The sequence below is a fragment of the Paralichthys olivaceus genome, chromosome 13 (assembly GCF_024713975.1).
Source record: "Paralichthys olivaceus isolate ysfri-2021 chromosome 13, ASM2471397v2, whole genome shotgun sequence".
NCBI lineage: Eukaryota > Metazoa > Chordata > Actinopteri > Pleuronectiformes > Paralichthyidae > Paralichthys > Paralichthys olivaceus.
The window spans coordinates 22,590,461-22,662,549 of NC_091105.1; the positions used below are offsets into that span (position 1 = coordinate 22,590,461).

The following is a 72,089-nucleotide window of genomic DNA, read 5'->3' on the forward strand; positions in this document are numbered from 1 at the left end:
AAGACAATTGGGTCACCGCACTACTTACTGGCCACCTGTTTGTTTTTTGAAGTCCAGTCACTTTCGTTGGGAAGCCTCACACAACATAGCACCTTAATATACACCCTCCCCATCCCTCAGCCCCACCACACTCTTCAGCCAATATTAGAACAGGGAAGAAATGGATAACCTATCTTTTTGATATGGCTTTTGATTTGGGGTAGCTTTATCTTTATTTCGATTTATGTTTAATCTCATTTTAGTTTTGGACCTTTGTTTTTAATCTCCTCTATAGAAGCACGCTGAGCTATATCTGTGCATGTGAGTTTCAAAATCAAAGTGAAGTTATCATTATAATCTTAAGTTTAAACCGAGGAGAGAGGACGAGGATGGAGACCGCAGAAGGGGGAAGGTGTGAAGTCAATGGGGAGAAGATAAAGCAGGCAAGAAGAATAAAAGTACTGGAAGGAGAGGAAAGAGAAGAGGATGAGGAGAAGATGAGGATGAGGCGGTTGGGCTAGGAGCCCGGGGAGGAGAAGCGAGGGCCATGGATCAGGAACCAGGCTCCCGGGGGGGATGGAGCAGGTGCAGGCTGCGAGCAAGGCCTCTGGGCCTGAAGGGGCTGCCAGAGCTTAAAACAATCTGCACTGCTCCTTTTTTAATTTGGCTCTGTGAACAGCCCACCCTCCTTACTGACTGTCTCTCTCTCGCTCTCTCTCCCTCTTTCTCTATGCTTAACAGATCAGCGATCCACAAAGAGGGGTAAACACACACAGAGCAAAATTAAAATCGGAACTCCCCTGGCACGGCAAAACAAATTAGAGCAAACAAATTACAGAGAGTCAACACACAAACAGTGGAGCATCTGTGGCTGTCTGGACTGCTGGAGCCGGTGGCTACCTCCCACACCACCACCTATAGCGCATGTTCACAATAAACTCTGTGTCGATACCACAAACTCAGACATATTCTCTTCAAATCAGTGGTGTTATGGTCGTCTGTTGCGTCTCCTCTCTCGACTACACACAGTTTAAAAAGAAATGTGATGATTGGCGTAGCATCAGAGTGCGTCATATTTAAGTACACATAGAGTAGTGCTGCCTTGAATGCCAATGAAGTGTTTTCTATTCTTTTCTGGCTTTTTAATTTAACACACCTGCCCTCTTTGTTGCTCCTCATTGATGGTAATTCATTTGTTGATACGCGTCCCCTCGGAAGCCATGATTCTGGTACCACTACTACACTGCTGGATCAGCTTTGGCCATATTTGGTTCCCGTGCATATCTGCACAAATGGAAAATGATGTTAAGACATTCACAAAGTTCCTACATCAACGACTAATATCTGGTTTTTAGCTCCCATGCCAGAGAAGGCAGCTCATAATCTATCCAAAAAAGCATTCTCAAAAAAAGGTTTCTGCAATAGACATACATTTACAGATGTTTCTATCTATTTCCAGACTTGTCTTGAAGTAGTTCTGTGAAAGTCTGTTGTTGAAGAGTTGAATGCATTTAGTAAGAAGCTCATCTCTCAAAGCTTTTGTATATTTACTTTCATTAACATGTACTACTGTAAAAATATTTATTTTTCCATGTGTCTCATCAGTAGTATTTTTTTCCAGTGTGTTTATGAACTGAGTTGCTCTTGGCTGCCCCTCTCCCTCGGCCCCTCTGGCCCTCTGGCAGTGGCTGTGGCCTGTCCATCTGCCTCCCACTGTCTGGGTCTGGTGGGACAGGGGCCATGGAAGACCCTTTCTAAACCCCTCACAAACCCCCACCCCCCACAATACACTCTCACCAGCCTCCAGGCCAGCTGCTCAGGCCCCAGAATCTGCACAGCACTGCCAGGTGGGCCCCAGGACACGCAGTTGGACCCCTTCAAATACACACACACACGTCCACAGAGGAGCACACAAATACACACACACACACTCACAATACCAACACGTATGCTCAGTAAGCCTCTTTACAAATGGAAGCTGTGAAACACACATGGTTACACGGGTGGTCCACATGAAAAAGAATCCTCTCTCTCACACACACACACATCATGAGTGTATGCCAACCCTTTAACACACAGCCTCTGCAGGCTCAGGTGTTTCCCACAGCTTCCTATAATGGTCTAAGTTCACAGGGGTGATACACCAACAGGTGGCGCTGTTTTCTTTACTAATTACAGCTTTATTTATTCATTGGCATGTGGAAGCTTCCAAATGACTTTGGCTGGCCTGCTCATTCACAGGATAAAAGCCAGTGTGTGTGTGTGTATGTGTGTGTGTGTGTGTGTGTGTACTGCAGGATGCTTCCTTTCTCTCCTGTGGGACACAAACCTTTTACCTGTCTTGGAGTACTCTTATAATTGTCCAGATTTTGTGTGTAGTTCATTTGGTAGAATTTAACAAATGATATCGTCAGTGCCAAAATTCCCAACAGGTCGCTTATGTGGCCCATGGGCTAATGATGAAATAATGCAGCTGCACAGGTAGAGTCAAGTCTACACTATATACACACACAACTTCTTTTCTTGATGTACATTGTACCACTTGGTCACATCTTCACAAAAATACTAAATACATAGATCAGTGTCTATAAATCATTATGGTTGCAAAATTTCTCAGAGAGATTCTGGAATAGTTTTAGCCCTCTCCTATTTTTGATTTTCATATAAATAAATATATATAATATATAATATATAAAATAATTCAGACCCCATGCAACTGATTGCTGCATTGCTTTGACCTTTTCCCACTTATGACAGCAAAGAACAACTTCAGGAGTCCTCACAAGATCTCCAAAGTTTCACCATCCAACACCTTTGCTGATGTCTGGGCTGCACTTGCTGCCAGCTCAAGCCAGAACAGACTTATGAGAGTTTACTTCGACGGGCTTACTTTGAGATCTTCAATCTTCTCTCTCCTTTCACTCCACATTTATATTCCCTCAATGCCCATTATTTAACTCCTCCTAGCAAAAATATTTCATGTGGTTTACTCCTTAAGTATAGCAAATGTGTCAGTAGTGCTGGAGTTCTCCTGTGGGCTCTTTGCCGCTGGGCAGGTAGTGCACAATCAGTTTAAATACAAAAATAATGGCTTCAATGTTGTTATAAAACTCCCTGGAGCGGAGATTCTGGTGATAATTACTTCATCACTATCAGTGACCTCTTTCACATTCAGGTAGTCATGTGATCCCTTGGTAATATGAAATATTAATTTCTTATCCTCAATCTTGTCGTCACATTAACGTGGTTTGGGATTCTGTGTGAGGAGAGGAAGCTGAAGTGGCTGACTATATGAACATAGTCAGCTCAGTTCTCCGGCACTGTCTGATCCCATTCCATCCATAAACTGTTCAACATTAGAAACTTCTCATCGAGTTTCCTTCACTTTTCAAGATCCTTGGAGGTGGTGTGAGTTGGTGTGACTCACTTACACTGGCATGTTGTAGCGCAGAGACAGAGACGCCACCATGGACCAGACCCTATCATAGCTTACCTTCTGTCTGCCCATTATCTTTCTCCCCTGTGCTCCTCTTCCCTCCCTTCTCTCCCCTTTCCCTCCCCTCGCCTTCCTCTGGATGTTATCTCCAGCCGCTTATGCCCTAATACCCCAATTGTTGTGCTCTAAAAACAATAATTAGCAATCCCAAACGAGACTGAGGGGCGAATTTAACAGCTTTCTTCAGATGTGGTTCCCCCCCCTTCTCTTTTCTCTTTATCTCCCCCCTCCTTTTTTCATAAGAGCAAAGAGAGGTGGAGGGGGGAGGGAGGGGGGGTGGTTGGGTGTTGGCAAAGCCTCTTTAAACTCTCTCGTATTATGGAGGATTATTTTGTGCCGAGATCCTGGCATGTGTGTCTGTTTTTCCCCCTCCTTTTCTCTTCCAGGTTGTGGCAGACACGCTAGGTAAACAGTTTGTGTCACACTTGATTGCGTTTGAGAAATTAAAAAACAGGAATGACAATAGGCCAGGGCTGGGGATAAGGACTGCGGGGACACTGACACCATAAGACCATGGCTCTTTGGGGACCCCTGCTACGCCATTTTGACAGCGCGGCCCCTCTCAGCAACAACAATATGGGACCTCTTCCTTCAGAGAACACTCCTCGCTCCCAGTCTCCGAGTCTATCTGCACTGGGCCATCTGCTCTGCTCCTCTCTTCGTCCTTCTCTCACCCATGATTCCTTGTTTGAATCTGGCTCAATTATTCGAGTGTTTACATGCACAAACACTCTGCCAGATTGGAGGTGTGTATGTGTGTGTGAGAGAGTTTATTCAAGACATATTCCCCTTGTGATTCACATACAGTCTGTGTAAATATACATAGAGAGTGCAACATCTGCGCCTGTCACTGAAATCAGTGCAAAATGATAATACAAAGAGCCATTTACAGTGTACACTGACTAAAGCTCAGCTGAGGAAAATGTTGCTGAAAGCCTCTCAGCAGAATGTGACTCTGTCTGTGTTGAGATCTGTAGAGTGTGTGAAAGTGTGTGGAGAGGATCTGTGGCGAGAACACACATCTGTTTGTTGAGCAATACCACTGCACTCATGATCCAACCCTATAGGGGGCAGTGTGACACTACAAACGATAAGTGATGGTGAACATCGTGATTTCACCGACAGCACAAGAGCAGATGTAAAAGTGTGCAGCACTTAAAACTGTGTTGCTTCTTGCTAACGAGGAACAATCACAGGGAGTCTTGTTAAAATTACAGGAGGTTCCATGTGTTTTTCTGAGTTTCAGTGTGCAGACACTGCACATCGCAGCCTGCTTCTGTTTTGTCCTTTTCTCAATGAGCAAGTTCTCTTTTGGAAAAATATTACATCAAATTGTTTTGCAAAATGTGTGTGCAGTTAATAGAAGTTGAAGAATTTAACGTCTAATCAAAAAGTTTATGTGAAGTATAATCTTAACTGTAAAACAGCTAAAGATCAAATTGAAGAAAATCCAAAATTCAATTTGAAATCACAAATAAATCAGAAACATTAAACCCATACCAGACGTTAACCTGAATTTAAATTGTTCACCTAGAATTTTACACCAAAAACTGAATTCTGCTATTTTTCAACTATGACAACTGCTTGATGGGGATGAAATTGCACCCACAGTTGGAGGTTAGTTTTCTTACTTCACAAACATTTTGTCTGAATAAATGATTCAGAGGCCCATGTTTAAGGAAATGTATAGAGAATTATAATCGTTTATCTTAAAGCAGAAGGCAAAAAATACTAGGCAACTGACATTTTGTGAGCCTCCTGTTTCTATCACCCAAAAGGTGTTTGAGGTAAGATGCTGCACAAACAAGCAGCCAACGTGATGTGAAAGCTGTAGAAGGTGTCAGGGTGGAGGAGAGGTGGATGCAGTTTAACCCCAGTGACACATATTGGTAAAACCTTTCCTTATTCTTATTCTATAGCAAATCATTGGAGGTGACTTTTATCGATAACAGTCGATAAAACCCTGCTCAGATTCAACATTTTATTAATAAAGCTGTTACATGCAGTAATACAATTAAAATAATTTGTGTCATCTTCACATTATTCAGGTTTATATGCCTTTTTCACAACAAACATTTTGACATGTCACAGTAGGAAAAGTACACGTGTGAATATCACCACCATTCAGCTGCTTTAGTTTCCGGGTTCCAGTGTTGTGTGTGTTACCTCACTGCCACACTGTCATGACTTAGATATTTGATCTGAGCACAGTCTTCATTAATGTTGTCAGTAACACCTTTTCCTAAATTTCTTTCTGTGACAGGTCAAAATGTCTGCTGTGAAAAAGGCCACATGAACATGCCTGTTGCAGGAGGCTGAAACAGTCTGCAGGTAATGTCAGCCTCAGAGCCACGGCAGTTTCGTTCCATGTAGTCTTTACTTTGTGTTGCAGGATTTACTTGTGGCTGGCCAGGGCCACAGAGTCTAGCTTAAAGCCAAACACGGCCACAACTCATTCATCACCCTGGGCTTTCTTGCCTCTGTTTATGTTCTCCCTGTGTTACAATCAATCATGTTTAATTCAATAGGCCTCACTTTGCAAAATCAAATCTGGAGTTTTGGATAACAGTTTGTGTTTAATCGTGCAGCACATTTGCTTATGATTATTTGCATTTGACAATTTAGCAGGAGTAAACCTGAGACAGGTTCCACCCAAACTGTCACACATCGCACCTCTGTCGAGGGACCAACCTGTACTGGCCTGCTCGCAGTCCCTAATATATAATCTGTTGTTATATTGTCACCGTAGGGGAGCACAGCCAACCCCGCAGAGACGCCACCGAAATTCATTAATCTAATTAAATATGTCGTATTGCCCAAATGAGGCGCTGCTATGGCTTTGCTGCAGGATAAGTGCAAAGTAAGGCTGGCTCCCACAAGAGCAGCATACAGCCGACGTGTGCTAACGCTACTGCGCTTCATTACACTCTTAATTACCTATTGTTTCTAACTAGTTGGTGGCGTTTTAATGAGAATCTACAGGCAGTTAAATGTAATCTAAATTTTCTAATCTACTGGTCCATTACCAAGGAGTCAAAATGTTATTGGTTTTGTGAGTAATCAGACTTTTAAATGGTGCTGATATCACTCCCGGAGGGCAAGGAGTGGGTTTCGACTGTATAATTGAATTCAGTTTTTCCCCCCCTCTCCCCTCCTTCTACTTCTTCCTCTCCTTTTTTCGGGGAGCTGAGAGGAAGGCTTTTCTGTTGCAGCTGGTTGCTCCGGTCGAGGAGCATGTCTTCGGTTCTGGTTGGATCACAAGGTTTTTCCGCTCGTGGGTCACCATGGCGACCCCTTCAAAAAATGTGTGTGTATGCATGTTTTTGTGGAGTGGGAGTGTGTGTTTGTGTGTGTGTGTGTGTGTTTGTGCGTGCGTGCAGTTTTGTGTGTGTTTCAGTGTGCTTGTGCCCCAGCCAGCCTTAGTGCTCTGCTGTGCTGTCACCTGCAGCCAGATAAGCCAAAGGATTTATCGCCCAGTGAATTGCCTTTGAGTGGTGGATAAAATGGCTCCAATACATTCTCATATAAAAACGCTGCGAGGTTAATGAGAGCCAAATTCACAGAGGGCTAAATCTATTAGGTTTTCATGGATGGAATCAATCAACATGCACCACACCGGTTGATTTGTCATATTGAAGCATTGCCCGTTTGAATTCCAAAACACAGTCCTCACGGAATGATTCACTTTGATTTTGATTGCCTCTTCATCAAGAAGATGACAGCTATGAACTAATTTTCTTTTCTATCATGTTACACACTTATTAGCTATGGCTGTCCTTGGCAGATGACTGATTCTCTCCTTTTATAGAGCTACACTTGGATTTTCCACAGGTCGGTTCTAACTATCATTGTGTTCTTTTTGAGTCAATGTATTTAGTTTTCTCAATTTTTTCATTTGCAAAACAGATTAGCCTTTGACTGATTGATTCCCTTTAGCACTTTCAAGCTTGTGCTTATCTTGCCGAAGGGTTAGAGATGCTGCATTTAATATAGTCCAAGGTTTTAAATGGTCGAGTTAAAGGAACAGTTAAACATTTATGGGACATAAGCTTATTCCCTGTGTTGCCGAGAGTCAGGTGTGAAGAGAAGAAGTGAGAAATATAGCATCAGATAGTTTTATAGAGATGGAAACACTTTGCTCCATCCAAAGATAAATGTCCATGTGTTTGTGATGTTTTTTGCATGAGCAGTAAACTCTATCCTGGATTGTCTGTTAGTTGTCTAACAACTTCTTGGTGATAACATGGCATTTTCAATGTCATTTGTGCAGGTTGAACAAATTAGATACAATATATCAGTGAGTTTTCAAGTTGTTGCATGATATCATAACTACCAATCACTAAATGTTGCCTTCAGCAAGAAAGCAACTAAGTTTTAATGATTAATAATGTTGTGTTGTTGTTATATATGTTATCTTTAGTGTGTGCTTTTGATTACCATTAAAAGCACTATAAATAATAAAATGTAATATAGTTATTATTACAACGTTTTCTTTCTTTAACAAAATATAGAAAGACAAATTGAGAGTTTGGGTTTTTTATTGGCTGGTGAATCTAGGTGTTCATTATTGTTTAGCATGCTGATACTGGAGTTGATCAAGGACTTCCAGCAGCTCATGACTCCTCTGGATTTTCAGATCTTTCTTCAATAGCTCTCTTCAGACGACACTGTGTACAGTGTGAGGAAGCTGGCAACGCTTTATTCTCTATGTGCGATCGCTGTGATGCATCACAGGAGAAAAACTCTAATCATCGCAGTGGAAATAAAATAGGAAAGATGCATTTGTCTTGGGTGCCTCGCACCTTTCTCTCAGCGTGGTGATGGATGACAACCTTGGTGTTGAGTGTGTGTGTTTGTCTATTGTAGCAGTGCAAAGTGACCAGGGACAGGCGCCAACAGAAAAAGGCCCTGTCCCCCAACTAATGAGCAGCATTATTCAAATGGAGTCTTTGTTGTCAGTGCACCGCGCTGCTGTCTGCACACTGCTGTCACAGGCAGCATCGCCTGGTGCACCACTAGCTCATTTTGATGCTTTACCAGTTTATCGCTTATTGAAATGCATGTGGGAAAATAAGGCACCTTGAAACTGTTGGTAGTTCAGATTACACTTAGTGTTCTGAATATACACCTCCCTGCTCAAGATTATGTAATAGTGATCATTTTCTTAATACACTCTGATCTTCTAAAAACAATAAAAGGAATGGCTCTGTTGCACTGCAGCCTCAGAGGATTCAGATGAAAGACGTCATGGAGGAGGATTGTACCCTCTGTGCTTCCGATACATGGTGTCAGCACAGGATCAAACAGCAGGTGGGCACTGAGCAAAAGGCACAAAATAGACAGCAAACACAAAATGTCAACAAATAGAGGAATATCACCCAGTTTGTCTATCACACTGTGGAGTCACGTGAAAAAAAGTGAGGAGTGGAGCTTTCAAGGCCTGTGTCGGCTGACAGGAGGAGCAGCAGTGAATAAAGGGGGGCGGGGGGGGAATCGGCCTATCTACAAAGGACGGGGGTGAAAAAAAAAAGAGGCAGGGTGTTGGAGGAAGCTCCTCCGACCGAGCCCATCTCCAGCTGTCACAAATCATTTCTGCTCGGGAAGTGAGGGGAGGCGAAATGTCAAAATATTTGAATAAATTCCGCAGAAGCCTGTAGAGAGTGGGGCGGTGTAGTGAGAGGGGTATTGTTAGCGCCAATGGGGTGGAGAGGGGATGAGAGGGTTGGGGAATAAAAAGGGGATGGGGGGCAGCGGTGGTGGAGGGGAGGAGGGTTTGCATGTGAAATAGCCTTCACTGGCCTCCGGAGGAAAACGAGATAAATGGAAATCAAAGGTTTGGCCACTGCAGTGATATTTTGGCTCATTTTAAACAATTTCCTCCCCTGGCTAAGATTACTGATGATAACATACAACAATGCAGATGTGCGTTGCACTCTCCATTCCTCTGTGTGCTGCATCCAGTATACTCTCTGACTTCCAGACAGCAAGAGTCTACTCGCCTCCACATTGCATTCTGTACATATCCATACTCCAGTGAGATGAATACCTTAATAAGATATGCTGCATCTCTTTATTTTTCATATCCTCTGCATGTAGTTCTTCTGTGGACTAAAGTAACTAATGTGAACACACCAGTGTTTTTAAAGATTATGCCGTTCAGTGCATCATTAGAGATGATCACAGGTGATAATATGGCAGTTTTACATATACCCCAATGGTTTTTTGGTGCCCTGGCAACCAATATTATAACAACAGCTAAAAATCTAGGTGTCACATTTGATTCCCATCTGAATTTCAAAACACACATTAATGAAATCATTAAATCCTGCTACTTCCATCAACGAAATATTTCCAAAATTAAATCAGTTCTATCTCTCCCTGACTTAGAAAAGCTAATATATTCCTTTTTCGTTTCCTTTCTGGATTATTGCAACACCCTTTATGAATGCCTTAGCCAAACCTTTTTAACTTGTTTCCAGCTTGTTTAAGATGCAAAAAACAAAACAAATTGGTCTCATATTAAGTCAATCCTTGCATCCCTTCACTTTTTGCCAGTTAAATTAAAAATTGATTTTAAAGTTATTTTAATAACTCTCAAACCTCAACATGGGCTGGCCCAACGTTTCGCAGGTCTTGACTCCTTACAATCCCAGTCGCATCCTGAGATCGGCCAGCCTGTCCTTGTTAGCAGTCCCTAGGTCAAGGCTGGCTACTCAAGGTCACCATGCTTTCTCTGTCAGGGCTCAGAGGCTCTGGAACTCCCTGCCCAACGAGATCAGGCTTGCCAACTCACTGCCTAGCTTTAAATCACTGATCAAAACATATTTTTATAGGAAAGCTTTTCTAACATGCGACTTGTAATTCTGGTACTGTAATGATTTAGTTCCTTTATACCTTTCATCTTACCTCTATTGCAACCACAATTTATGTAGTTTCTCAAATATGACAGCTTCAGAATGTGCTGCCTATGAGAGTAGGTATTTAATTTAGTTTAAAAAAGGCATAGAGGTAATGACATCTGATCTACTGAGCGGGCAACATGGCATCAACCAGTCAGATTTACCTTTAGCCTCAGCGTACCCTCAGGTTCACCTTCTAACGTTTACTGCGATTACATGGCTGAAACACGGCTGAGGGACAAACTAAAGATTATGATTTTCATTTTAACAACCAGTCTGACAGAGTTCAAATCTGAAGTTCCTAATCTCTTCCCTGAATGATGGGGGATGTAGGATCCTGCAGCTTGCCCCAAACCAGAAATAAAAGTCAGCATATCAGAGTTGTTATGCCTCAATTGTGACAATTTGCCATACTGTTAACTGAAGGTACTGCTCACTGAAAAGAATATTCCCCTGGGTGATTTTTGGTCATCCACTTGACTGTGTCCAAGCAAAACTTAATTACAACCTCTCGATGTGTCAAGAGGAAACTCCAGACTAGGAGACTTCCAAGCCTTTTGTATAGCATGTGTTGCTATTTGTACAGTACAAACTAAGAAGGAATAGCTATTAGTACACAAATCTCAACATATAGTTCTAGTTCCAGTATTCCTCCAGAATGAGAATGTGGTTAGCTAGCCCAACAGAGGGAAAATAAAAGTTTTAAGAGATGTTCAGGGACCCTCTTGATTGTATAACTTTTATTTTGAGCTCAGTCACTCCATGCATTTGGAAAGATTGTGTCATCTACTAGTGCTTTAAGACTAAAAAAGTTCACTTCACATTGAGATGCAATGTTGGTATGGATAGTCTTGAAATCTTGATGCCTGGCGACAATGTTGTTGGACTGGGTTGTTGTTCCTACTATCTTAGTGTTAAAAGAACTACAAAAAGAAGTTTATAGGGATGGTCAGTGCTAACAAATACATTGCATTTTCTTCAACAAGCTCAGTATGTAGTATTCAGGGGAATCTATTGGCTGACGGCATAGAGTCCGCCATGTTGTACCACCATGTTCTACAGTAATATTCATTGTGATACGACATACATGCCAGTTGGAAGAATTTAGTAAATTTACTGTAAAAATGTTGCATCAACTAAACCAACATTTTGTTCGTCAGCTTCATGTAGCCTGCCGATAGTTTGCCCTGCAGTCTGTATCCCAAAAGATGTGGAACACTCAGAAGTGGTAAACTCAAAATACCCCTCACATGCAGAGCTCTGCACAAAAGGTAAATTGAGGGACAATAACACTCATTAATAAAGGCACCCTGCTTTTTAACCACACATCAGTATCACCATGAATTAATGTTTATTTTTGTTTCATTTTCCCCTGCCCCCCTATAAATATTTATCATACAAGGTGAAGTGAATTAAGGAGGGTTTTGTTGATAAAGGTCTGATGATGATTGTTTGTTCAAAGTCTGAATGCATGTTCTCTATCAGCCCGTGTGCATCTACTCTCTTTGTTCAGATGATCCCAGTGTGCATTAGAAGTCACAGGGTCAGTGTCTCCTCTGTTTGCCTCTGAACTCATATAACTTTGTTTTTAATTAGGCCTCTAATCAGCCACTAAACACACAATAAAATGAGATGCTCTGTATCTGTTTACCTCTCTTTCTACTCTCTCTCCCTACACACACACACACACATAGAGCATATTTGCATGTGTAGTTGGTTAAAAAAAACACTTATCAGGGAGAAAGATCAAGGTCATGACTCCTCTTCACACCCGATTCCCTGAAACCAATTAAACTCTTGGTTGGTGAAGTTCAGTCGGAGGACACAGATTGGAAAACAATAGCAGATGACATTTTGTCCCGCTACTCCTCCTGCAGCTTAAATCTCACATGCATAAAAAATATATTAAAAAGTCTGCCTTTATCGGAAAAATATTGTGATATGACTTTACCAAGACATTTGCCAAACTGTTCGCTCGTGAAAAATCGCAAAAATACTGCGAAAAATGTTGAATGGGATTTAAGGTCTCTCGCCCTTAGAGCAAGAAAGGATAACATTGCCAGAGTGAGAGAAGGTCTGACATTTTTCTAAAACGTTGTGTTTAAACTGTTCTCAAACCCATAAATGAAGGTTGTCATACATTATTTTTAACTCAAAACGTAGGAACATTCTTGCTCTTAGCAGAAATGTCACTGTGAAATCTATTATACCTAATATTTTGGCTCTATAAACTCTAAAACAGAAGACATACCAAGAATCTCCCTTCACTCCAATGTTATATCAAAGAGGACATTTGTGGAAGGAGCCTTAAAGTCACTAACTACTAACTAGCCCAAATTTGTTAACAGTCCATGGGAACAGAGGGGGGATGGGTATATTTATATAACTCTAATCCTTGTATTTCAGACCCAACTATGGAGAATCCCTGTGTAGAACAGATTGTTTCTTCCCTTGCACAAAGCTTGAGCCCTGGCTACCCTGAATTCATCAGTAAGTTGAGCTTCAGTGAGTGTAGGAAAGAGATAGACTCACTACTTAACGACAGGTGTGATGCACAGACAACATCCAAGGGTCCATTGTTGAGATGATTTAAAATTTCAACAGGCAAACCAACCTTTCAAAGCAACGCAGCCCTAGAACAAGAGGTAAAAGCCCTAAGAACTCAGAATGCTATTCTCCTCCAGGATGTTCAAATGGCTAATAAGAAAGCCCTGCACTATTTAGAAGATCTGCACTCAGCAGAGTCAGACCTCTATTCACACAAGGATGAATTGTTAAAACTTAGATTAGAAGGCCCTGCCTCATGTCAGTTGTTCAGTCAATGTGATTCTGGTTATTTCGATTCACACTCCTCCAATGGCATAAGTTTAACTCCCTCTTCAGTCCGAAGATGGGACAGAATCCCATCCGACCCTAAGTCTTTGGGAATTAAATCACCTCCCGAGCCTCCACTGACAGACAGAGGTAACCACTCACCGACTTCCCACCTCTCTGACACTGACATTGATAACACATGTAGTTTATCCTCCACAAGATATTCTGCCTCATATTCTTCTCAGCCGCTGATGCATGACACATTTATCCCATCTCCGATGAGGGAAGTACAACGTTCCAGGATAGATTAGCCCCTCCCCCTAATCCAGAGAGACCTGTAGCAGGTGATGCACGTGCCCGGACCTCACAATGTCTTTGCTTTGATTTGTTTGAGTTTCCAGCTAAAGATATTGGACAATTTGACCCAGGAAATGGTGATTACAATGTTGACAATTACTTTAGGGAAGTAGATCTCAACCTAATTGACATGCCAAATGCATCGGAAAGAGAGAAGGTTAAACTTGTGTTGAAAACCAGCTCTACTGTTACGTTTTGGGGTTTGGACCAGAGTGTGGAACCGGACACGGAGGTATAGGTAAACCTCTTAGACTCTGCATTACAGCCCAGAACCACGACACAGGCAATCCAGAGCTCGCTTCTCACGGCCGTAACCACCACAGTTGTATGACAGTAGGTGTTTCCCCTCTCTTTCCTACTGAGCTCTCCCAGAGGAGTAGGTACCACTCCTGCTCTCCCAGCCAGGGAGACTTCCCCAGCTCTCCAACTTCAGGCACGCCTGCCTGGAGCAGACTGCTAGAACCTTCATAAGGCAGCGAGGCAAATAAACAAGACCACTTCACTGGACTTCAAACAGCACATCCAAAAAGTACCTTTCCCCCTTTTCCATGGACAGGTAACACAATTGGGCTTAATTGATACGCTAGGCTGAGCAAATTTTAATTCTATTTCATGTGATGTTATAAGTTTGACTTATGTTGTGTTGTGATATTTGGTAATATGTTATTTGAAAGCTAATGCTAGTTCTGCCATGCTGTTCACTTTCTTTGCATGTATCTAACTACTTTCTTTAACCTGGCACCAACACCTCACACACTCATCTCCCACTCCTGTTTTATCTTAGCACGCTGCTAATCCAGGGAATGTCCAAAGAATGGAGCCTTCAGTGCCAATCATAACTGTATCCCCATTTGCAACAAATGGGTAAATCATGACAAAGTGTTCCTGACTGAAGTGTGAATTTTGCATATCCTTCAACTAGCTATTGATGTGGTTATTTTGTTTATAGTTTTTAATTGAATTACTAGTCACTTCCCTACCCTGAGATGAGGTGTGGTGTGTGTGCCCTAAGGTCATCAGTGATGTTGCCATGGTGTGGATTTGCTGGAGCACCGCTTCGGGGGCACAGCGGTGTCCTTATTGTGAAGAAAAATATGTGTGTGTGCTTGGTGCATTGCCACAGAAGAGATGGTTCTAACGAAGGACAGTTTTTATTAAAAGGAAACCTATTATTATGAGTACAGGGTTTTCCTATATGAACATATAAATGAAAAGAAAGATTAAAAATTAAACACTAAAACATGGGTTGGGCTTACATAATTAATGTACGGGTGTTATTAATCGAAGGGTGTTACCTGACCATTTGCTTTAAATCATTTGATTTGACACCTTAAAAGGTGAGTAGCTTCTATCCTCCTATGGTATAAGTACCCTATTTACTAATGTTCGAGATCGGAAGGTTTCCTTGTCCAGAGTTGCACAGGCTCATCCAGCTGGGCCAATGGTACTCTAAAGGGTGTAACCGCAGCAGCAAGAGCAGCAGCAAGATCGCTGTTAAGTGGTCAGCTTCCATGGCCAGTTCACCTTGTGTGGGGCAGCAACCAACGAGCAAATCAGCGATAGCGTGTTGTGTTCTAAGTCCTCGCCTCTAGTGCCGGAGCTGAGACTTTAGCATCTCTAGCTCGAGAGCCGAGGTAATGAACATCGAATTACGCATATGTTGGAGTCTGTGGCTGAGACTCTCGAGCCAGTTGAAGCAGCTGTTTCTATACTGTGCTGCGCTAAAACTGGAAACCCCTCTTCAGAGAGGCTCTGTGGTTTTAGGGGAATTCCAGTTAAAGAACCGGTTAGAACCAGCTCTCAGTTATGGAGCATACGACCTTTGTACATGCGTCTTTTTGAACTCTAGATGCCCCCTCCCTTCCCTGTGCTGCACTAACAGAGAGATGTCAGGGTTTTTTTTTATGGGCCTTAAGTATAACTGTGAGGGACCTGTTCAGTAGCAACTTTTACTTTTGGACACCCTTCTTTCAATATGAAAAATAAGTTAATAATAACAATTAGTAAAGAATAAAAAGGAATAAAAGACAACAAAGTGATTATGATAAAGTGATAAAAGAGATTGTAGGAATATTCAAAACACAACACAATAATATTGATAAAATGATAAACTGTGATAAACAGTTGGGTTCAAAATGAGTGAGCTAATAAATCATCTATATAAACAATAAACATATCCTTCTTCTTTGCCCTTTTTTTCTCTATCATCATAACACACACACTTGTTATGAGCCTAACTCCACTTGTCTTCACATAAGGATGGGAACCTTCATTAATTCCAGGATTTACACACAAACACATGATTATGCACTCTGTTATCTTAAAGTAAAACATTTCATACTTAATCATAAATGAATAAGAAAGCTCAATCTTTAGAAATTGATTGCAAATAAATGCATTTCATCCTTCTTTGTTCAGACAATGTCATGTCAGTGCTGTTTTGGAGATTTCCCTCCTTTAGTTTTTGGTCTTTATACTGTAGCTTTGTTTTTCTTTTCATATGAGCAAAGACATAATCATCTACCATATGATAATTAAAGAAGGTCTGGAGACCAGGGAGGTCCTGAGACCACCCTAATATATGTGGTAACAGGCAAATGACAAAACAAATGAAACAGTTGCATATAATCCCATCTTTTCAACAATACCTATAAAAAAGACACACTAACAACACTGTAATATAAAAACATTATCAGTGTGCATGTGTCGGTGTGCTGATGGTAGGATTTATCACAAAACACTACTGTATCCAAGTACAGCTTCACAATGCAGCATGGCTGTAGACTCTGCAATCAATATTACAGTGCAGTGTATTATCTACATTAAAAATGTAAAAATTTAACAACAAACTGCTACATGCATCTTTATTTCCATCTTTTACTTCTTCAGTGTTGCATTTGTTTATTATCACTCAACACAGTCACCTCCACTGACTGATTAACACACATAAGTAAATCCTTTCCTGATCCTGTTGTCAATCATATGCGGGACCCTTTCAGATGCTGCCACTTCACATTTAACTGCCCATTCTGGTTTTGCATTACTGACATGCCCAAATGCATAAAACATGTTTGACAGTCAGATATATTTAAATGTATGTGAATAATAAATGTCCTGCCACCTGGATGTCATGTTTGTAATGGCAGTGACCATAGACCTGTCTTAATTAAATTATGCTGTACTATGAAAATCCATTTATAAATCACAAGGTTCTATAAGTCTTCAGTGTTGGCTCAGACCCAAAGTGCATAAAGTAGGACAATACCATTCGATGCCCTGCTGTAAGTGGAAGTGCATTAAAATAGGAGGTTAGCTATACAGTGAAAGGCTGGCTATCACTGTATCAATCGAATCAGATATGGGCAGGCATGAATAGATATTCTCACAGCTTCATGACATGCAGGCTGACCATGCTGCAACTGGGAGAAAGTCAAACACATACTGTTCCACACAAGCAATTACCAACTTCTCTGTCTATGCATAAAAGAAGAAAAGAAGAGCAGCATGCTTGTTATTTGACTGGCTTTTGACAGCTTGGGTATAGCATGGGACAAAGTGTGTGAGTGCATGTATGTGTGTGAGAGTGACAGAGAGAAAAAACTAAAATGGTGTGTGTGTGTACGCACGCATGCATGCATACACATGTATCTGTGCATGTGCTTATGTGTGTGTCCATCACCATTTGCATTTGTGTGTGCTCGGCCATGTGCATATGTATGTGTGGCACAGCAGACCAGAACAGAGCTCTGACAGTAGCAGGACTGCTGCTCGCTGATGCCTGCCTGGAGGAGCTGACAGCGGCCCAGCCTGTCAATCACAGAGTATGCCCACTAGCCACCTATTCATATCATCTTGTTAACTCTAAATCTGGCTGGGTACCACTTAGATACTGTCTAGCAGCAAACTTTCTGAAGACCATGGTTCAATAACAATACCAACACGACTTAACAAGTGGAGTAACATTAGCTAGAGAGGTGAGGCTGCTACTTTCCCCAGCGTATGTTGCTGGTGTTTAAGCTAAATAGCTAGTGATAGCCAGCCCACTGTCATAACATGGCTGTTAGTCTCCGTAGGTCATTGAGCAATACTTCAGCAGTCAAAGAAGACGGGACATACATCGGATTTATTTACATTTTTTAGGTGATGGAAATTTTTAACATTGTGTTTTAACAGTCAGTCTGTGGACAAAGTTAAACAAGTCTTCCTCTCCGTTCTCTGATAAACAGGAACTGGGTCAAACTGCAGGTCAGAAAAACGTTTAGCAAAGCATCTTTTTCTTTCACCAAACAGACCTTTTTATATACAGTCTATGCTATAGACACTGCACAGTTGTTGCCCTCTATCATGTGAACATTCACAGTATCACTTCCTGTTTGAAAAATTATCTTGAAAGTAAAAACACAAGCAAACGCAAAACACGTTTGTCTCGTAGTGCTATATATCGAGCTGAGCTTTTAATATGAAAAGATGTAAACTTGGGTCTGAAGATTGTGTCAGTTGCTGTACAGACCTCTAAAACAGCCGACATGTAATCAAAAAAACAAAAGCATATAAGTAAATCATTCAAACTTATATATAAACCACACACATGGACAATAATAATGCAAATTCAGTTTCATTTCAAAAAATACATTGACTATAAAACCTTCATTGCAGATAAACCAGGTAGAATAAACACAAACAATAAAAAGTGACAGTACATTGTAGAAACTGTTTGCAGGAGACTAATGACATTAAATAATTCTGAAGTCGACTCCAGAGAATTAACAGACCAAGATAACAGTCCATTCCAAACAGGCAGGTTCAGATCAAGCACTGTGGGAGTCCCTTTTAATTCTAAGGATACACGGTTATCATGTGTTGACATGGTGAAAATAGTTTCATACGTGTCTATATCTCCAGAAGTGTAAATAAATTAGCCAACGCCAAAAGATTCCAAGGGACAAACACGAGAGAATCCCTGAGACTGTTTCTGGACCCCTCTGGACAGTCGCACACCGGATGTTGATCATTCGTTGTACGGAACTGATGGTGCTTTTAAAGTTCCTACGTAACGCTTTGCAAAAATGTGACTTCCCGAAACACACCTATTGAGATATCAATTTTGAACAAAAAATGAACAGAGACGACATGAAACTGTTTTTTTTCAATAGTCGTTTGACTAACCAAAATATATCCACCGGTTTTGTACAGCAGCGGGGAAATAAAGTTTAATACGGAATTATAATGAATGTATCGCCTTTTCCTGACCACACCTTTCACTGCCATGGACGTTGTTCGTAAAATAATGCCCACCTAAAACCTGAAATCATTGAAACCTTCAATATTTCTGATATTGTTTTCACGATCGATAGGGTTGATAATGTGCGCGCAGTGGGTTTAGAGCTGTCTGACTGTCCATGAAGGCATCACAAGGTAAAAGGCAGGACAGCAGGGAGATTTGGTGAAAAACATGATATCCTGAAACGGGAAGAAACGCTTTTGCTCTCTGCGGATGGGTGTATCGATCCTCATTGACCGTAAATCTGACGTATGTCCTGTCCTCTTTGACTGCTAATTATTGCTACACGATCTACGGAGACTAACAGCCATGTTATGACAGCTCAGCTGTCTGTGGGCGAGCTAGCCATTGCTGGCTAACACTAGCTATTTAGCTTAAACACCAGCAACATACGCTGGGGGAAGGTAGCCCAGCCCCTGCTCTCTAGCTGATGTTACTCCACTTGTTAGGTCGTGTTGGTGTTGTTATTGAACCGTGGTCTTCAGAAAGTTTGCTGGTAGATCAGCAACAATACAAGAGAAGACATGTTAGCTGAGCGAAGCCATTCCTCTGCAGCATTGATAAAGCGAAGCTAACTAACAACCGGCTGGCCCCGATGACTTCGTTTCCTGTACAGACAACCTCAGAGCTTGGGCTACACGTCACTTCTTTAAAAAACTGGAGCTAAAGCCAACGTTTTAAATGTCAACTTGGGTTTCACTTGGGTTTCCATGACTGATTAGTAGCGGTGGTGTTAGTCATGTTCAGAATACGTCAGGTTCGACTCCTCATTTATCATAATAATGCTACATTTATTTATAGATCACGTTTCAACACATGAAGTGCTGCACAACAGAGAACAAATGGTTGGAATACAGAAGGAATTACATGAAGAGTTATGACAACAACAACAATAGATATTGTAGACTAAGGTAACCTGGCACCCCAAGTAAATTCAGGAAGATGTCTTCTGAAAATAGTAAGTTTTAAGCTGAAATATAACAGAAGCCACCATCTCAGACAGCCTTATTTTATCAGGGAAGTCATTCCACAGCCCTGATGCAAATGCTCCCCCCTAATTTCCAGCCAAAATTCTGGAAGTGATAGCAGACCCTTTCACAAAGATAGCAAGCTCAGAGGTAATGGAGGATTTAAAAGAACTGAGGTATAACTTGTAGCCAGACCATGAAGATCCCTAAAAGTAGTCTGTAACATTTAAAATCAATCTTAAAACAAACTGGGAGCCAATGTAAAAACAATAAATGTAATGTGTGCGGCTCTTCATTCATTATGTTTGAGTCACATGTTGTTACTAAATAAAGTGCTACTAAAATGTTAGGCAGCTGGCAATCCTGCAGGCCAGTCCTGCCACTTACAGAGCCTGACATCAGGTATGGTGTGAATACCTGTCTGCAGGATCCCTGTCACAGGCCTGGGGGGAAAGGGGAAAAAAGTGCTTTCATTATCTGGGGTGTTCCATTTTAAAACTAAAAGACCGGAAGTTTTCCATTTCTGGAATAGCTGCATATTTATATAATTGTTCGACGAGAATTTCTTTAAATTTTTTGTAAAATGGATAAGCATACGTTTATATACTTAGGCTTGCTGTCTTATTGTTCTCATTCTTGTACATGTTTTTTCTCTGCCTCACCCACAGGTCATGTAGTATGTGGCCAGGCCTCTCAACATCACTTTGCACATCCCCAGCCCTTGAGACCAGTGTGCCTCTACCAGGCAGAGGCTCTTCCTCCCCCTAGTCCCGGTTTCTCCTCTCATCCTCCATCAGCCCCAGAGTTACCTATGTTAACCCTCCTGAGCATGTTTTACTATATCTGTTTACGGCGACGCTCCAGGAGTGGGACTCGAGGTGAGGCGCTGACCAGTCGACGGGCTGTGGAATCGGGCCAGCGAGCGGTCTTGCCGGTCAGTGTGGAGGTGGAGCAGTATGCTAAGGAGGTTCTTGACTTCAGCTCTCACTATGGCAGTGAGAATAGCATGTCCTACACCATGTGGAACTTGGCAGGGGTACCCAACGTGTACCCGAGCTCAGGGGACTTCACACAGACAGCTGTATTCCGAGCATATGGGACATGGTGGGAACAGTGTGCCAGTGCTCCACCACCTTTCCGCCGCACCCCTAAAGGCTTCTACAGCCAGGATTATATTGAGCTTGGCTTTGAGGAGCCTGTCTATCCTACAGCCGTGGAAGTGCTTGAGACATATTACCCAGGAGCCATCGTCCAGATCCTGGCCTGCTCTCACAACCCCTTCTCCCAGAATCCACCTACTGATGTCAGGTAATAACAGTTATCTGTTGTGGAAAACAATCATGTCAGATATTAATGTGATTAATCTGTCTAAGAAAACCATGCAGCACCAGCAGTTCTTGCGGCCTGATACACATTATATAATTAATCTCATATGACATTAATTGGGGTTTATTACATACAGCATATCTCACCAATTATTCTTCAGAGGAATCTTTTTCTCAGAACTCACTTATGCAGGTTTATTTGTGATATGTTTTAAGGTAAGAACAGAATACACACCCACTCACGAGCACACTTTTGCTTGTTAGAGGGCTGTCATGTTTATGCTATAGTGCATTTTCTTAAATGATTATTTTCTGTATTTTGTGAAGCATTGTGGCCTTTCAAAATAAACAAATGCATACTTCACCATCACTTCAATTATTGAATTAGCATGCAATAATCAACGATTGATCACACTAATTATAGGCCCAGAGTAGACTTATTTCTGCACGCGAGGTCCACCAGCACAATGGCATTGAGATGCTGCAGATTGTGCCTTGAGGAGGGAACACATCTTCCTATGATCAAATTCTCAGCGGATGGCACACCAAAGGATGCTGTATTTACATGAATGCCCCTGATGACATGCAGGTTCAGCTCAGATCACTCTGGATGAGTCTTTCCTCCTCAAGTGGACAATGTGTCTCTTTTGTGTTTAGCAATGTTTTCTTTGAGCTCAATTATCAGTGGTGCATGCTTCTCTTGACAAAGCATTAACTACACATATTAAAGCATCCCATTTTTGTATTTTATATCTACCAACTCTATTAAACATGATTGCTCGTTTTCTGTTTACTTCCTGCTGCAGTGCCTCCACTTTAGGTCTTATGTCTTCATTCACCATCTTTAGATTTTATGGGGGTATACCTATACAGAGAGCAGCATGCATACATTATCAGTTTACAAGAGGATGAATCTTTATACAAACTTAATGATGAACAATTCTGTGGTTTTAAGAACACACAAACCTTACAAGTATTTTTTTAGAGCCTTAGAACAAATTTAAGCGAAAACCTAGGAAGATATCAACAAATGATCTGGAATGTTCATTACTACTTGAGGAACTTGTTTCTATAGAATCCCAGAAGGGTTTCTTTTTTCCATCAGTCAAACAAAGAGGTTTGATAAAATGTCTATTTAAACAGGTATAACGATTCCACTAACAGGCAAGTCAGATTAACTACAGAGGGTACGTTTAGAATGGACTCTGGGTGAAATTGGGTTTTGGTCTTTTGTAGGACAAGCATCATAGCTAAAGTATAAATTATGTTTAAGGGGATAATAATGATGGGTAAGGCAGTTTTTTTACGATGAGCTTAACCCTCTGTTTCAGTGATTCTGCTGTGAGTAAATATCAAGAATAGGTACAGAAAGATTTTACTCATGTGAAACCAACCTGATCATTTTTTTACCGAATGAGAACCTGATTATCAGCAAACCCCAGTCCTGCTGGTCATTAACCAGATTAAAAAGTACCTCAATCTTTGATTGGTGACATCTCCTCATTTTATCTTCTCCATAACACAATGAGAGTAATCCATGATGAATATATTGTATTTCAGCCTAATATTTCTTAATAAAATAAATGTATTTATATGTAAATACATTACTGGGCATATAATTAGATATTTTCAATTTAATTATAATAATGATTCTTTGGATTCAATGGTTCCGTTTTGTAGTGCTATTAAGCCAATAGGAAAACTGCCAAACAGAAATGGGGTTGTAGTCTAAAGTGTGTGGGCACATCAAAACTCCAGCAGATGGTGATGTTTAGCTCAACATATTAATCAAGGAACAACATAATACTTATAAACAATGACAAATAATTAATCAAAAAACAATATAATACATGTGAACAGACAAATTACAAAATACAAGTTAACAAATGTTATTTACAAAAACACTCAAACCTGAATCCGCATTTAAGCCTGGGTATTGTCTAGCCTGTGATTTAAGGATCAAACAATCTTCCCATTGGTTTAGTTTACTTTGTCTCTCACCTGGGATGAAAACAGGGATGTGGTCAATACCAAAGTTTTGTAGTGTGGATGGTTAACGGTTATGGAAGGCCAGATAATGTCTAGCCATGGGAGAGTTGACATTACCTGTGCGGATGCCATATTTTTGTTCGGCTAGTCTGTAAAGTTTGTCTGTCTAGATGTTTGGCCGTAGTGCATGCTTTCCACAGCATAGAGTTAGTATATTCCTCTTCGTGGATGACACCACATGACACCATTTCTTTTCATTTGGCTTCAAACTCATTTTCCTTGTCACAGATTTTGCATATTCGTTGAAACTGGTCAAAAGGCAGATTTTCTATAAGCCACTTTGGATGGAAACTGTTTGCATGTAGTATGGTATTTCTGTCAGTAGGTTTCTGAAATATTGATGTATGCAAGGTCCCTTGATTGTCTTTGAAAAAAGTTAGATCTAAGAATTGTATCTTCTGCTTGCTATAATCTAGAGACAACTTGATGTTGAGGTTCACAAATCAGCAACATTCAATTGAGTTATGGGCCTATTTTCAGTGGTTGCTCACACTTCTCTCCTTCTACGATTATGGCCCCTGTTGGAAATCTCAAAGGTTGGTGTAGCCTTATGGGCAACTGCTATGTAAACTTTCTCTTGTCCAGGTGGGAGGTGCTCTGGTCAGGGGAGCCCACCAAGGTGCTGACACCTCAGGCACGCCAGTTTTCCCCCAACATCAAACATATCAACTTCCCCACCAACCTGTTGCGTCTGGAGGTCAACAGTTCTCTGCTGGAGTACTACACCGAGCTGGATGCTGTTATTCTCCGTGGGGTAAAAGAGAGGCCCATGCTGGCCCTGTATAAGATGCCCATCATCGACATCAGTGACCTGAGTGACAGCGAGGAGGAGCTGTCTGATGTGGGGCTTCCTTTCAGACAGGGAGGTGACGGCAAGCACCAGAGGACAGGAAATGGCTACTTTGACAAGCTGCCCTATGAGGTAATTACACAGCAGAACTATACTGTCACTCTGTAGAGCGTACACCTCTTTCAAGGCCCAACAGTCCCCTAAAATTGAATAAATCTGCATTGTTTTAATAGCTCAAAATAATGCAGATCATGAAATCCTAATCTTTCATCAAGATCCATGCATCATTCTCTTGGAAACCTTGGAAATTGATAGAGGACTGATATCAGTCTGCTGTTGATATATCAATGAGTATGTGCAATTTAGTTTGGCTAGGATTTAAGGTTACTGGTGGGCCATGGCGGAGATATGCACTGTCTTACAGATGGTCAAAAGCCAAAACACATTTACAATTTTAAAATAGAAAAGCAGCAAATCCGGACATTTGAAACTTTGAACCTGAGTGTGTAACTTAATGATGATTATTATAACAGTTGCTGAAGAGCCATCTGTTGACTAACACCTTCACAGCCTTACATTTTGAACATTTCTAGCAGTTGGCACTCGTTTTAAAATATCTGTATGCACATGCAAGGGGATATACTGTGTGCAGGACGAGGCAGTTCGGTACGCCTCCCACGCTGGTCCCAGGGTCCGGTTGGAGAGACACTCTGCGATTTGGTGGCATTTAATAACTAAGCTTCTAAGCCAGTGTGACTTTTTCTGACTGAAATGTGATGTTTCCAATGAAGACATCAAAACCATAACTGAAACTCATGCATATGGCTTTTCTGACTGCCATATACTCTACATGAACAAAAAAGGATGAATAGGGGAATCCCTGTATTGAACACCAAATCCGATTCAATGAAACTTGATAATATTTCATTTTTGAATTTATCCTTTATTTAACCAGGAAGATTAACTTGCTTCTGCCAGGGAGTACTGGTCAAGATGGGTAGCAGTAAATTCAAAAAAGTTTCAAATATAAATACACACACATACTAAAGCCAGATTGAAACAAAAACATACATAGTAACATGAATCATTGGCTAAAATGTATTAAGGAAAATAAAAAGCGCACACTGAATTTTACAACTTAGATTCCACAAGCCCTTAATTTCAATCAATAGATTTTAATATTAACTTGATATGATATAACAATGCAATAAGAATTTGCAGTATGTACTTCAAAAATCAATATGTGTACCCTGTGTATGTACACACTCCATTAAACAGTATTCCACAAAAACACATGCACATTGTGGCCTGGGCCTGTAGTGACACTTGATCTTGCGTACACTCTCGGACACAGAGTCATTTTCATGCCGTACTGACGCATCATGTCGTCTGAGGCGAGCTTCAAAACACCAGCAGTGTTCTTGATTTTCATTCTCTCATCTCTTCTCCAAACCGCTGCCATTAACAGCAGTCTTCACAATCGTCTGGGTTTGTCTCAGAAACACAATATAGCTATTATCTGTCGGCTGATACCCGCTTGAACGCTGTATTGTTAATAAAATACAACACACACACACACACATACACACACACACTCACACGCACTTTGAGAGGCACATGAACAAGTGTAAAACAAGCTGGCTCACCTCGCCACTGATCCTGCAATCATTGCTTTGTGTCCCAGATAACCACTATTTGGATCTGCTTCTAGGAGGGACACAATTAACATTCTTTACTCTATGTTGTTTTCTGTTCTCTACAAGGTCCTACTTCTCTAGAGTTTTGTGTTATATGCTGGATTTGCACAACTCCTTTTCCAGTCACACCTTTTGTCTTTCTGTTGCCCCCCTCTCAAATCTTACCCTTTCCTTTCTCCTCTCCTCTTCTAATCCTGCTCCTTGTCTTCCATCCACAGCTCATTCAGCTGATACTGAGCCACCTGACCCTGCCAGACCTCTGCCGTCTGGCCCAGAGCTGTAAGCTGCTGCACCAGCACTGCTGTGACCCGCTGCAGTACACCCAACTGAGTCTTCAGCCCTACTGGGCCAGGCTGAGTGACGCTTCCCTGGGACACCTGCAGAGCCGCTGCACCCTCCTCCAGAGGCTCAACCTGTCCTGGACTGGCAACCGCAACACTCTTACCCTCACTGGCTTCAGCAGGTCAGACTGTCAGTGGCCCATAAATGCTAGAAAATTGAAATGACCTTGTAAAACTAGCAAATATGCATAAAGGAATAAACATATTCATAGTTTTGACTGAGGGACATAGTAAGGTAACATTGTTTTCTGTCATCCCCAAAAATAAAAGAAGAGATCCTGAAAAAAGATTAGCAATATTATTAGAAATAAGGAGGCGAAGGACTAGGTATGTGCTATGAGATTAATCTTGATTCTTTTTCTATCCCCACATCTCCCTCCTCAGTTTCATGAAGGCGTGTGGCGCGAGCTTGGTCTGTCTAGAGCTGTCTTGCTGCCATTTTCTGAATGAGGCCTGTCTGGAGGTCATCTCTCAGACTTGTCCAGAGCTGCAAGAGCTCAACCTGTCCTCCTGTGACCGCCTACACTCACAGGCCTTCTCTCACATCTCTAAACTAACCCGCCTCCGCCGGCTGGTGCTCTATCGGACCAAGATAGAGGTAGGCTCAATCTAAATCACATTTTCAACTGCAGACATAATCTGTTCTGTTTAGTTTCTGAAGGTCCACTGATTCTCTTTTTCTTAACTGGTTGCCCTGGCTGTTTGTAATATAGAGATATACATGTTGTGGAGCTACCTTAAAGAAGTACCTCATATGCCTCTATTTGTGCCAATTTTTTATTTTATTGATGTCTGAGTCTGAACAAGTAAAATCATCCAATATTATAGAAATTAATAAATCAATTAACAAAGATCAAGCATATTATACTTATGAGCTGTTTCAGCAATAGGAAAACACTGGTGTTTTCTAGCTCTTTTAATTGACATAGTACAATGTATTGAGGACAATTCTAATACTTTGTTAGGTTAAACTAGAGGTGTGCAATGTTTTTTAGGCATCATAATGTGCTCTTGTTCCTGTCCAAGGATTCAGTCCTGCACAACCTTGTTTAAATGGTTCTTCTTCCGCTTGCGTTTTATCAAAACTGGCCCTGAAAATGTAACGACTTTAGTAGGTGTAACAGTTTTTGCACTATAGCAGCACATGTTGGCTGGGTGAGATATTTCCACAGTGACTTCATTCAGCTGTCTGCACATTCATTTGCACGAATCTCCTTAAACAGATGCAAATCAGGTGTCAGCTGGTCACTGAGACATAAGAAAACAAAGTTGCCTCAACTCTGTACCAAAGATCAGATTCGTTTAGATATCTCTGTGCCAAATTACAAGGCAGCAGATGGCAGTGATCACATTTTTCAATAGCATGCACGATATCTGGGTCAAAAAATACAGCATGTCTGATCTTTGAAAAGAGAAGATTAGAAGAAGCCAAGACTGCTTGAGGTTTTTAGCCTTGTGATTTTAAGAATGGGTCACCATCAGGCTGACCATTCTTTACATCAGGAATGTAGAGAAGTACATTTACCTATTTACTGTATTTAATTACATTTTCATGTATCTTTACTTAAGTAGTAAGTAGATTTCACTTTTACTCCAGTACATATATCGACCAGTATCTGTACTTTCTACTCTGCTAAAAGTATTCCATTACCAGATGTTCAGATTGTTTTCTGAAAATAATCAATAATGAGAAGGGAATTGGTCCACTGATCCAATCTGAACAGGCAGGTAACATTAGAGCCCACCTCCTCCTGCAGCAGCATCACTGATTAAGAAACACCTTAAATGGATTCAAAAGAGACCGCGACTGAGACTCAGCCATTGATTAATACGACAGTGAAATGTTTTCACTAGCATTATATGCAGCATTCTTTATTAGTATGATAGAGAATTAACGATTTTTTATCAAACAAAATTTACAGTTGGCACAGTTGATGTAGTTGCATGTTGCATTAGGGAATAGGGTAGACTCAACAAGTACTTTTACTTTTAATACTTTGATTATATTTAAAAGCAAGTACTTATTTTTACTTAAGTAGAATGTTAATGTGGTAATTTTACCTTTACTCAAGTACATTTTGTCTATTTATTTGCACTTTTACTTAAGTAGCATGTAGCTACTTCCTTCACCACTACTTCCTACATGACCCTTCATCACAGCTTGCATAAATTAACAAGCACCCAGAGTCACAATTTTCCATTCTTACATTGTCATTTTGATGGTTTCAAAAAGAGGTAAACCTCTTTCACAAATGTTTAATTTGATCGAAGCCATTGGATAGCTTCATACATAAGAACACATACACTTTGATCTTCATTTGAATCAAACTGTAAGAAGCCCTGTCAGGGTGGAGAGCTAATATCTTTTCCCACAATCTGCTTATTTGATGATACATGTTTTTTGGTGGAATCAGGTAATTATTTGATGTAGTGGGTGAACATGAACAACTCTTGAGCTCAGGGGGTCTTAAAGACACATACTACATATGTGCAGGTTCAAGCCTGTCTGATGTGTAAAACCGCTGTCTTGTGTTTTGGTGTTACACCTCAGCGTATCTCCAGTGTTTGCTGTCTTTCAGAGCAGCACGAGGCAGTGTCGAGTTTCTGTGGTGGAGCCAAGCAACATGCTGCAAGTTGTTTGTACCCAGGCAGACAGAGCGAGCTGTGTGTCTGTTTTAAGCCCTGACATCTCAGCTGTCATTACCCTGTCACTGTTCTAATTAAATGGCTTGCTTGCCGCAGAGAGGCGTTTATAAAGATGCCAGCGACTAGTCTGAGTATGCACACCAAACACACAAGAGGCTTTTCCTTTCATGTCTGACACTTTCTCCTGCCACTGAGGTTCATGTGTTGGCTAGTGCAGTTTTGAATTCCCATATCTCCCTTCTAGCTGCAGCTCCCCTGGAGAGACCTCTGTCCTTGCTATGCTGACTTTGTGGGGAGATGTGAACAAAATATTTTCTGCAATATTAAATTCCCTCACATACAGCAAATGTTACCTGAGTGTGTCAGGCAGCAGGCAGGAAATCATTTTGGAAGGACTTAGGATGGCATGATCAGACCTGTTATTATTATTTAAGTGTATTTTGTTATTTGGATGCATACCTCTTATAGAATTACACTCAGATCAGATATCAGGGCTTTACTCTGTTGTTGATCGTGTTGCTCCAATACAGCAGTAATTTATTTATCTTTTCCAGCTGTTTTGAGCATTATTTTTACCTGCTGTAGTCTAATTCTAATACATATTGCTGCTGTTTCTAAATATAACCCCATCACAGTTTAAATGAATTACACTTTCGAAGCATAAGTCACTAACCCTGTGACTTTCTTTCTCCTTATATCTCCAGCAAACAGCTATTCTAAGCATCCTGACTTTCTGCATAGAGCTGAAGCACCTCAACCTAGGGAGCTGTGTGAGGGTAAGAATAAACACAAACACACACAGACACACACACACACACACACACACACAGACACCAACACACGCACACACACAGACACACAAACTAGATGTTCTTTTATAGTCTGTGGATCTGTCAGGCTTCATCCAGCAGTCCCTAAGCCTTAAGCCTGGAAACTGGAGTAAAGTGCTCTGCTGTACCTGTACCCATTTTTCCCCATGTAAAATCTTCTGCTCAGCACATCAAAAACTCATTTGTTTAATTTGTACAAAAACTAATATGTAAAGATGGCAATTTGATGTTTTTTCAGTTGGTAAAAAGCCGACTTGAGCATCAAACCACTGAAAAGCAGTCCATTGATTAAGTCCAGTAATTTGTGAACTTTAGCGTTACAGTTATTTAGATTTTGTCACTTTGTCACTTTTTACAGTTATGATGGTGAAACCATATTATAAAAGAAGTTCTATAGCATCATTCTCCTTATATATTTGTTTTTTCTGTGTTTAACCTGCGCCAGGCCAACAATGATAGCAATCATAGTTTCCTTTCAGGGTTTGTAGCAAAGCTGTTAAAATATGTTACGTTGTTTTTTATTTAAATGTGCTTGTATCTGATCTATACTCTGTACTGACCGATATGCAAAGTCCAGGTATCAGAATTGGTATCAGGAAGGGGCTAGTCCCTTTTATATTCAATTTTATAAAATATATCACTTTGTTCACTTATTCACTCTGCCAGTCTTTAACTGACAAAATAACTCGACCACACACCTTGTCATTAGCTGAGTTTCCATCCAATTGATTCATATTTGATGCAAATTAGGTCGTTGCAAATAAAAAAATATGGAAATCCAAATCTTTTTTTCTTAAGACACAAAGTGTCGTCATTAGGGATGGAATGGAAATACATAATGACAGCAACTCCTTCAGCCGAAGATTTAATAACCGTCCACTGCGAACCCTCGGTAAATGTTTTGCATGCTGTTATTTCTGTGGGTAAGGTGCCTGCACTGGCTGTTTGGCTGCTAAATTGCATTTCTTTGCTTTCATCTTTGGATGAAAGGATGAAATATGGCCAACATTACCTGACACCAAAGAACAATAACAGTCCCGCAAACACAAATCACTTCTTGAAAGACTATATCATTTTCTTTTTTGATGATGATGATGTTCTCTCTTGGAGCTTTGTTTCCTCTTGAGAGGGAGGTTATGTGCTTCAAACCAGCCGATACAGCTACTCAGCTTTTTATTGTTGCTGCATTTCAAAAGTTTGTTGGGAGTTAGGAAAGTAGTTACTTGCTCATTACCTTATTCCCCTTCATAGTATCATTTTCTCAGTCCATCAATTTATATAGGTCCTCTGTCATGGCATCCTCAAGGCAGATCCCTGAATTCTGTGACTGCATGAAATACACAGACATTTTTATAGTATCTAAAGTATTGGACGTAAACTCCACAGAATCTCTCTCTGCTTCTTGATAGTGTCCCTTAGACAAACATAGTAGCCATTGAAAATTATTTAATACTCTGAGAGCCCATTTCTTCCTCCAAAGAATCCCTGTGAAACTATGAACAGGCCGCAGCTCTCAAAACAACGGACAGACACCCTGCTTAGTGAAAGTGGATGTTTAAAGCTGTCTCTCCTGCAGATTGAGGACTGTGACGTTGTGGCCAGCATGCTGGCTGCCCGCTGCCGCTCCCTCTGCTCACTGGACCTGTGGCGCTGCAGAAACCTGACAGATCGAGGTCTGGCCGAGCTCGTCTCTGGCTGCAGGTAGGCAGTGCAGTTGTGTTCCATGCTTTGAAAATGTTTATCTTACACTTCTCATCGCAGAGGGGAACAAACATAGTTGAACAAACACAGTTTTCATCAGGCCTTTGAACGTATCACATGCTCAAATCGCACCAAATTCGAAACTGCGCTTTCTTGCACCCTTAGCAATACATATGTGAATGTAGGTTTGTGCTAAGGGTTAGCCAAAAAAATACGGACAGATTGCCTGTTTGTTCTGTGGTGATGCTGGTTCCTGCTTTTTTTTTGAAACTGTAAATGTGACCTGTAGTTATTGAGCAGTGGCAGATAAAGGTGTAGGACTCATTTCAAAGAACCCTAAAGCTGCGCCAACGCTGCTACACAAAGTGCTGTTCACCTGCTTATTCAATGTTTGGTGACAATAGATAGACAGGCAGACTGACAACTGAAAGGTTGCTGATCACATCTGATTCCACGTGAATGTGAATTTGGTCTGCGTTTGTTCAGGATGCTGGAGGAGTTAGACCTGGGATGGTGTCCCACATTACAGAGCAGCACTGGATGTTTCCAGCACCTCGCCCGCAGCCTCCCACGCTTGCGCAAACTCTTCCTCACCGCCAACCGCACCGTCTGCGACTCCGACATAGAGGAGCTGGCCGCCAGCTGCCCCTCACTGCAGCACCTCGACATACTGGGTAAACACTGATCTCACACATATGTGGAAATCCCTTCACAAACATTTGTTATTTATTAATGATTTATTAATAGCTCGTGCAACTAAAGCTGCTAATGTTTTTTTCAAGTAAACTTCACATTTAGCATAGCATTTCCAATGTGGGACGTGGTCAGGTGTCATAGCGAACAGCAGATTCACAGCAGCAACCTCTGAAGACAGAATCAAAGTCACACAAATATGCAAACATAATCATGTATAATGGAATTACTCCCAACTCTGTTGTCTTGTTCTCAGCCATAGATCATTGCATGAATGAATAAGAGACTGCATCAAAGAATCGTGGACATATTTTTGCATGGTTACACTACATGTGTCCATGCTCATGGAAAAATAATTCTTGTTTTTGCCTTTGATTTATGTTTTCTCATTACGTTTTGATTTGAGAATATTAATGCTATAATTTATAGCCATGTAAATATACAGGTACATGTGGGTATGTCATGATACCAAACATGTAGTAGTCAATACCAATACCATGAAATTTCAAGTTCTCGACACCCATTTCAATACCACGACAAAGAACAAAAAAAAAACTTTGAATCCCATTTAATTCAACACACACTCCTTTATAAAAATATTTGAACATAAAAAAACCAACCGTGGCTATGCAGCCTTCAAGTAATAAATAAAAAGAAAAGATTATTTACATATAAAACAGATCAGTGGCCTGTAGGAAAATTTAGATTTCCGTTATCAGATATAGCACAATGACTGTAACACACTCCTATAGTGAATCACCAGTTGTATGCAATAAACATGAAGCATGCTATTTTGGTCTGGACTGTGTCTTTAATATGATGCAGTTCTAAATATTATTGGTAATATTGGATATATTGCAATTTCTATAAATTACCAACCAGCCGCTAATGTCAGGATTCACCAGGGGCATATAATCAGTCATGTAAAGTTTAGCCATACAGCTTTTCGTTCGCTTTTTGTTGGCAGGTTTTTAACCTGGCTTTGCACATTTACATATTTATAGTGTATTCACAGTTTTCTTTATTGTGATGTATATTTTCCTAGTAAAGAGTTTTTCCTTCCTGCCTTTAGGTTTTTTTTTTCTATGTTTTAGAATTTCAGAAATTTGCAGACTTACTTCCATTATTTGCCTTGTATTTCTTTGCTTATGTTTGTTTTTGTAACATATTCTCCTTTCCCTCTCGTGACTTGTCTCTTGGACAGGTACACGGTTGGTGAGTGCCACTTCGCTGAAGAAGCTACTCCAGTCGTGTCCTCGGCTTCTCCTCCTGGACGTCTCCTTCTGCTCCCAGATAGACATGCGGGTCGTCCAGGAGCTCTGTGGCCTCTTCCCCAATGTTGCCATCAAGAAAAGTTTCACTCAGTGACCCCAGCAGAGGAAGTAAGAGTGGGGAGGTGCTCATCAGCAAACACTGCCTCAGAGTGAGTCAGATACTGGAGGAGACTTTGAACCTGCCTGCATCTGTGTCACAGACAAGATCTTTCAGTGGTCAGTAAACAAAGGATGTTCTTTGGATGAACTGGCTGGATGCTAACAACTACAGACTGCTAGTTAAAGGATTACAGAATGTGAGACTTTTTTTGTTGTTAATATTTTTGGACACTTGAAATTAGCAGGAAAGATGCTGCATCTTCCAAAAATATGAATCACCACTTACTGTATGTATTGCCAAGAGAAAAGCTGTAAAATATGCCTTCCTACTGGACGCAAGACACACAAACAATCCTCCCATGAACATTGTGTGAGTGCAACAAAATTGGACAAAAAAAGTGTGAAACTCACCCTTAAGGAAAACTGTGAGAAACAAAACTTGTGTTTGGTAACCACATACTCATGTTCGCTGGTTACACATTTAAAGATCAGGGCCTTGGTCAGTGCCTTGTCAGAATGTGCTGAAAACAAGCTCTTTAAATGATTGAGGGTCACTCTGATGGCACCTGTCAACATTAAATCGTTTTGATTTTGATTTAAGAATTCATACCTGGTAACCGGGGTGTCAAAGGCAGTGAATGCAGCTTCATTTTACACACCCTTCTGAGTGGACTGTGTCGTCTCAAACCTAAATGGGGGTATAACTGGGTATGTGTTGCTGCAAACTGACTGCTTAATCTCACACTTGAACTAAAATAGTAAGAGTAAAATGTCAACTGTCCCTGCGCCTGAGATACACCTACAACATGTACTCATCCAGAAACGTGTGAGAAGTTGAAAACTAAACTGAAACTAAATGAGTTTTGATTTACACATGCCACAAATGCAGACGTAGAAAAAGCACCCAGGGCATCAAATCAACCGCAGACAGAGTGAATCATTTAAAATAAAAATAAAAAAGCAGTAAGAAATAACACTTGAACAGATTGAAACCTAAATTTACAGTGGTATGAGACAGAGAAGACCAGCTAATTGCCTCCTGGAAGAAGCTAAACCATTGACTGTTTGACATCTTTTTTGTGTTAGTCAATCACCTTAAATTTTAAATTAATTTACTCTCAGTTGGCTAATTGATGAAGTGACTATTCTGTCAACCAGACAGGTCTAATGTATCTGATTTAAAAATATAAAATTGTTTTACTTTGCAGATGGATAAAATAATTATATATAAACCAGAAAATTGTGTTAACTTAGCTTTTTGGCATGGTAGGTGATTGAGGATAATTTCAGTATTTTCAAACCTGGGCACTATTTTTTTGTGTCTAAATGAATATTAGGGACAAAAATTTGGGGGAAGCATGATCCTGATGATATCTGCAAGGAAATCATCTGCAGTAGTCTGCATCAAAGTATGTCCCCAAAAAGTGCTTTTCTTTGCCCCCAGGCTCAGATTGTTATTACAAGAGTCTGACAACTTTGTGGAAAGGATCCCTACAGAGATAGACCTTGTTAAAGAGTTAGATCCTTTTTTATAATGGCTTTAATAGCGCTTTGTTCAAAACCACCAGACTCCTTTGAGAAAAACAGTCATTTAGCCGAACACGGATTCTTTTTCTCTATATGACTGGCAGTATTGTCATCCTGGTCAAAATGGTCCCGGCAGTGTGAGCCTGTGTTCAATGACTGTTTTTGTCATTGTAGTTTGGTGTCTTTGAACGGAGCTTGTTACTGGTGAAACAAAAAGGATCTTGCTCTTCAACAGAAAGGTTTGGATCTTTTCTATACAGTGTCAGACACACTAGACTGCAGACAAGCACTCTGAATGGATGTACTTTGACACTGACAAACAATCAGATGGATTGCAAAGCAGTTATTTTGCGATTGCTGGTTATAGAATTATTGCTAAATATTGGACCAATTCCAAACCTTTTTCCCCTATAAATTATTTAGACCCAAAAAATGGAGCCTGTTAAAAATACCAGGATTATCATGTAATGAGAAATGAAAGGCTTAACTGAATTTGAGACAGATTTGTCGATGTAACCTGCGTTGGGTTGACTTCTGTTTAAATCTGCCCAAAATGATGTGTTTCTTAAGTTTTTAATGAAATAATTCTTTTTCTGGCTCAAGTCAAGCAAAAAAAAAGGCAAAAAAAAAGCCTGGCCAATGTTACTTGTAATCAGAGTGATTGATAATCGACTATGCTCAAGCCATACAGGTCATTTAGTTGTTTTGGACATTTAATTTGAAAGTATGCGGAGGTCCTGGGTTTTTACGATGTTGAGAATTTTGTCTCCAAAGCTCAAGTTTGAATGTCACATGTTCCACAGTTCTTTGGTGATGTTGCATGTTTTTCCTCTTATTATTCACAAGTTGTTTGATTACAGCCACCAACTTACTGTGCTCACCACCAAACTGATGGAGGAGTTCTGTGAATGAAGTAGAGTCAGGTCAAAATGACACAGTGTAAATGCCCTATGTGATCTCAGTATTTGTCCTGTAACTCAGGGGTTATATATTTCATCTGGTTTGAATTTTTTTTTATCGATATTTTATTCCAGAAACCAGCACATCTTAATAGACAGTAACACAAGACTGACTCAGCTTTGAAGTAACCTGCTGTAGGTGTTGATCTTGACCAACAAACACACAACATAAATGATAATCAGCACTGAAGTGACTGATACACAGTTTAGAATTACAGCTTATTGGGTGTTGAATGTTGCATTAATTATATGATTATGAAAAATATATTCCTGTAATTAATTATTTGATTTTTGCAATTTATAAAGCCACAGTTGCAATGTGGCTGAAGTGCTAGAAAAGCATTTCTTTTCTTTTTTCTGGAAAAAAAAAACTTGAAGTTTTCTTTAAAGCACATGCGTTTGGTCAATATTTGTGCCTTATACTCCAGTTTGAATGTGGTGTGGTGTCCATGTGATATAGATTGTAGTGACGTGCTTTACTTTTATGCCCTTCAACCAAAGTAATACACAGAAACATGGTCATTAGTTTCACTGCTGTATTTGACCAGTTTATATGCCATATGTTGTATATCAGCCATGTTAATTAATATGCAAAACAATATTTATTTATATTGATCCCTGTGTGATGAAAATACTATTCAAAATCATTATCCTGATATAAAGAAACTCTACTTTGCAATTTGGGAAATACAGCATTTTGTTTTCTTACCCAAAGTCTAATGAGAGGAATGATGCATTCAGGAGGTCTCGCCTAGTTTAGCACAGAGGATGGGAGGACTTTAGCCTAGCTTAGTACAAAGAACAGAAGTATGTCCTACACTTAGCTATGTAGCCTACAAAGAACGGAAGTATCTCCTGCTTCGGGGTAATTTAGCTCCATCAACGAAAAGAAAAAATGCTGTTGGGGGACTGATGAACTGATGCTAACGGTATCGCTGATCCTTTTTGCTAAGTTAGGAGAAAGTCCTGACAGAAGCCTGGTGCAGGATGAGCCTGAAATCCAACAGATATCAATCATCCAATGCAATAATTGGTTTAAGGAAAACCCATAAAATGCTGGACTGTACCATTACAATGATAGTTTTGTTGAAATGTATAATTTCCTTTTTTTTTTTCAGTATGACATTATTTTGTGTTTCTATGAGGGCTTATGGATGATGAAAATATTACCCCAGAGAGTTGGAATCAGACAACCGAAGATGAAAACATTTGTATTATTGCTGGGTGACTGGAAGCTAAGTATTGTGTAAGTCAGGGTTTTTACTGGCCCACCCAAGACAAGTATTTTTCAAGATCATTACTTATGTGTTATATTTGTTTGCCACCTTGAGTGACTGGGATGACCCTGCTTCTCTTTCAAGAATATGCATTTTCTCTCCTCCCTGTCTGGCTGTGCGGTCAGCCTTTGTGCTGTGGGTTGGACATGCAGTGATGCTAACACCGTGAACACCACTGTTTAGTTAAAAGGTTGTGCCCCTGTCATGATGAAACCGGGTGCTTCACTTTCGCCAGATTTTAAATAAACAGAAGGCTGATGACCGGCACTAAAGGCTCCCTTGCTCTGTGACTCCACAGTTCTCTTGCAATCCTTAAAGGACATATTTGCTTCATTGCTAAAGATGCATTAAAGGGAAGTGTTTGAGTCCATAAAACACTTTTGGAGTTTCAGGGGTAAATAGTGTTGCAGCCAAATCCAATACACTTTGAGGTAAATGGTGACCTATTCTTCAAAATGTAAAAAAAAAAAAAAGAACAACAGACAAAAACATAAAATCCCCCCATACTGCTCCTGTGGTGTCATCCAAGTGTCTGTAAGCCCTGACATTCAAACTCGAAACCTTTCATGTGTTCATCGTGGTGTAAATGATGCCTTTTCGAGTCTAAGTTGAATGTCTACGTTTGAAGAAGTGGTCGCCATTTACTTCAATTTTATTAGATTCGGCTGCAACACTGTTTACCCTTGAAATATCAAAAGTGTTTTGTGGGCTCAAACACCCACTCCTCCATCGGCATAGTGCTGAGTAGATAATGAGTGAGAAACTATCCCTTTAACTTGCTCATATGGCTTTCTTACTTATTCTCCAGCCACAGTGAACCATCACTGTCAATACAAATGTGAATTGTGTTTCTGTGTCACGCCAAGGCCTTGTCAGTAGACTAGTGTAAAGTGTGACTGGGAGAAAAGCATGGTCTTCTACTGAATCCACAACGGTTAGAGAAGCCTTTAGTCAGGATGACTGACTGAACAGCAGTGGTGGAATGATCCTTTATGTCCTTAACCCTCTGCTATTTTACAGTTTATTAATACCACAGGGAGACGTGACATTAGTTTGTCTTCTTAACTGTGTTTTAATGAATTGTTTATGCCTGGTTTAATGATGTATATTGTGGCCCTGTAATGTGCCCTAATGACGGAGAACGAGGCGGCCTCGGCTGAAGTATTAATTTGGACTGCCTCCCCGATGATTATTCCTCAGCCAGCGACACCGCCGCTGCTGCCTCTGCTGCTGTGTGCACGAGAACGGATGCAAACGTGATTCATGGAGGCTTTTCCGCTCTGCGCTACAGCTTGATTCCTTGCTGTCACGCCACTCTGTGAGGCTGATATATCCAGGGGGGATCCACAGCAATTAGTTCAGCTTTTTATTTGTCTTTCAAGCGCTTACAGACGTAGCCTGATGAATCTGCGGGGGGAATATATGGATGGAAATATTGTTCCTGAATAATAAATCCAACATTAAAATCTAAGCAAGGGGAAGGTTAAGGGCTGCTGGCGCAAGGTTGCCCTGTGCTATATTCCTCTCTATACAAACCACATAAGTGACACATGAACATACCTTGACAAATATCGCAGCACCCCACCAGTATAGTAATAGTCCTCTCCTCAGTGAGACATGTCTGCAGAGTGCTGTGGTCTGCCATGTCCTCTTCAGGCGGGGACTCGACAGGCCTCAGACCTGCCTGAGGGAGGCCTCTTTGTGATACCCATCATTATGTGGCTTGGTGTTCCTTCTCTAGTTTCCCAATCTTAGACTCTTAATAACGAAGACGTCCCTGTCAGTCCCCGCGCTGCTGTGTCTACAGCTTGTTATTTTTTGTTCTGTTTTAAAGGATATGGAGAATGTCAGTACTGAGTTTGTCAAATCCAACTAAATTCTATAATCCATATGTAGCTTTTTGAAGCAGCAGGCACGGGATGTTTATTTAGCCATGTCTAAATCCACGAGGATTTTCATTTTGTACACACTGTCAAACTGTGATGCTTTGCTGTAATTACTGTAAACAAATGACGCCACATTTGAGACCATTTTTGAAACCTTTATCTGATGCTGGTGGTGTACATGCAGCGCTAATGTTTCTCAAAATGAAGACCAGATATTTTACAAAATACTGTTAAGGCGAGTTTATGCCTGTTCTTTTGTTCACGGGTCATTTTCTTTTTTGTAGGCAACAGCTAGATCTTTCGGAAATTTGTCAAAGACCAGAAGTTTTCAACTCCTTTGGCTTGTTACACCTTGAGACAGAGAAACTGCTTTTTCACGCACCAGTCAATTTAGAGATGTTGGGCGTCTTAGTTTCCATAACCTCCTCCAGATGAAACCAGATGAAAAGATAATACACATTTAGGTGTTGATTTTGGCGGCTGTGGTTCAGGCGATAGAGTGGGTCCGGGTCGTCCACTAACCAGAAGGTCAGGGCTTTGATTATGAGGCATTCTCATTGAAAAAGTAATAGTAATTCCCCTTCATTGAACATGAGTCAGATTAAATCTCCAAAATTCCCAAAAGTGGAAAATGTAAGATGTTTATTGCAGGGTTTTTTTTAGAAATAATGAAATATGACACTGCCTCAGATGTTATATTTGGACTTTGAGTATCCTAGACGCTGACCAGGAAAGCTTTTTTAATTTTAAATTTTTTTACCTGATGTCCATCTCCAGCTTCCTGTTCTCTCAGCAGCAGCCTCGAACTGAACTGCTCAGTTTGAACGGTGCAAAGCACAAGATGGCCTCCGTGAGATGAGCATGTTTCACAAACAGGCCGAGCAATTACAGCCTGAATAATTATGTGCTGAAGGGGAGACATGTTTCGCCCCACTGATCAGCAAAGTTCATGTGAAGTTATAATTAAACAATAACTAGTTTACAAATGAACGCACACACGCATTTGTGTACTTAAGTGTGCAAAGTGTAATTAGCTGCGATGCATCTGAGTGAGATTGAAGAACAACAATGTCAAACGGTGGAATTATGTTCAGGCCGTGAGCTTGTATCACTGTTATCTGTGCGCTCAGGGAGGAGAAGGAGGAGGAAGAGGAGGAGGAAGAGGAGTGGAGGTGTGAGCGGAGAGAGAAAGACAGGCTGAATGAGTGATTGATGCAGGCGGCTGATTCAGCTTCGCAAGATTCAGAGATGATGTTTGACAGGGAAACTTTGAACAAACGTGTTCAATGAAGATCTCTGGGGGGTAAATAAAGTTAGTCACAAAAATGAAACATTCATTTTTCAAAGTTAATTAGACCCCAGGAAATCATATTGAAACATGATGTAGCTGAACACAATGTTAAATGACATAATGTGATCAGAGGAAGATTAGGTGTTAATGTTGTTTCTCGGGGACGGACGTAAATACATCTGCTTGATGTTGTACTCACTCTTTAATTTGTAATTTGTCACAATTCGTACCAGTTAGTGAATCAGCTCTTTACACAATGTTTTGTTTAGCGACAGGGCTAAAACTGCTGAGTCAGTATTGGTTCTTTAAGCACGTCTTGACACCAGGAAGCGTATGCTGTACTTTTTATATGTATAGTATGGTCTCACTTAATTATAGCACCTATTGCTGCAGGCATGGCCAACTCTGTCTCTGAAAACATAATGCTGTGGAACAAACCAATGAGAAGCCAGGGAGAAGAGAGGGAAAGACGGTGCAGGCCTCGTCCTGATAACCTGATCACAACGTGTGTCGAAGACTCTTCAGACAGCTGACACTCTGCACGATGAGGTTTCCAGCTCGTCTGAACAGGCTCCACAGGCTGAGATGTCCGTTCACATTTAGCTGCTTTTTATCTGGCCACCTTGTAACAACAGGCACAAAACTGCGAGGCGGAGATGTGAACTTTGGTAAATTTGGGCTGGCACGATTATCTTACTCCTATTATTGATCTGGGGCTGCCTGTATGATTATTGTCATTATGGATTGTCAACTCATTTCATGATTAATTGTTTAGTGTATTAATGTGACAACCTAAATGGCCATCGTGACGTCTTCCACTGCTCTTTTTTTCTGGAGAACTTTATACTTGTCACAGCAGGAAAAGCATAGGTGTCATTTATTACATTAACTCTGGTCCTGAGTGTCTCAGCGAGCTGCAGCCCAGAAACTGAAGCAGCTCAATGGAACTCAGGCATCATATGTTGCATTATCACTGCTTGTTTTATGTGACCATTAATTCACACAATGTATTAATGATTAATAAAGCAGCAAATTCTTAGGTTTGAGAATTGGGAAACCATCGGTTACAATTGTTTTATTTGTAATCTTCCCAACCATTAAACATTTTGAGTTGGATAATAAATTCAAAAATGTGTTGCTCGTCTCTATCACTTCTTAGAGGAACTAGAGTGGCACACAGTAGAGCATTCCTCCGCCAAGGCCCCTCAAACACACTCCTTAAATTCAGTCAAGCCTCAGCTTTTCACACACACAGTTCTCTAAATATGCCAGATTTTTTCCTCAAGATCTTTACATTATTTCTTTAGAAATTTGTAAAAATGTTTCCACTCAAAGAAAGTGAAAACTAACCCTAACCCCAATATTCCTGGATTTGTCCCCTCATACGGATCCACACCAAAATGTAATGGGTTCTTTCCTGTTCCATACAACATCCTTTTACCAAGTTTGATGGTAATCTGTTTAGTGGTGTTTGTGTAATGCGGCTAACAGACAAACAAACAAAAACGCGATTAAGTGGATATTGTGAGACTGTGATATTTTCTCAAATGATTAAATAACCTATAGTTAAGTATCCATTGTATTTGTTCATCTTTTAAAATATTTCATAACTATTTTAAATGTAACGTTGAATTTCTTGAGTTTTACATTCTGCTTTTGTCCATAAAAGCAAACACACAATTTTCTTTATGTAATGTGATATATTATGTGATTTCATTTGAAAAGAGACAAATATTGTTGAAAGTGTACTTTTTCTTCCGGATTATTTGCACCTCATTTGATAATTTCTGATCTATTTGTGTCAGAAAGATTAATGTAAAAACTATTAAACTTTTTTTCTTCTAAAACAAAATGTCCATATGTCTGACAGGGACTGACAGTGGACTGTGTCATCTGTACGCAGTTAGAGAAAGTGTGAGTAAGTGCTACAAAGATCTTTGATTTCTATTGATTGCATGTAGTGTTGGTCGTCTAATCATAATCATATTGTATTCATTTAATACCAGCTAACCTTGTTGTGAAGGCTTCTACTAACACTTCAGCTTGGACTCACCCTTGGGTTGTGATGGTGTCACTAGATGGCGCTAGAGCACCAACTATCCCCCCTCTCTGTTGTTTCTCCTCAGCACCACAACAGTGGAGGGGTTTTTTTTTTCTTCCCTGGAAGCCTAATGGGAAATTTCAAGTCACCTAAATAAAAAGGAAGGTGTAATTAACACGATGCGCTATTAATTGCATCTGCCGGAGTGGGTGAAGGGCAGGAGGGCACACTTTTTATTTTTTGATTACTGGGCTCCACAAAGGTTCACTTCACAGATCAGAGAGAGGCCTTTATGTCAGGGTGTCATTTCATGCCAGGCGTCCAAATGGCAGGTCAACCGGTCACGATGATGCACAGAGGGTCAGCGTCTCATTTCCCCTGCATCAGCAACATAACAGCAAGTGGTAATGACACTGTTGTATTGTGCTGCAACGTGGAGCCGCTATAGTGCATTAAAGAGAGATAACATCGGCTGAGCTTATCACCCTACATGGAGGCAAATTTAACATATAGGGACATTTTGACATGAAACAGTAACGCATGGGTTTAAATAATGAAATGAATGAGTGGGACTGTTGAACATTAACAACAGAGTTATTGTTAATTTTCAGGAACATCTGGGCCTCAAGTCAAAATGTCGGCTGAGGAAAAATGCATGTCACTGTTGACTACACATTCTGAATAAGAAGCCACATAGGCTGCTCAGATCCTTTGTATTATGGGAATATTATGCCCGGCCTACATTTTTCACAAGAGAAATGTTTGACTTTTTAAGTCATTGTTTTGTCCATAGTAAACAGAAAGTGTCAATAGCTTCTGCAAGTAGACATGTTTACATAATCACACATGAAGTCCCTACAGGAAATCATTCATTGCAACAGCCAGCAAAAATAGTCTGTGGTGTTTATTCTCTCAGTTCAATGGATTTATGAAAAAAAAGAGCACCCTACTTTTTGTTCTGGTTTATGATGAGGCTTATTGATCATCACTGAGAAATCAGCTATTACCCAATTGATCCTACTCTTGTATCAATAACAATGCCGAAGTGTGCACTGCAAACCTTCTTCACCACTGCTGCAAACATCAGGACAGAGGCCAGCCGCTTGTGGAGTGAAACGGAGGTGAATGGAAATTAATATGAATTATATTATTATAAGAGCCACAGAGGGCAAAACGTTTTTAAAAAAAATATGTTTGAGTCAAAGCAGGAGGTGGAAAGGAAATAGAAACTGTGCAATATGGCCATCAGCTTCAAAATAAAATCAACTATAGAATCCGTTCACACCATACGTTCCTCTGGGAGTATTATGGAGAAATGAGACACTGGAGAATGGGGAAATGCCACCACGGTCACCACTGTCAATATCACTGTCACTATAAGTCCCTGTAGAAATAGTATTGTGCATTTATTTTTCCTCTTAAGGGCATTTTTTAAAATCTATTGATCCAGATCATTTCTGCAGTGATGAGGGGATATTATGGACTAAACTGAATACAATAGGTTTTGTTGAATAGTAGGGTGCTGTTATTTAAATCTCATGATCCACGATGCGTTCAAAGTGTGAATTGTTTAATTTACAAAACTCAGTGTGGAGAGATTCACAGCCAAAGCGAGTGTGTATCTTCTGAAGTTGATTAAAATTCTTTAAGAAAAAAAACCCTTGTTTTATTTATTTTATTGATTATATCTGTATCAGAATTTGTTTAGTAGACTCACTGATAAGTCAAGAGGTGTGCTCATTAAAGTTTTGCTATTGAGGACAGTTTATATTTTTGGATTGAGACTGACATGAAGGAACTATTAAATGAAAAAAGGTATGATCACCACATGTTTTATTACCTGCAATAAATCAGACTTTTGTTTGTTTTCTGCATCTTAAAGTAAGAATACAGAAAAACTTTATAGTTTTAATGATCTCTGTTTTAGATTATTTCTATGCTTCTGGTTTTTTAGTTTCCATGTAGTCAGACCTTTAGTTCTCAGTGCTGGGCCACGTTCAGCCCCTCCTTGGACCACTGTGGGTCCTCGCACCCTACTTTGGGAACCCCTAATTTAACCTTACATTGAAGCTGAGGTTTTCTCAGCCAGAGCCAGTCGATTTAAAATCAGCCCGGGGCAGAAACAACACATCATCGGCTCATAATCTTCCATTCATCAACCCTGATTTTCTCTCCCCCATTAATTCCGTCCAGACCAATGGGCTCAAAGCAAGAGACAGATTTTTATCTTGTTGTTTTTTTTTTACACCACAGCTGCAGAGCAGACAGTGAACTCACTGCATCATCATCATCATCATCATCATCATCATCATCACCTTCATCATCTTTCTGGTTTGGGTAAAAAAATACATTTAGCCTTGACGTTGGAAAAAAGCTGTTTAATATCAACCCCATTATTTAAAAATGTGCAAGTCCGTTGTTCATGTGTCAAGTGATGGAACACCTACAGGCATTTGTCTCCTCTGCTTCACCCCAAGTTCATCCAGCGAATATGACAGAGCCCACAGAGCCCCCCCCCACCCAGACCCCCCATCAAAACATCAAAATAAAAGGAAAGGTTGGACAGCAGGCGATTCAACCAAAACCAGAAGGAAACGGCGTCGGGTTGCTACAGATCAGGTCTACGTCCCACAGCGTGAATTTAAACTTGGATCGATTCATTAAAGCTACCGAGGAAAACATCTCAATGCCATGAAAAAAAAAAAAAAAAAAAAAGCAAGAATACAAATTCTGTTCCAACATGAGAGAGGAAAAACAGATCCCTGGATATCTTCAAACAAATAAAGAAATAAATGGGTTAAAATAAAAAAATAAAGATTAACATTATGCTGTGCGGAGAAAATGTGTATGTACATTTAACTGTACCGGTCCAGGCTGTGGCAATCCCGCTGGAAAGTTAAATAAAACGAAATAAAAAACAAAGTACCCCTCCTTCCCTTCGAAACAAAAGCCTCTTCGCTGTCATTTCATATATATCTTGCTCTTTGTGTCACCTATATAAAAACCCACCGTAGAATAAATTACAATCTCATTAAAAAACAAAATAAAAGTTTCCCCCAATAAAGCACGAAGATAAACAAAATGGCTGAAATGAAACGCATGGCAACGAGCTCACGGACAAATAATAATAATAATTATAATACTAATTATAACAATAATTATAATAATAATAATAATTTTGATCATATGCTGTAATTTTTGGAATGTCACCAAATGTGATTTCAATTTTTAATTTGAGAAATCTGTTATTATTGAAACCCACCAATCATGGTTGTGATCTCGCTGTTTTTATCCTGCTTCATTTATGGTCTTACAGAAATGTTAAATCTGAATTGAGCCAGTAATTTGATTGGAAACACAATCTAATGCAGTTTCACATAACTCCTCAGACAAGTGATCAAAATTAAACTGATTCCACGCGAGATGTTTTTAAAAACACGTCTTCAGAGCCAAAACAAAACGGAAATTATTAAATCGCAAACGAGCAAAACTTCGGCAACAAAATAAAAACTGAAAACGTTAAATAGCACACAAGTACAAGGCAGTAGGTAGGCTATGAATAAGAACTGGATTTTTGAAAACTCAGCCCGCTTGTTTTTGAAAACATCGATCCAAAAAAGTGCCCAAGTGTAGAAAGAAACAAAAAAGGGATGAAGCCATGACTTTTCAAAGTTATACAATATTTACAAAAGTGGATCCAAAATTTCTGTGAGAGTTGCTGACATGTATCTCTGTAGATATATATATATATATCTATAGGCTAATATCTATAGCCCATCCTGTTGTGGGAAAAGTGCCAGATAGTCAAATCAATCACCACGGAGCCTGAGCTGGGAGACTCTCAGGGGGAATTTAATATTATTTATATTATTTAATGCTGGTTTTCTGAAGAATATCGTGGACTTTCTGTTAATACTGGGTCAGGGTCTGACTGCACTGCAGGCCACTGGAGAGGTCAGCCAGTGAGCTTGTAATATCGATAATAATAATAATAATAATAATAATAATAATAATAATAATAATAATAATGTCCATGACTACATCCTCACAGAATAAATAAGAGCTGAATGGCCTGCAGCTTCCAGCAGTGTTCCTCCCGCAGCGCAGAGCGGCTCTGTGCTGCCTGGCTGACAGATGGGACTCGGCCGATGCTCACCCTCAGCTGGACTCCACTGGACTGGGGCCGCAGCCTCCACTGGCCCCCAGCTCACTCCATTAACGCAGCTCCTTTGACCCCCACTGCGACACCCATCCACCCACCCATCCATCCATCCACTGCTGGACGCACAGTGTAGAGCTACAAAACTAAAACGCCTCTGCTCTCCCTTTTACGCACAGGACAAAATAAATGTTGAATTGGATTTTTAGAAAAAATAAGAAAGTGGCAAATGGAAACCGCTGAGCTATGCCTGTCGTCTAAAAAAAACACGTATGCCATGTTTCCCCTCCCTCTACTTTTGTTTTCGTCAAGTATGATTTCAATAACACAATGGGGGCTACACCTCGAAACTGCGTCGACTGGAGTCACAGTGCTGGCCATGTATCCTCGGAGAACACAACACAGGCTTATGTTCCTTTCGCTCTGGGAGAGGAAAACAAATGTCCTGTCCTCCCCTCACTCACTCTCCGTGTCTCACAGATTCTCTGCAGATATTGTGTGAGTACTCACTGCAATCTATTATACATAAAACACCACTATATCGCTTCATAGTCCAGTGATTTATATATAACCTCGGGGATAAATAAAAAGGATAAACAAGTCCTGGAGGAGCGGTCCGGCTGAGTTCATTGGACCGGGGTCTGGACCCCGTGGTGCGGCGGCGTGTCCCCGTACACATCCTCGCTCCCTGGCAGAGCTCCTCCGGGAGGAGTCATGCGTTTCTCCTTCTGTCTCCTGTTACAAAACCAAACCCTCACCACCTCCTTCTCCAGGTGCAGACTGTCCGCCAGGCCGATTATTTCCGACGCGGCCGGTTTAGGGCACTTCAAAAAATGGCTCTCCAACGCTCCCTTTACGCTTACCTCGATGGAAGTCCGTTTTTTCCTTTTCCTCCCCTGCGCTGCGATTTTGTCCAGGCTGGTCGGGCTGCCCGAGGTGGAGTCCGCCTCCTCCAGCCACTTGTTCAACAGAGGCTTCAGCTTGCACATGTTTTTGAAGCTGAGCTGCAGGGCCTCAAACCTGCATATTGTGGTTTGGGAAAACACATTTCCGTACAGGGTCCCCAGGGCGAGTCCCACGTCCGCCTGCGTGAAGCCCAGCTTGATCCTCCGCTGTTTGAACTGTTTGGCGAACTGCTCCAGGTCGTCCGAGGTCGGCGTATCCTCGTCCGAGTGGTCGTGGTGGCTCCCCGGCTGGTGCTGGTGCTGATGCTGGGACGGCGGGTGGCCGTGGTCGCTGAGGTGCGGGCTGTGGTGGTCGTCATGACTGTCTCTTAGGTTGTGGTGGTGCATCCCCTGCCCGCTGCTCGGGATCAGCCCGTTCACGCTGAAGCCCGGCTGGGAATAAATAAGGCTTTGGCCGTTCGTCGTCGCCATGCTCGGTATGTGCGCCGCGGTGGTGGTTCTCCACGCCCGGCCGTCGTGGTGGTTCCCGTGCGTCTGGTGCACCAGGTGCGGCGGCCGCGACTGGTGCTGCAGGTTGCTGCTGGAGTTGTGCATCTCGTCCCGGGCGCCCTGCACCGCGGGTTTGATGTCCTGCTCCGCGCCGAGCGGGCTGGAGGACCACGGGGCTCCCTCTCCGTGGGACAGCGCCGTGATCCACTGGTGTGCGTGGCTGAGCGTGTGGCTGTTGCTCTGGAGCGCGTAGTCGCCCTGCAACAGGCTCTGTGCGTCCCGGTACGCCGTGGCTTGCTGCATGCTGCCAGGCTCCGAGTGCACGATGGATGCGCTGGAGGTGAGTATGTTGTAGTGGTTAGACGCTGCGGTCGCCATGACTTTCGGAGCCGGACTGGTCGCTCTTATTATAGGAACCTCGCATTTGACAGATCCTCTCCTGCCCACAGGCGGCTCCCAGGCGCTCTGCCAAGTGTACGCCGAGGCGCACCTGGATTCCGCCCCGCCCCTGCCGCTCATTGGACGTGCAAAGATGATGGACGTGGTTACCAGGGGCAACGGTGCGGCGATTGGCTGCGGGGAAGTGTCCGCAAACACTACTCTCTTCGTCGGAGAGGTGCGAGTTGAGGCTCCCGTGGATGCGGAGAGCCGGAGTGCAGCGTGGGGAGACGGAGCACCGGGATGAGCTGTGCAACTGTAAGATACAGTTGATTTACTTTGATAATCATGTTGTATCAAGACTCTGGCTGTAGGTGCAGACTAGTTCGTGGAGAGCAGGGTTTCCTCTGATGTGTATATGTCTAATCATTGGGCTGCTTTTTGTTTTCAAGAGTTGGCTGTGATTACGCGCACGTTTATGCCACAAAAGGCTGATTCTGGAAACGTGTGTGCAACATCCCGATGTGATTAGACAGCGTCAACTTTTTCAGTGCAACAAAGGAAGCTGGATTTCAGATTATGATGAGGAGCATGTTCTGTAATCTGCAGAATACAACAGGTCAGGCTGCAAACTGGAGCTGCTCGACAGAAAAGTACAGATGAGTGTTTTCACGAGTTCTGCTGAAACGTTATTAGCTGTATGCATTTGAATTAATACAATAGTATTATTTTGTGCAGTGTTATGTGTGAGTGTAAATGTGTGTGGATGAAATGATTGATGTAACCTGATTCTTAAGGAGAATCTCTATCAATCAACATTACTTATTCTTATTAAAGTTCAGATTTAAATTTGGACATTTTTGCCAATAATGTACGTGTGAGACAAAATAATCATAATTATAATATAATAATATACAGTAATTATAATAAATCAAATTTATTCAAACTGGTTTTAAAACAGCAGATGAAACACACATTGTTTTTTAGCCTGACTTCACCATGATTTTCAGGATGTCAGCCCTATTGTACAGTGTAGGAGGAATTAAACCACGTAAAAAGATAAGAGAAAAAACTCAGACACGATTAAATCAAATAATTTTATTTTAAATAAAAGATCCTGAGGATAAAACAGCAACAAATTGGATTCAATTGCGACTGAGCAGTACATGGACCTCGTTGTTGACATGCAGCCTGCTCCTGACTGCACCTGATCTGCATTCAGAAGATGCAGGTTTTAAGATTTATTGTTTGTTCAAATGGAGCCATTCGTCATTTGAAAAGGTGACACCTACACTGAGTGCTAACATCAGTCTGTTATTTTCTTTTCAGTGTTTTTGCATTTTTTAAATAATTAATTGGTTAATTGGCTGCACTCTCAAATACAAATAAAAATGCAGACTTGTTTATTTCCCCCCACAGTGAAGTTTCTTATGTCTTGAATTAAAAACTTTAAACATCCTATGAAATAATCAAATAAAGTTTTGGTTCCAAATAGGCTGTAAAGTCAATTTTACAAGCTCTCATCTCAGTAAGTTGTGACTACACATCGAAAAAAAAGAAGGTGCCTGGATTGAGGCAGATGAGACTTTGTATCAGGACTGACTTAAAAGATTTATATATATATATAAAAAAAATGCCATTTAGTCTCTGCAATGTTCCTTTAGTAAATGTAGATTTGTGTGCTCTAAATGGTTGTTTACAGCACGGTATAGGTTCTGTGTGGGACCAGCAGAGCGTGGTGCAGCAGCACTGGGATCCTTCCAGGATTCTTTTTATCACCACGAGATTCAGAAATGGTTTTACTGGTCGTATATAAACAAAGTATTTTATAGTTAATAGTGTGTGAAAAACCTCTTTGGCCACTCATCATTCCCTTAAAGTGAGGAGAGACACAAGTGTAGAGGAGGATTAAGTCTAGACTCAGGCCTCTGGTCCAGGGGTAAGGAGGCCAGCTTTCCATCCCGTCCCAGCTGTCGTCCCCCTCGGTGTCAGCTTCGGGGACCAGGACTTTGTCCAGAGAGGGGACATTCCTGGCCGACCACTGCTGGTTGCCATAGGGAGAGGTAAATGAAACAACGGCAGTTGCGTCGCTGCCCCTCGCCCCCCTCCAACCCACACACCCCGTTCCTGGACTATCTAAAGGCCTCTATTTAGAGAGAAAGGCTCTCTGGTGTGGGGACAAAGCCTTCGCAGGGATAAAGGAGGGAGGAGTAAAGAGCACAGGGCCCTGAGCGGGAGAAAGGGCCCGAGCAAGTGAAAAAGATGAGAGAGATTATGTCTGTCCTCAAAGCTGCTCCTCACACTCCAGTGAGATAAAGCAAACTGTGGGAAAAAAGAAATTACAAACAAAACTTCGAATGCCAACTTTCAGCTTCTGAAGCAAACCCTTAATTGTGAATGTTCAGATGTATTAATAATTCCTCCTGTATATGTGTGATTAAAAAGCACTTTTAGTTTAAGGCCTATAACAATTCACTCCACCAGAAATAAAGTAATACACACTGCCCACAAATTAAACCTATAAATCAACGCCGACTGTTCTTCAATATCCACAATTTATAACTTCCAAACTATGCAAATGACTGAAACTGTAATTAAACATTTTTCTTTAATAGCTTGGACCTGGGAGTAAAATTAAAAGTCAATAAAAAAAGCAGTTTATAAGAAATATTTCCAACAAAAATAATTCAAAATGTGAAAACAGAAAAGTCCAGAAAGTGAATGTGCACGCAGACAAATCATTCTTAGCATCGTTAATTTATTCAAAAAGTTCACACAGGGACACATGTCATGTGAGGTGTGAGAACAATACAACGGCATGCAACAAAGGACAAGTGCTAATTATAAGATGTTCTCTATTCTCTGCTTTATATGACCTGTGTTAGATTTTGATTTCACAAGCTGCTTTAAGCTGTTTTTCACCATGCTGCTTTAAACTGAATAAACTGTAATTATCTTTCAATTAATGGACATCAAATTGCAAAATAAACCCATAGTTATGTTATATTCATCCTTTAAAGGTACATTGTGTGTCTCAAACATAGAACCCCCCCAACATTCCCACATTTGGAATATAATTTATTCATATGATTGGTAATTAACATGTCCTTTGTTGTGAGGACAAACAGTAAACAACAGCACAAGTTATCAATGTGTTGGTCTGTTTACATGAATGATATCAGTAAACAGTGCTATAAACCAGGCCTACAGAATCACACAGAATGCTTATATTCCCTGTGTAACTGCAGCTCTTCAATTAAGCATTACTGATTGGGCCTTTAATGGATCTCATTTCATAGGCTAATAATCCTTTTTGGATGTGAATCCAGCTGCACTGGCGGCACACGCAGAACCCGGGATTTAAGTCACATGCGGAAAAGTTTCCAGACACGGTTCAGTAATTCATCCTGGTAATATTGAACATTATTGTGGCGTAACATTGAAATCGGCCAAATCAAAAGAACATTGTGGTAATTAGGCTGTAATTCAAGGAATTACCACATCGCCACACAGGCTTAAATAGTCGTGTTGGGAGAAACGCAAAGCACATTATTTTAATGGTGTAATATGCAAACTATGGCTTGTTTCAATTACAGGGCTTAACAATGCATAAATGATGCGAGCCTTGTTATTTGGACTGCAGGGTCCTCAGTTATTCAGTCACTCAGAGGGGCCAGAGTTAGGGACCATGCTGCCTCCTCTTCTACTGTAAAAATCCAGAGCGGAGCGGTGAGGGCTGCTGCCAAACTACATTTAAGGGAATAAAAATGAACAGCAGAGAATGTAAGCGTTAAATTAACAGTAGGATAATTATATGACCCGTGTGCTGTAAAGATTCAATTTCTAACGCTCTAATTAGGCGACTGTCTCCCCATACATCAGCTCACATCCCTCTGCCAATTTCTCACCAGAAAGCGTCCTGCGAGCGGAAATAATTAGATTTTATTAAGACACGGCTCGTGTAATGAAGAAAATCAAAGGAGCGCATGGTTAAATATGATATGTTTTTAAAAGCATCAATTGGTCCACACACAGTCCACTGAGTCTCATTTAAAGAGGGACAGTTGGATCCACAGAGGAGGAGATAGACTGGAATCTGTCTGTGTGTGTGACTCATTTAATGAACTCTCCACTGTCGGCTGTAGAGGGAGGATACAGTAAGTCGTACATATAGTATATAAAATCATTTTAACAGAGATTTTTACAGAGACCACTGGGCTATGGCTGTGTAATAAAGAGAAATAGAGAAAATTGGCCAAAGTAGAAAATTAAAGTCCCTCTCCACTCAAAAATACGATTTGTTTATCGTTCCTTGACTTGGTTGTTTGATTGTCACTGTGCAGGTTCATGCAGGTGCAGAGTGACACTATAGACTGTTTTCACACTGGTGTACTGAAGAGGTGCTCACATTAGCACAACACTGTCCAATATACAACTCACATCTATGACGTGGAGACTTGAATAACCAGCATGTATCAAAATGGACTTTCAAGCTCAGTAGGATCTTGTGCTGAGTAATCAATGTAATTGCAATTTTAACTATGTAAGGACACATTTTTTTAAATGTTCTTAAAAAGGGTTAGGGAACACACGTTTCCAGAATCAGTGACATCTTTAAATCACTTGTAATTTCTAAACAACCTTCCAAAGCCCAAACTTAATTTAGTATCATAGAAGTTGAGAAAAACAAGCAAAAGAGAAGGTTTGATATATATATATAAAAATAAGTCAGACCCATTTCTCAATAACGTACAATGAATCAATCTTAACTTGTTATCTGTACTGTTACTGTAAGGTATAAAAATTCAAGTAAGAACAATAAGATCTGAACTTCAGTATTTATCACCATAAAGACACCAAACATCCCTGTAGGAGCATCACTGATTTATTCCAGTCTCATCGTCAGGGAACAATCATGACTAAATGGATTCCTCTTTGCTCTGCAGCTAAACCACCTGCAACAACTTTGACTTGTTTGGCTCAGACCTCAAAAATCAAACTGAACCAATGTTATTCAATTTAAAAATGTATCTTTGAACGATCAGCTTTGTTGCAATGGTCTATATAGTTAAATGCACTTTTTTCCATCAGATCATTTCTCACAGTCTAAGACGTCATGTTGGTGTTTTTTTTTACTTCAGATGAATTACTCAGATATCAAACGTCCTTGCTGAGGCCCGTTTTCCCATCTTACATAACGGGAGCCTACCCACGCCTCACATCCTTACTGTAATTGTTGTGTGCATGAAAGAGAGGCAGACTGACAGGCTGTATACACTGGGTGAGTGACGACACGCTACGGGGAGGGTGGAGGGAGAGAGAGCAAGATATGGGGCGAGTGGGAGGGGAATGAGAGGAAAGTAGGTGAGGACAAAAAGTGGGGAGCGAGTTAACGAGAGGGAGAGCATTAATTGTGTGTATTGTGCCGGGGCTCTTTTGCTGAGTGTGGATGTCGAGGTGCAGGCGCTAACCCCTCCAGCAGCCCGCCGTGATCTGAGCCAGCTCTCTCACACTGCTGTATTCCAATGCAATTAGGCCACTCAAAGGCCTGCTTAAAGCTGCACCCAACACACACACACACACACACACACACACACACACACACACACACACACACACACACACACACACACACACACACACACACACACAGATAGCAACAGCCCCTGTGGGTTCCCTCCATTGTAGCAGGGAGGTGTATTCTGTCCCTCTTTGAGGCCCTGGATGAAGAGACCACCCCGGGGAGCAGAAAAAAGGGAGGATTACCTCTCTTTCTGTCCCTCTCCCTCTGTCTTTCTCTCCTTCTGTCTCTTTATCCCCCTCTCTCTTTCTGGTTTCACCTCTAAAGTGTATGAGCTCAGGCAGGTGCAGAGCACAGCTTTGGTTAGAGACACAACGTGGAGTTGTTGTAGGAGGAAACAGAAGAAGAAGAGCGATGAGACACTTCTGTGATGGATGCCATTGTGGGCCTGCTCGAGTAATATCGCTTTCCTTTTCCTCTTTCATTATTCATACAGTCATATATTTCAACAAGTGGCGTGGGGCGTGTGTAGCTCCCTCGCTCGTCCCTGTTTGCATCAGTGAGTCAGTCCCCTCTGCTGTATTAAGAGAAAGCTCTCCATGATAGCAGAGTTCTCTTGGCTGGGTTTCAGAAAGTCTCCTTCCCCAGAAAGCGTTTAAAGCAGATTACTACGCGAACACTACACCTCCCCAATAAGAGAAGAGAGGGGGGGGAAAAACTGGCACATTATCACCTGCGATACTACTTAATGGCATCAACAGATTAACGAGGTAATCCACACAATGAGGTCTTTGATTCGTGTGGTTTGGCAGCCAGTAACGCCAGGCATAATGCACACTGTTATTTCAGACTGTCCCAGCACGAGAAAACCTGGCAGAGGCCATTGCCTTTTTTGTCTTTCCATCAGATGAGCTTTTGAAGATTTTTAACTCGCGTCTGGTGCGTTTGCCTGTTTCCTTGTATAAGAGAAATAAGCTGCTGGCTGCTCCTGTGGCACATGTGCAGGGAGAAAGGGAGGAATCACAAGCTTTCTGAAGGCTGTTTGAACAGCGGGGCTGAGGAGTTCTCCCTCGTCCTTCCCCCCATTTTTCTGCATAAGGACGTGCGTATAGGATAAGTGTGTGGGTGTGTGTGTGTGTGAGACAGATCTCGTGGTCCCATCGCTCATGTGCGGCTCGATTAGCCCCACGTGCCTCGTTCATCAGACGTAGAGGCAGAGCAGATGGCAGGAGACGCACCATGTTACCATGCTGCGGCACTATGTAACGCTGCTCTAATTGAAACATCAATACTGCCCTGTCAATACACTACTGCTACTTTACAAAACGCCACTACCTACAGACCTGCAGTTGACTGGGGAAAAGGCACTATTATTCTTTGCTTCATACTGAGAAGCACTGGACAAAAAGTTCCTGGCTTATTCTAAAACAGCAAAAAGTGACTTTTTCCAGCACTTTTCATTTGGTTGCTGGTGTTTCTTCATTTCAGTGAAACACTTCACTGGGTCTGTTTGTGTACAGTTGTGTGGTGGTAAAGGACACGTTTGGAGAGAAAGTTGCAGAATTTCCTCTGTAGCATCTCCGCAGTGGCACATTTTTAATGAATTGATAAAAAGTTGAGGGAGTGAGTAATTCAACGTTATCGGAAATTCAGTGGAGAACAGAGAGAAATTAGGCGGCTAGAAATTAATTTGTTATTTGTCCAACTCAATGAGGAGTGACACAGCCCCTTTAATAAATGGGTAATCCATTTCTTATTGCACTGAGCTGAATTCACCCTTCACTGAAGTGGAAAAAGACAAACATATCTTTCACTAACCTTTGCAACTTCCAGAGGCAAACGAAGAGTACAGATGAGTGCCTAGACCTGCTCCTGGGACTATTTGTTTTCGTGAAAGGATTTATATGTTTGTGTGTGCGTGTGTGTGTGTGTGTGTGTGTGTGTGTGTGTGTGTGTGTGTGTGTGCAGGCGTTGTGAGGACCAGCCAAAATGTCCTCACAACGCCCAATTCAAAGGGTCGTTTGAGGGTTAAGACTTTGTTTTAGGGTTAGAATTAGGTTTGTATTAGGGTTAGTCATTTCATTATGATGGTTACGGTTAGGGGCTAGGGAAGGTATCATGCCAATAAGTATCCTTACAACTACAGAGAGACAAATGTGCATGTGTGTGTGTTTCTGTGGCTGTGGAGAAGTTAGGAATCTAGAATAAATGATCTCTGCTGACACAGAGGTGAGAACACACGGTCAAGAGGCAGTACATGGAGTTTGATTCATGATCAAGTGACAACTGCACTGTGAAAAATAAGTCTTTGTTTGACCATGGTTCATATTTGTTTCTTCACTTCTCTACCTATTGCCTCGTCCGCTCCCCTGCCTCTCCACTCACAGCTCCTCCACCTCCTGGATCTGAAGAGTCTGACGGCGGCACCTCCACCATGACAGCATGCTGGAGACTCTGCAGCGGTAAGGGTCTGTTCTCTCCCTTCACATCATCTGGAATGGTCAACGTCTCATGAAATGGCTTCACGGCAGCCGCAGGTCTCGTGGAGGACTTCTGCACATTCATCTGATGTATCTGTTGGAAATCAAATGGGTGAGTGGAGAATGACATGAGCAAACTTGATCTAGGGTTACATATCGCAATATATTAAAGATTAAACATTTTATGGTTATTTTCTCCATTATTGTTTAATTAATTCATCTATAAATTGTCAGAATGGCCCCTTTTCTAAAGCACGGAAATGACATCTTCATACTGACAGAGCAACAAATGCTCACAATGTAAAAGCTGGAACTAAGAATTAATATGTAGAGTAAGTAAATGAAATGATTCAAATAATTAATTTATAAAAAAACCAAAATCCAAATCATTGTCAAATATTTTTCTGTTAAAAAACCTTGCTCTCAGTTGTTTTAGAGCACAGGCATTTTGTTTCCAAATGGCATCTTATTCATAAAATTATAGTTTCCTTCTTCACTCTCTCAAACAGTAAACAGTAACATAACTGTTAATTATGCACGAAAAAATAAACCTTTAACTTTCACAGAATTCTTTAAAAAACGAGGTGATTCTATTCACGTGTTCTAGAAATTTGGTTTAATTTGCCGTACTTTTGGTTGGAAATTTGCCTAAAGTAGGAAATCTAGATTTAGTTCAATGATATTCCAGTTCTTGAAACTTGTCACTATAAGTTTCCAGGGATCTTCCACTGATGAAACACATATTTGTGTTAAAGACGAATAAAAGGTGATTAAGTGAAGAATCACACATATTTTCCTGTTTCTTAGGATAGAACCCAGGATGACAGAACATAATTTAGGAGTCACTGAATTACGGAAGGTGTGAAATTATTGTGTAATTAAATAATCGATTAATCGGATGATTGTTGTCTCCTTTTTTCCATACAATGACACAATAAACTGTAAAAGTATCCAATCAACTTTCTGACAGTCAGAGGCCATGTCGTTTGTCTCTATCCCCAACTCTATTGAAGTCATCAGTTGTTTTCCCCACCAGCAGCTCTAGCACTAGCCACAGAATTATGTTCAATTGTTTTTACAGACTCGTACTCCCCATGAGATCAATCTGTGAAGTTAGTCTGATTGTAAAAAGCCATGATTTTATTTATAGCTGTTGTGGTACATTGTTCATGCTTGTTTAGACTCCTTGAGGTCCTCCATCTGTTGTATTTCACACCAGCACCACTTGCAGCAGGGGCTGTGACTCCTTTGACATCATTTTACTCCTCCTTATGGATGTAATGAATGAAAAGACGAGAGAAACAGGACATGAACAGCAAACTGACTCAACCCTGAATTCTCACGGAAAAAGACGGGGGCAGCTGAATTTGAAATCAAACCAAAACTTGCTCTGTCCACAGGAGCGACATTCAGACACCAGTTACAATTTGATCTGGGCTCAAGTTTTCAGCGAGCTTTGACGTCCCAGAGCTGCGAGGAATCCCGAGCCGGCAGCTTGCAGCAGGGGTTTCAGTGATACAGTATTTACCAGGCACAAGGAAGTGAGAGCGCTGCAACAGACGGCGGCATACACGGCGCTTTCAATTATTTCTCACAGCATTCATGAAAATAGAAGCACAGCGGGGAGTACGCTATGAACGACAAAACTATAAAAAGACATGGAGTGAAAAGAGAACTCCAGCGCCAAAATAAACGGCAACGTATGCTGTTGCTGGTAAAGAGCAGAGAACGGTGCAAGTGAGACAGGAGAGCAGCAAAGGAGCAACAAATCTGAGGAGAAATATAGAATAAGGTTGAAATTTAGTTGAGACAGAAGTTTGCTGCTAAACTTGATAACAGGTCTCAGGCACAAACCATTCATAAACATAGCAGTGGCCCAGGGCTGTCCTACAGCACCTCTACAAATAAAATAAAATGTAAAATAGTCTATTCTTTGTACGTGTCATTATATACAGGGATTTTCATGTTGTGTATTATTGTACCAATAATTTATATTGCATAATTAACATAGCTTTCTGATTTTTGCCACAACGGCAACACAGTTCAGCAGTAAGAACAGCTGCCGAGGCCCAACAGCCTCCTTACTCAATCAAGTTGCACCAAATTTCACTAACTCATAAAGATGACTCTGCTAAATGTGCTTGATTTTTTTCATCAAGATCGACATTTTAAAAACTGAAAGAAAAGCCCCATCTCACAATGCTAAAGAAAGTGAAAAACAAATTGGGATCTGCACCCTTATGTAATGGGTTCTTCTCGTCATCATACCGTATCCTTCCACCACGTTTCTTGGAAATACAAACTAACCAACCTACAAACGGACATGGATGAAAACATAATGTCCTTGGCGGAGGTAATACTGGAATATATTCCATCATTAATCCCTGACTGTCACACCCCTTCAACCTCCTCCAATCTGAGACATTTTTCTGCCATCTATCTTCATTATTTTGATAATATTAATAATATTTCCGGTTTCCCAAAGTACCACGACTGACACGGCCAAATGTGAAGTTCTTTCTTTTTACTCTTGTATGAAATCAATATCTTAAATAGTAATTTGAGGCGCGTTGATGCTACGTTCAAATCTCGTGGGTGCAGACCTCACAAACACATGACATTCATCTGCTGAAACAAGCCATTTACAAGCAGCTTGTGCAGTCGAGAGTTAAGATGATCTGACTTAGAACCGAACACTCTTACAAGGAAACTTCACAGAATATGAACATGTTGAGTGAGTCTCAAAGATGGTCGGGGCTCTTATTTTCTGGGTCGTAGTTTTGGCATTCATTTATATTAGTGGTATTTAGATAATCACTCGTGTTTTGAGCAATGTGACTGTGTTCTCAATCCTCAGGAAATGACTTCACATGAATGAGGAACAAAATAACACACACATGGAAATAACCTGGAAATATCCTCCAGACAGTGGAATGCACGCACACTGACAGTATATCCTCTCTGCCCTCTAACTCATCAACAGAAACAGACGATAACCAGCATTTCCTGGAGCTGATCTCTCTCTCCTCCCTCAGATGAGAAGCTGTTAGAGAGGGAGAGAGCGAGAGAGGGGGAGAGAGAGGCTCACAGACAGAGATGTTTGTTTCCCAGCCCTTCCACCGTCTCCGTGGGACGACCCTCCCCATCCACCCACCAACCAACCCCCAACCTAATGGATCAAACAAAGGACATCATTTGTAGGCCAAGTCTTTTCTGAGCGTCTCTCTCCTCAGCTCTGCATACCAATCCAATACAGCCCAAGGAAAAAAAGCCACGCTGTGGTACGTGTGTGTGTATGTGTGTGTGTGTGTGTCTGGGCCGGGGGTTGGAAGGTCTGTTTGCCTCTCCGCCAAGCATCGATTTATCCTTTTCTCCAATTTATTTCTCCTCCTAGCCTCTACGATCCATTCAGATCTGCCTCTAGGGGAGTAACTTGGGGTAAAGACGTTGTCAGGCCTCGTCGTTGCCTCCTAACACCGACTCAAAACTCATCTACAGGCCCGGGGACCATGTACCCCTGCAAGGGCATGTGTCGGCCAGTAAATGCACACAAACAGGGCTATACCTGTCGTCAGGTAGCATACTTCTGTCAGAGCTTTAATTGGCCTGATAATGCAGCAATAAGGACACAGACACAGGGCTTCAATGATTGTGAGAGAAAAATCCTGACACTGAAAGAGAATTATATTTGTTTCAGTTCAAACATTGAGATGGAAGGTCATTAAGTGGACCACAAAGCGCTCTCTAATTTTGAAACAGAGTCATTCCCCCGTCCTTTTTTTCTTCAATAACAACAGTTGGAGAATCGCGGCTTATATTTAATTGTGCCTTATATTCAGACGAAGACTCAGTGTATGAGCAGATATGATCAGAATAACAATATCTCAAGTCTTGGTTCAACTGTCTGATCCCTATCGCTGCCTGTATGATTCTGACATTTTCAGATGTTATTACTCAGACTCAAGGATTTGTATCCTAAAGCCTTGACGGTGACGACGGTGTTCAACAGAAGCGCTGCATCTGCACAAATCCCTCTTTCGTACCCCTATGCACACGCAAAGACACACACACACACACACACATAGCAAAGATCTGTGAGCCATTCTTCAGTGTCACAGTGAGCGACGCCTGGCACATCCTTACACCTGAAGTTGATCAATGCAGATATGTCCAGAGGGAAATTGAAATCCATAGGAAATTAGGTGGTGCCAGTGATTTATTGGAATAGTAAATCACAGTGCGATGTGTGAAACGTGTGTTTCCAGCTCTGTGTACAGTACTGTACCTTAGATCGGGCGGATTCAGTGATATCAGCAGCCCGCACCTTTCTTTCTCTCTCCATTTGGTAGATCCACTGAATCAGCCCCAGAGGCAGGTAAGGGTCCCTCTGGTACACCCACTTGTGAGGGACGGGGTGACGCGACCCCATGGACACAATGCTCTGCAGGGGTCTTTCTGATGTTAAAAGAGAGAGATAGAGAAAGAAAGCATAGATTAAGTGTTTGCTGCAATGTTTTTATCCAAATAACAGGTCATTCTTTAGCAAATATTTCAAATGTTGCAAAGGATAAAAAAGAAACAATAGATACAAAAAATCTTTGAATGCATCAAGTGGGATAAAGTAAGAGACAAAAACAGGAACAGGTTTTCAGGGTCTATTTTGCAGACTTGAAAGTTGATATGCAGTTGGTTTTGTCTATTTTGTACAATATTTAAAGTTACAATCATAAAATGTTATCCTGTTTCACTCACATGATTTATTAAAGGCATTTTTCATTGATAGCCTTTAACTGTATTTTTATTCAGTATTTAATTCTTCATATAATGTCTTTTATTGGTTGTGGTTGAGTCTGCCATTCCCACACGGGACTCATGAGGGCTGAGCTGTTCAAGGTTATAGTAAGTCAGTACAGTGAGTACTTTGCTTCTTTGCAAACCAAACATTTTGTGGCTATAGTTCGTATTAGCAGCATTCAAATGGAAAAAAACATGTGATGGCTGTTAATGTGAAGTAGTCACAGGAAATGTGCAAAGACCAAAATAAAGAGGTACATTTAAAAATGTTATGACATGACTAACTTTGGCCTTTCAGTCATGATTGTAGTTGGTACACATGTATAAAACAGAGGCAGATCAGACACCTGTGAACAGTTGTGTTGGATTGTGTGTGTTTCAGGACAGTCAAAAGTGTCTTTACTAGCAAACACTGCCATCCTTTACCAATACCATCCAACTTTAATGATCAATCATTAAACCATCAATCATTTATCGCATTGTTTCTTTAGCAAAATAAAATAAAATAGAAACATTCTGCTGTGCTATAAAACTTTTTTTTATCTTTCAATACTATTATATATATTGAATAAATAAAGCTGCTTGAAACTGTGCATTCAACTCTTTGTGTTCACAAACTGTTCTGACAGTAACTCACACAACTAATGTTTGACCTAATCCAGAAATCGAAGTTTATAACCTACACTTGCTCCGAGCAGCAGCTCCACAATGTCCTCCTTTAGAGGGCTTCCCTAGACTTTCTGTGCTTGTGAATGAAATCTGATCCTTTTAAGTGTGGAAATATAACACACACACTTACAGTACAAGAGAAATATTCCAAAATACATTGAGTAGTGTGAGTCTCCTAGAGGAGCTGGCAGTCGTGTATGAATGTTCAAATAAATCCTGGAGGCTTTCCCTGAGAGGAAAACAGAGATAGTGTGTAGAGTGAGCCCCAACTGAAGAATCACCGTCCCACTCCTACACCCCTTCCCTTGCTGTTTTTTTTTTTTCCATTTTCCAGGTACACTGCTTGTGCTCGAGCTTGTTTTTGTCCCTCTTTAATTGCTTTCTTTTTGCAGAGAAGAAGAAAAGACAACAACACGGTGGTGAGGGCTGCAGCTAATGGAGAGGCTGTAATTGTGAATGGAGGCATTCAACTGGAGACATCATCCGTGAATTGCGCCGCACAATACCCAGCGCCAGGCTGCTCAGATCACCAACCAGTCACCAAACACACAACACACACGGACACACACACAAGCGTACACACACTGAACCCTCAGATCACTGGTGCTGAGAGGAGAAACGTAATCACACCTCCGCAGAGAGCATTACGCCGAGGAAGGGAGGAGAGAAGGAGGAGAGGAGCTGGAGGGGAGGAGAGGAAGAAGAGAGGAGAAATTATACAAGAAGGGAGGAGGAGGAGAGGGGATGGTAAAATTGATGTTTCCTACCATTTGATTTGGGCCATAGAGCCCAGGAGGCAGATCAGATAGACACACACACACACACACACACACACACACACACACACACACACACACACACACATACACACACACACAACCACACACACACACACACACACACACACACACAACCATGCATGCACATAAGCACCAGTACATACACATTTGACAGGCAGGTAGACACAAACAAACATTGTTTAGCAGTAGGGCTACATGGCTATTGTTTACATGAGAACCATGTATGACATCATCTACATTGTTACCGCAAGACGTCAGACTCTGCTCATTGCATTTGTACATTTTCCTATTCTGTTATACTGCATTTAAAATAATAACCATAACAACAATAATAATAATAATTATTATTTTAAAGTACTTATTTGCCTAGATTTGTTTCTTCAATCCTAACGGTATATTGTGCAGCTGTAACAAAGAGTTTTCCCTCTGAGGAGCATTTAAGTTTTTCTGATTCTGAAATAGACAAAGGGATTTAAAACTATACATCCCTGTAACACTGGGTATAACTTGTCAGAGCTCAGAGAAGCATTTCTCAAACCCCACGCTTCCCTGAACCTGCTGAAACAGTAAAGCCCACACACATATTCCTCAGCCAAACAAACACCATTGAGCCAAAACACACAGAGCGCCAGCAAAAACAACACACACACACACACTATAAAGCCTATGTGACGGTATATAAAAAACTCTCATCTCACTGAGGCGAGACAAGGCACCTGTCAGCGCTGCAGCTCCTGCTACAAAGAAACATCAGGAAACAACAACTCAATTAAACACTCCATCCCTGTTCAATTACTGCCACATAATCACTGCAATTTACCTTCAATTCCCGCACAGCCACCAAATAAACACACATGGGTAGTGCACACATACAGAGGTGGAGGGACGCGCTCAAACACAAGGATGAAGCTGGATCACCAAAGACACTCGGGTTGGATCCTACACATCGTGAGTGTAAAGCCAGTCACGTGGTGTCTTCGGGGTGACTGGCACAAAGCAAACATCAAGGATGTTGGCAGGGAACAAATTAAGTGCATCGCTGATTTTACTCTTTCTCTCCATGCAATTAAATTAACAGACATGTCTTTTAAATTTCACCAACATCATAACTTCCTGTGCAGCAAATGTGGCTGACTGGTAAGTAAATAGGGACATGTAAGAATTATAAATACATAACACAGGAATCAGAGTCTGTTAAATTAAAGCAAATTAAAGGGATTTTGGGAAATGTTATGAGTAATGACATAACAGACGTCATAATCATCCATCAGTTACAATTATATACATTAAGCAATTGCTTTCGCTTGTTTAATGTTGAGTGTTACAGAAGTAGGAATGGATTCAATAATTATTTTCTTACAATCCTTGATTTTCTCTGGATGGTGTAAATATTTCTGCTTCCGGCCCAGAAATTGGTTTGATTTAGTTTCAGATAGCAGATACAGTTTATTTATATAGCCAAAATAAATGCAGTCTGATACAACAGCCCTCCAATAAATCAGTTCTTTATGAAGGTTGTTATGTTCAGTTGTTCAAGTGTTGATTTAACTTCATGGTCACTTTGGAGACTGTAGTTCGTAGTGCATGAAGGTAGGATTTATTGGAGGGTGTTTCATTAAACTGCATTAGTTTGGGCTAAGTGTACCTTATATAAAATGGCAATGGTATCTCTTTTCTACTCCAATGATTGGAGTAGGTGCAGAGGATTTAACAGAGGACACAGGGGTCACAGAAAATCAGTACAAGTTATTTGCTCGGTAATTTCTACTCCCACTGGGATGTGTGTGGTCTATAATAATTATCAGGGCGACGTGGAAAGGGACAGAAATCATTAAAATCTCTCCAGTAAAATGTGGAGAGTCTCTAATAAAAGCAAGTCTCTGGACAGACACAGTGGTCTTCCCCCAAATTCTGAGATTCACAAGCTCCTTGCTAAATACTAACATAAACTCTGACCAGGCACTTACAGCAGTTATGACTCTAAATAATAAGCACTCTTAAAGGACATTGTACAAAACCAAAATTGCATTCGGGGACACTTCTGCATTGCACTGTTTGGCCTTTTCCTGTTTCAACGCGACGATGCCACAGTGCACAGAGTCAGCTTCATAAAGAAACCTTTTTTCTCAGTTTGAGGATGCACCAATGGTGGAGCTATAGATTTTTTTATTTAGGGGCCATAATGGGCCCAGAAATTACACAGAGGGGCAAATTATACGTCTGACATCCATGCACAATTCCTGATTCTTTGTTGAAGCACATTGTGTTCTTCAAAATAAGCTCAGAAAATAAACATTCTTAAAAATGTATTGTTAGTAGTGTAAGTAGGTGACTACTTGATTTAAAAAAGACTACTGACAGGACAGGAACACTTTAGGGACCAATACTTTCACATTTTTGGAAGAACAGTAATTTGCTTTATTGTAGAGAGATAGAGGAAATTGACCACTCACACAAAAAGTTAAGCTAGAGCTAGGAGATAAAAAAGTTTTAGCACAAACCATACTGTATATATTTTAGAATATAGGACTAGATGGTGAATACCCCTTGTATGTTAGGGCTTCTGCACAACTAACAGTTGATGTTAGCAGATGTTAGCGGCTGCCAGCAGATGTTAGGGACATAACTTCAGTTCAGTCAGACAACTCACGTTAAACCGTTTATTGCGGTAGTAGAACATAGTTTGTGTTTGGCGTCTAGGCTCCGACTCAATCACTCCCCCGATATGATTACACAGATATGATGGGAGTGACGAGCAAATACTTGTGGTAGAGGGGCTGAAGCAACTGGTAGCGATACTGCAGCAGCAGTGCGAGCAAAGGGGTTGATGGGAAATTTCTCTCTGCTTAAATAGGCTGCCTAATAAGGTGGGTGTGTAAAATAGATGATTGTGGACAATGAGGTGTGTCACATGATGTGTATCACATGATTGGAGCAGCGCGGCTCAAGTTGGCTGCCTGAACTAGCTCGCAGGGTTCGCTCTATTTGTGCACCTTAGCATCATCGAGTGGTATGGCCCTGTAATCAATGATACAGGCAGAACTTGACGGTACACTGGGGCTAAAGGTAAATCTGACTGGCTACTGGCTTGTATGGCAGTGCTACGCAAGCCATGTGGCCCTCTCAGTAGATCTAAACTTATTTTTATAGGAAAGCATTTTTAACTATACTGTCTTGTTTTAACTCCTTTATTAATTTTTTATCCTACTTTTATTGCAACCACATTTTATGTTGTTTCTTAAATAGGACAGATGGCCACCCACACTGAGTCTGGTTCTCAGGGTTTCTTCCATTCAATGAGGTTTTGAGGAGTTTTCTCTCCACAGTTTCCAAAGTACTTGCTCATTGTGGGAACTGTTAGGTTTCTCTATACATTGTAGGATCTTGACCTAATTATGTTATGATTTGACCCTTAGAATTTAACTGAATTAATTACCTTTTATTTGAGTTCATTCTTATTTGCCATGGATTTCTGTGAGCACTTAGTAACCTTGTTTAGATAAGTACTATACAATAAAGTTATTATTATTATCAGACATCATTACCTCTATGCTTTCTTAAACTAAACACTGTCCCATTTGAAGATGATTGACGTGTCCGCCCACTATCCAGAATTAAAAACAAAATATCTGAAATAGAAATGCTGCCATCTTGTGCATAAGGAGCCAAAGCCTACGCAGTAGTGATCAAAGAATAGAACTGCAATGTGAGATCTCATCTTTACATGCACTCAACCAATCAGGAGTCAGTCTCAGTTGTTAATCAAAACATTTCACCCCATTTTTATTCCATCAAATAACTAATTAAAACCAAATGTGCTGAAAGTGTGATAGGTAGAACCAAAAATGACAAAACTGTCTTTTGAACAAATATATTTGGCCCATCTACTAACATTGAAGAGGTGGAATTTATGATCTTGGGAAAAGAGACACTTTTGCTTTGTTTTTGGGGGAGCAATATTGTATTGTATGTATTGTAAAATGTATTTCCAAAAGTTTCATAGAAATATCACCTTCATTATTTGAGTGCAAATATCAATCAGCATGTCACCACTGTCGGTGAAGTTCAGAGCACCGAGTGGTGAACGACTACAGGGTGATGTCATTGGGGATAAGACTGAGGAGCAGCAACACTGTAAGAACCTGTAAGTGTGTGTGTGTGTGTGTGTGTGTGTGTGTGTGTGTGTGTGTGTGTGTGTGTGTGTGTGTGTGTGTGTGTGTGTGTGTGTGTGTGCGTGTGTGTGTGCGTGTGTGTGTGTCTGTTGACAGCAGATTGACTAACAGCTTGAACTTGGGTTAGATCCAGGAGCATAGAGAGGGGATACATGGATGGATGGAGAGGAGGAGAGGAGGAGGGGGAGAGCCATTGATTTCTCAACAGAGAGATCAGCATCTTGACAGAAAGAGACGAGAGCGAAACAGAGCAATACACACACACACACACACACACACACACACACGCACACACACGAAAAGGGAGAGAGGGTCCCACTGTGGCCCTACAGGTTGAATTCCACAATCCAGGTTTCCAGCACTGAGCTATATTAGTTTCTTGCCCTGAAAATGTGCTTCCTTCGTTGTGTTGTGGTTTTTAATTAAATTAGAATTTTTAATTTAAATGCAGCGGAGGAGTGAAACAGTTCCATTAAGTAACATTTACTAACAGCTAATTTATTAAGGTCCCTTATCCATCTTGGCTATCTTTTAAAAGTCCATGAAATTCCAGGACCTCCATAACCACTGGGAACTCCTGTTGACAGAGAGAAACAGGAAAGTCTGGTTCAGTGTCTCTCTCCCAGCATGCCTCTGTGATTCTAACAAACCTAAAACCCCCGACAGGGACAGGGAGGACGGTGCTGTGGCTTCGTGCCGGTACGGCTAACGAGGTGTGTGCACCGGGGGAGCTGACACACACTGTGGGGGAGGAGGTGGGATTGGGGCGGGGCAGCCAGGGGTCACGCTGTAATTACACATCACAGTCCCTGTGGTCAGCGGCCCGACTGACTTCCTCCACACTGCCCTAGCCAAGGAAGCAGAGATGGCAGGTGGGAGGCCGGTGGCCGTGGGAGAGAAGGGTTAGGTCAGTTTTTGCTTCCTGCTTTCATTTTCCACAGTAAACCTAGGATTGATGAACTTTAAATTTTCATACCAACACACAAAATTAGCTTTTTTTTTTCTACTTTTCATGAATTTGTACATCAGTTGACTTGGCTTTCAGTGGACTCAAAAGTAATCAAACCTTTTACAGTAATCGTGCCTCCATGCTTACTAAAGTTTGAGTTCAAAGTTCTGCAAGTGGTCGACACTTACCGTGCGTGGTCCTGTGTGGGTGGTAGGTGCCATAGAGGATGAGTGTAGCAGCGAGCAAGGCTCCGGCTGCCTCCTCTTCAGTCAGCCTCGCACAGCTCCTCACAGTGCCTTTATGGTCAGTCACCTAGAAATAAACACATTAGCAAGAGCATCAAGTAATGATTCATGTGGAAGACTTCCAGAAGTTAATATCATACATTTACAGCAGAGATAGAGGAATCACTGATGACTGATGTTAAAATTATTCAACTTTGTTCACAAAACTATTCTATTAAACTGCTATCCAACTTTTATAAATAGTAAAGAGGAAACACAGGTGATGGTTTGTACACACACATCTGAACTTCAGGCATTTGCGTAAAGAATAAAAGGAATATTCTGTAATGTGATCATAAAAAATATATATATAACTGAATGGGCCATTATGATTTCATCACACCTCATTCTCATTCAATTAATATGTTGATCTTTTCATTCAATTTGATAATATTAAACTCATCCATACATCTAGATGACTGAAGTGGCATGGGGGTACCTCTAAGAGTGTGTGGCTCAGTAAGTGCATCTAACAGGAACTGCAATGTGCTTTTTTATTTATCCTCATATGGAAACATTCTTTTCTGATTAGAGATCAATGCGGGAAGCTCCCTATGCACTGAACTGATGACTGAGATCACTTTCAAATGGCTCTTAATGAGGATACGGTCATGTAGTCACTAATGATCTGAAGCTGCAATAAATAACTTCTATTTATTGTGTCACTGTTCCTATGCTTGTTTTTCAGTTTTGCATTCCATTGGTAAATGCACTGTTCTACTGGCAGCAACATCAGTTCTCTTTGGCTCGCCTTCTACAGGTGTGCACACAGGGATGCTTTGCACTAGTATTAATCCAGAACACATCATAGAAGTCATCAAACTAGGCAGGATGAAACAAAAACAAGATGCTGAGGCAGATGCTGAATCAGTTTCCTTCCACTGACACATTATGTGAGAGAATAAGAGCATGTCCACTGCTCATTTTGTCACTGACATATCATGTAGTTTGATCTTGGCAGACATCTAAGAGACAAGGAATAGAGTCTCATGACATGTCCATGAGTCAGGCTTGAGTCAAGAATCAAATGACTTTTCACTGAACCTGAAAAAACGTTGGAGTGATTCATAGTGAAGGGGTCAGGAGGACCTTCTGCACACTTACATGTGTAGGAGAATTAATTATAAATACAACTGCCAATTTTGACCATCAATTTACGCTCAATAATCCTTAATGACAAAGTGAGTAATTATCAGAAGTATTAAACAATCTATCTTTGAACCTGTAGGATCAGAAATGACCTCTTTGTGTCTTTGGTCTGGGTCAGTCTATAAGCTGCACACCCCTGGATTTGGGCAGTTTATCAAATTTTTCTCAGCAGATCCTCTTGACCTCAGTCAGTAAAGGTCTCTTTGGCTGCGTCACTTAAAGACAGACAGAATATGTCCAATATCCACACTAGCATTGTTTTGGTTGTTTGCTTTGGGTCATTGTTGTCCTGAGTGGTAAACTGTTGTCCCAGTGGTGGGGTGCTGTCTGGAGCAGATACATCCCTCTTCCGATTATGACCTGTCCCTGCCTGAGAAGCACCCTCCAGCATGACGCTGCCACCACCATGATTCACTGCAAGGATGGTCAGGTGATGAGCAGTGCCTGCTGTTTGCCAAATGGAGGGCTTGGACTTCTGCCCAAGAGGCTCCATTGTTTGTCCAATCTTCCCTCGTGCTCTCAGCCTCCTTAAATGTTGTTTGATAAACTATGAGTAGGCTGAAACTGTCTTTGTTTCAGGTAAATTCCGTCATGCGACTCTACTATAAAAGTCTGATTGATGACGTGCTGCTAAGATGGTCACTCCTCCAACAGGTTCTTCCATCTCTGCAGTGGAGGTCTGAAGCTCCTTGACTGGGTTCTTGGTCACCACGCTGACAGTGACCCTTGTTGCCCACTTACCCTGTTTGTCTGAACGGTCAACTCTACACAGAGTTGCAAACCTCTTCCATTTCACAATTATTGAAACCTCTGTGCATCTAGAAACACTCAAAGCTTTAGAAATGATTTTATACTTTTGCTCTGATCTGTGCCTCGCTGCATTTTATCACAGAGGTCTGAGTGTTTCTTGAACTTCGTGGTTTGGTTTTTGCCCTGACAGTGTGAACTCTGGGACTCTGTTTACAGTTGTGGGCCTTTAGAAACCATGTCCAATCAGTTAAATTTACCACATGTAGGCTCCAGTCAAGTTCAAGGCACATCTCACATTATAATTGAATCAAAGAGAAAGTATCTGAATCTGGAGCACCACAGCAAAAGGTCTGAGCACTTTAGTTTGTTAGAAATTCTGTTAGAAAGAAGAAAAGACTCTAATTTAACATTCACAGACAAAATTATCAAATGTCTCCATTTAAAATGAAAACTACAACACAATGAAGTGTACAAAAAGTGCAGAGGTCTGAGTACCATGTATTTATGTGTGTGAGAGAGTGTGAGTGCTCTAAGCAGACCAGAGGCCAGGCATGGCAGCCCCCAGCTGAGCGCTGCATTGATTTGTTGTAGATAAACAAACAGCTGGATGCTACAGGTAGATCGATATGCCTCTCATGCACTCCAGCCTCCCAGCATGCCCTTCTACTGAGTCGACATGGCTCTCCTAGGAGCTGTGACCCCACTGTCGCTGGGAAACCTCATGAGTCAAGTGTTTTTCAGCTGCCTGATTGTTTTTATTTGAGCTGGAGTTAATGTTTAACATAAAGCGACTAAACACAAGAGCCATTGAAATCTATGAATAGTGTTTTTGAATTCCATTACTTAACAATACAACTCTATGTAGCAGTAAAATATGCCATGTTTGGTGAGGATATCAGATATAAGTGCACTTTATCATCATATAAATTGGCCTCTAGTTGCCAATAACTGACCAGTAATTAAGTAGAAATGAATCACTTGTTATGGCATGATTAAAATCATGTGCCACTACAGCGGAATAAAAACTGTGAGAACTACAATCACAGAGAAAAAAATCCGGGCATAAAGAAAAGAGAAATTAAACTGACTTTTAAACAAAAGAGAGACAAAGAAAATGGAAGGATTAGCAGAAGCAGGGGAACAGAGGGGAGAGGGAAAGGATTTCAAAGCCAGAGAGAGAAACTACTGAGGAACAAAAAGAGAGAAGTGGGAGGATTAGTGATAAGGGAGAGATGGAAGGATATAGAAACAACTGAGTGTCAGGAAAGGAAAGTGAGAACCAGTGATACAGGAGGAGCCCAAGAACCCGAGAAAGGAGTTCAGAGAGAGGTGGTAATACAGAGGCGGGTCGGGACAGAGACAGACAGGAAGAGGCAAAGTATGATAGATGAAGTGAGATGAAAAGAAGGAAAACATCTTAGAACAGAAGGCACTGTTGTAACTTTCAAATCCTGTAGAAACACCACCAACAACTAAAACTGCCCACATTAAAGGTAGATGATTTATTTCAGGGGTGTTTTTGTTACTCCCCTAAAATCCTCTTTACATCCCGACAACAATGAATAAATGAAAAGCTCTATCAACCAAATGAAAAAATTAGTCAAGTGCCGTATTTATGAAATTTTGCTAGTTTCTCCAGGATCGTTAACTCTGACTTTTCAGATATTGCTTCATGATTCTCTGTTTCAGACTGAACTGCATCTTGAAAAGTCTAGGGTCCAGTATATTTGAAGCTCAACTCCTTTAAGGTTGAGGTGAACTCATTGACCTCTTTGCTTTGACCTTTCAAATTTTTTATAGCTCTTTTGATTCCCTCAACTTTTTGGACTAACAATACTAATTTACCAATTAACAAATTACCACTTTCTACAAAGAGAAAGGGTGGAGGTCCCACCTGTCAATGTGACAGACAATATTTAGAAATCAATTCAGGAGTTCTCACTGGGCTGTGAGAAAATGAGAGAAAAATAAAGAGTATTTGTGCTTGGATGTTGTTGGTTTGATTTCCTGCACTGGCTGAGGAAATATAGTAAATTTAGTAAGTTAACAACATCTTCTTTTACTAAATGGTAATCCATCCATCTGTTCCTGGTGTAATGTCCCCTGGTAAGCCATGACAGTGTGGTGTTGAGTCCACGTGAGCAATAACCTGAAACTGTTAAATATTTACCTGTGCTTTCCCTGCAGTGACATGTCAGACAAATGTGAAAAAAACTCAACTTAAAATTCATCATGACTTGGAGAAAAGACAGGAGCAACCTATTTATGTCGAAGTCTAAATAAATTAGTCTGTATTCCTTCAATGCCCCGGGACTGCACTGGGCAACTATCAGCTGTAAAATGTGAAACAGTAGGCAGCACAATACTGGA

At 41.0% G+C, this 72,089-nt stretch overlaps 3 protein-coding genes across 9 annotated transcripts in view; 1 reads left to right on the plus strand and 2 right to left on the minus strand.

The window, feature by feature from the left end:
- Positions 1-18,878: 18,878 nt before the first annotated feature.
- fbxl4 (F-box and leucine-rich repeat protein 4) lies at positions 18,879-37,269 on the plus strand. 2 transcript variants are annotated; one of them, XM_020091424.2, is made up of 9 exons: positions 18,879-18,960; positions 20,463-21,102; positions 23,754-24,090; positions 25,874-26,118; positions 26,381-26,594; positions 29,347-29,418; positions 31,049-31,173; positions 31,660-31,847; positions 33,071-37,269. In XM_020091424.2, exons 1-9 carry the CDS (start codon positions 18,945-18,947, stop codon positions 33,232-33,234), a joined length of 2,001 nt encoding a protein of 666 aa, XP_019946983.1. In that variant the 5' UTR covers positions 18,879-18,944; the 3' UTR covers positions 33,235-37,269. The 2 variants fall into 2 exon arrangements, with proteins under 2 accessions (XP_019946983.1, XP_019946984.1); XM_020091425.2 differs by having other exon boundaries at positions 18,939-19,075.
- A 9,412-nt stretch (positions 37,270-46,681) lies between these two features.
- Positions 46,682-48,236, minus strand: pou3f2b (POU class 3 homeobox 2b). The gene has a single exon (XM_020091207.2). It carries the CDS (start codon positions 48,149-48,151, stop codon positions 47,006-47,008), a length of 1,146 nt encoding a protein of 381 aa, XP_019946766.2. The 5' UTR covers positions 48,152-48,236; the 3' UTR covers positions 46,682-47,005.
- Positions 48,237-55,581: 7,345 nt separating this feature from the next.
- The window catches only part of LOC109632018 (proprotein convertase subtilisin/kexin type 4-like), a 163,432-nt gene continuing 146,924 nt past the window's right edge, over positions 55,582-72,089 (minus strand). For all 6 annotated transcript variants that reach the window (XM_069537850.1, XM_069537847.1, XM_020091112.2 and 3 more), the window contains 3 exons: positions 67,725-67,848; positions 60,438-60,607; positions 55,582-56,246 (listed from right to left, as the gene is read on the minus strand). In XM_069537850.1, coding sequence (XP_069393951.1) covers positions 56,022-56,246; positions 60,438-60,607; positions 67,725-67,848 — 519 coding nt within the window. In that variant the 3' untranslated portion in view covers positions 55,582-56,021. The remainder of the gene's footprint in view (positions 56,247-60,437; positions 60,608-67,724; positions 67,849-72,089) is intronic.

Bases quoted from the DNA above. Each gene is read 5' to 3' on its own strand.
- fbxl4 (XM_020091424.2), top strand. The intron at 21,103-23,753 runs GTAATAACAGTT...TCTCTTGTCCAG, and splicing joins AATCCACCTACTGATGTCAG to GTGGGAGGTGCTCTGGTCAG. The intron at 26,595-29,346 runs GTAGGCTCAATC...TTATATCTCCAG, and splicing joins TCTATCGGACCAAGATAGAG to CAAACAGCTATTCTAAGCAT.
- pou3f2b (XM_020091207.2), bottom strand. From the start codon at position 48,151: ATGGCGACCGCAGCGTCTAACCACTACAACATACTCACCTCCAGCGCA.